We start from the raw sequence: 72,089 nt of genomic DNA, 5'->3' as shown, positions 1-72,089 counted from the left end.
CTCCCCTCAGTTTGTTGTGGAGAGGGCCCATCAATCCCTTGGCCCAAGACCTCCTCTCAAAGGCGCACCCAGACCCATCATAGCGCACCTCCTCAATTACAGGGACGGGGACACTATATTGTGAGTGGCCAGGGAGAAGAGGCAGCTGAACTATGACGGTGTGTCCTTCACTATCTTCCCCGACTTCACGGCACATGTGCAGGAGGAGAGGCGCAGGTTCAATGCTGTGAAACAGAAACTGCGGCAAGCGCAGGTGGATTATGCCCTGTTGTATCCGGCGCGTCTCTGGGTAACATACCAGGGCACTCAAACGATCTACGTGAAACCACAAGAAGTGGAGGACTTCCTCAAGAAAATTAAATGGAGAAAGACCCTGTCGGATGTGGAATGAACTTCTTCAAGGATGGTGCTGATTCTACTGTACGTTCCCACTGAGAGCGTCACACTGCTTAACATTTTATGCAGACCATAAGTGGTTCTTTCATAACTGACCTGTGCTATGGGCCTCTGAATGGAAATGGTGCAGGTGGGGGAACATGGATGATATGGAGAGCCGGACACCCTTGCTGCCTAAAAGGGGACAGACCAGTTGTTGTAGGTCTCCTAGATAGGTGTGAGGTACCCGTGAGCCACCTGGTGGGATTCCCCCAATGGGAGTACATACACCTGCTGTATAATTTTTCTTGGTTGTTGGGGGGGAGGGGTGGGATTGATTGATACTGGCATAATAGGGATGCTTCAGTGGGTAGAGGGAGGTTGGGGATGGGAAGTTTACAGCGTTGACGACAGTACCGTATGTTATGCAGGTATGACATGTGACGTACCACAGAGAGGCGTGTTGGTTCACTACATGTTGCAGGATTGCCAGTGTGATAGCTTAGGGCAGTATGGCAAGGAAGGGGGATGACTCAGACCTGAGGGTGATATCCTAGAATGTCAGAGGACTGAATGATGCAAGGAAATGTAGGCAGGTCTTGGCTTATCTGGACAGGCAGCAGATAAAGGTGGCATTGCTGCAAGAGACGCATATGCACCCACAGTCCCACAATACGTTTGCCAATAGATGGGCGAGTGTACGAGCATTTTCTTCTTATTCCTCTTATGCGTGAGGCACTGCCATATTGGTTAAAAAGCGTGTTCCCTTTACACTTGCAGGTACAATATCGGATCCACAAGGGAGGTATATCATTGTGTGGGGGAGAATGGGCAGGGATTCTGTAACGATTGCGAACTGTTATGCCCCCAATGTGGATACGCCTGAATTTTTCACGTCCTTGTGGGGTAAAATATTGGACTTGGGATCTACGCACATTATCGGGGGGGAGAAATTTTAACATTGCTTTGATTCTAGCTCAGGATAGAGCTGATGCCGCAGTACATTATAACAATAAATCTCGTGAGGTGATGGCGGGCATAGTGGAGAAGGGGGGTTCTGGTGGATAGCTGGCGTCGACTACACCCGCTGCGGTGGGAAGGGACTCACGTTACATCACACACTGGGACATGGGCAAGGCTGGACTATTGCCTGCTTTCCAAGGGGTTAGGCATAGGCCTATGTAATGCCACACATCTCGCTAGGACATACTCCGATCATTGCCCTGTAAGAATCACGATTAGTTTACCTGGTTATGATAGGCCCAGGCCGACATGGTGAATGCAGCCGAATGCATTGTTGGATATAGTCTTTCAGACTGAACTCATGGAGGAAATAAAGGATTTCTTTATACGAAATAAAGGCTCCGTAGATAGTGTGGAGGTAATATGGGAGGCTTTTAAAGTCACGATACGAGGGTATTGTATTTCAAAATGCTTTGGGGTATTGAGAGACATACAACGCACACTGAGGAATTTAGAGCAGGATCTGAAGAGGCTGGAGGTTCGAATGTTGGATGGGTAACCAGTCAGGTACAGAAGGATTTTAGGACCAAATTATCTGAATACGAGGAGGAGGCTGCCAGGGAAGTTAATTTTAGAGGGCGCTATTGGGTGGCGCGGAGATATGGGGAGGGGGAGCGCCTGGGTAGGGCTCTGTCTGAGATTACATGCTACCTGCGGTTTAACAACAGAATATTGGAGATAGAAAAACAGGGGGGTGTGATCTGTTAAGACACCGTAGGCATCCTAGAAACATTCACTTCACATTACGCTACATTATACACCACGCAAGGACATGGAGAGGTGGATCTTGATGAGTTTATGGGGGATGTGGCGATATGCTGGCTCAGTGATGTCCATAGAAAATTCCTTAGTGCTCCACTTGAGATAGATGAGATCAGGGAGGCCATCATGTCCTTAAAGAACATGAAGGCACCAGGCTTGGATGGCCTGTCTGCAGAGTTTTACAAGTGCTACATTGATGTCATGGCACCAGTCTTGCGTGAAGTATTCGAAGAGGCCCTCGAAGTGGGGATACTTCCTCCCTCGATGCGCGAAGTGGTCATCACATCTTTGCTAAAACCTGGTAAACCTCCCAGGGCCTGCGATTGTTTTAGACCACTATCGCTCATCAACTGTGACACAAAAATATTAGCCAAGGTGTTAGACAAGCGCTTGACTCTTCTTATGGATAAGATCATTCTCCCCGACCAATCTGGGTTTGTCCCTGGTAGGGCTGCTACTCACAACTTACGTACTCTGTTCTCTCTGATACAGACCGTGGCGCCAGAATTTCCAGTCGCTGCTGTATTTCTAGATGCCTCTAAGGCTTTTGACTCTGTAGAGTGGAGTTACTTGTTTAAAGTCCTGCAGAGAATGGGGTTACATCAATTATTTATATCCTGGGTGCAGCTGTTATGTCATCAGCCTTCTGCTAGAGTGCTGATAAATGGTCATCTGTCCACCTCTCTTTCCATATCGTGGGGCACCCGGCAGGGGTGCCCGTTCTCCCCGTTACTCTTTGCCATAGCAATTGAGCCGTTGGCGTCTAGACTGCATCAGCTCCACCGCGACAGGGCGTTTCAGTGCTTTCAGCTCCAAATTTTGATCTCGCTATACGCTGACGACGTCACATAATATATTAGGGAACCTCAGCAAAATATTAACCCCCTACTCAGAGAATTTTTGGTGTTCGGACGGCTCTCTGGTGTCAACATAAATTGGGGAAAATCGCAATTTTTTCCACTTACGCCTGCGGTCTCCAAATTTCTGTTAGATTTTCCTCACGAATGGTGGGATTCTGACTTGCAGTATTTAGGCATACAAGTATCTAGGGACAGGGAGAAACAATTCGATTAAACTATGGCACAGCGATCACAAGATTGACAACTAATGTCACACGTTGGATCTCTCTGCCTTTGTCGCTCGCAGGAAGAGCCTCTCTTATAAAAAGGGTGATTCTCCCCCAATTTCTGTATTTATTTCTCAATATTCCCTATTACCCTGGAGCATTTTTCTTTAAAACCCAACGCGCGGAATTGATACGTTTACTGAGGGGAGGTAAACAACCAGGACTTAAATGGTCGGTCCTCACACAGCCCTATGATAAGGGTGGATTTGACATTCCCGACTTTGAAATCTATTATTTAGTGCGCAAGCTCATTATGCATACCACTGGATGTTGCCTACACCATACATGCCACAATTAGCAACTGAGGATTGGCTGGCACACTCTCTCCCTTTGAGCGGCCTCATACACGGGCCTGCTTGTGTTATAGAGACACCATCCACAACGGTAACTTGCACGGTGGATGCATGGAGACGTATGAAACTTCTCCTGGAGTCTCAGCTGATGTATTCTCCGCGGCTTCCGCTCACATATCACCCAAATATGGTAATACTACAGGAAACAGGATTTCGAGCTTTGTGCAAACGACTCCATGTCGTTACGTGGGGCGACCTGTTCCATGAGGGGATGTTTTGCTCAATCGAGCACCTGTTTCAGGGTGTGCGGCCCACGCCATTGGACGTTTTTTGTTTGTGCGACTGAGGTAAGGAATGAGGGCGGTTATTCCCAACTTGCCTTGTGAACAGGAAACTTTTGTTCCCATGCACTCCATGCTTCGCTCTCCAGATGGGAAGCACTTGGTGTTGGGTATGTACCGTAGCATACGGGCACAACGACGGGGGGGTGGAAGGTTCGGCTTACATGCATTGGAGTGAAGATTTAGGACAGGAGGTAACTGACGACCAATGGAAGTATTGCTGCAGTGTCACAGAACATGTATCGGCTAGTTGTAGATTCAAAGTCATACATTATAAGTTCTTGCATCTATTACACCCCCGCCAAAAAGTACAAATTTCAGTTCTCAGATAATGATAGATGTTACAGGTGTAAGAGGGCTGGAGCGGGCTTCTTGCATCTAGCGTGGCAATGTCTGGTGGTATGGGAGTATTGGACGAAGGTGCATAAGGACGCTGGAGAGACCCCTTGATCATACTGTTCGGATATACTGCACAAATACCCAAACACAGTAGAAATTTTTTAGATATTGTTCTATTACTGGCCAAACGCAGGGTGGCTTGTCGCTGGGGTAGGGGGAAAGCCCCAAAATGTAAGGAATGGCTATGGGATGTTATATATTGTCAGGAGGAAACATCTGTTTATGCTGAAACACTAGACCAAGAGATGTATGGGGTCCGCTGCAAACATTTCTCACTCGAGGGGAGGAGGGGGGCTCTGACTCATCCTCAACGAATGGTGAGTAACTGTTGGATGATGAAGATGGATCACCCTAGCACCCTGTTGGCTCCATACTGGTTGGACACTGCCTGTGTTAACTATGTATCTGGACAGTTCATATCCTCATTTGCCTTACTGATAATCAACAATGTACTGATATGTTGGGCATTTCCATCATGATCTGCTGTCTTCCTAATATACCTTTGTTTCCACGACAGTGCTTTTAGTATTGATATAGTGTATATTAAGGTATACCGCTACTACATGTGAGCAATGTGGATATGATATGACGCCTATAATGCAACTACGGAGAAGGTATGAATGAGACGTCACTGCCTATTGAAACTTCTGATATACATGTCACGCTGCATGATTATGTATTTCTGTTTTTGTCTGAAAAACGTTATAAATGAAAAAAAATGTTTCAATTGTTTGCCTTCCTGGACCACACTAGTTTAACTACAACATACAAAAGTGTCAAAGGGTCTAGAAAGAAGTAAATGTATATGCAAAAAGTGAAATAAACAAGAAAACCTCCAGTGACGGGCCACCATCCTTGTGGCACTTGCCAGTCCTGCCCACAAACAAAAAAGTCAACTGAAATAGACCTAGGCACCACGAGACCCTGGATCCAAACATAGGGGTCGATTAGGATCGCGGACGGACTTGAGTCCGTCCGCGACCCATGAGGAGGAGGGAGCATCCGCATGGGCTGCGGCGTTCCCTCCGAGCAGATTAGGATGTGACCGCCAGGGTGGCAGTCACATCCTCTATCTTTAACATTGTGGCGGGTGCAGCTTCAAGCTGCACCCGCCGCAATGTTAAAAATGCATGCATCGCATTTGCATGCACAAAGCGGCAGGTACCGCGTGGTGCCTGGTGCTTTGTGCACGCAAAGGCAGGGGGATACCATAGGTACCCCCCATGTGCACCCCCTACCCCTCTTCACCCAGGGAGCCCGCAACAGGCCCCCCAAGTGAAACTCCGTATGCTTTTCCACGGCGGAAAAGCCGCAGAGGAAAAGCATGACATTCACACCATCCTAAGGCTGGCGGTGTCTGATAGACACCGCCAGCCATGTTAGAGCTTTTCCGCCACGGTCGGAAGGCGACCGCGGCGGAAAAGCTGCGGACGGAATCCCAGACCCACCGCCATCCTAATATGGCGGTGGGTCTTTTGAGGCTCCGCAGCGGTTTTTCCGCATCCTCCGGGCCGGCGGTGGCTTCCGCCGGCCCGGAGGATGCGGAAAAAACGCTTTCATAATTGGCCCCTAAGTTTACGAACTGCAACAGCGATAAACTTATCTATCTAATTACATGTCCCTGTGGGTTAAGATATGTAGGGATGACAACTCGGAAAATCAGGGTCAGAATATCCGCACATAAGAGCACCATTAGGTGCAAGAGACAGGCTACGAGACTGACTAATCATTTTTTGGAGGCACGTCACCCATCCACTGCGTTTCAGTGGACAGTGACTGAGAAGCCTTATGTTCCCGCCCATGTTACTGATGTGTCTAAGTATCTTTTACTAAAAGAGCAGAAATGGGTGTTCAAACTGGGTACCAATCGGGTGGGCCTTAATGATGAGATACCTTGGGCTAGCTTGTAAACTGTTAAGCACACTACTATAATGTATCTCCCTTGCTACCATTTAGGGTATGAGAGGTTCATGCATCTATCCTCACGACATGCCATAGATACTCTGGACAATGAAAACTGAACTGAATATAGTGGCTATCTCCCTGAAGGTGCCATTGGATACCGCGTATACCACGCTAGTTAGTTTATAATCATTTAATAGTTTACTGAAAAATTCTGGTTTGACACCAGTCGCCTTGTCCACAACGTGGGTTAGTTTGTGAGACTTTCAAGGAGAGCAATCACCTAGTCACAATCGGCACTTTGTTCTTGCTATGAGAGTATTTAAATGTCGACTAATGATGACAGGCAGGTCCACGTGGTGACAACACATAATGATTAATGTCGTGATCACCCACGTGAACCTCCCAAATGTTTCGTTTTAGCCTATGTAAATATTTTAAATTACTCCATTGAAATAAACTTTATTGTCAATGAATCTTTATTGACGTAAGACGCAGTGCGAACCATAGGTGGTTGTTGCATGAGGTTTCCTAGGCAACTTGTCACGTGGTCGGTATTGGCATCTTGCTTTCTCGACTAGAGCGCTTACACTATTGGCAGCACTGCGCTTTGGGTTGCTGATGATAGGCTGTTCCTTAGAACAACAGCCAATCACCAACGTTGTTAAGGTTATCCATTCGTAATGGGTCACGTGATCGACTCCTACCAATGGCGCACGCCGTCATATACTGGTACGATTACCGGTCCCGGTACCTTCCCAGTCGGCTCGGATGTCGGCTTTGAAGTACCGATGGATAGGTGAGTTTCATGTGTACTAATGCGGTTTGAAATTGAAACTCTGAATCTCTGTGACCGGTAGGCACCTTTATCTTTTTGCCCTTGCCGAACACAGAGCACCAATGTTTGAAACAGCTATGCTCTCACCAATTTGAGCCACTTTTCTTTAACATCGGTTGTGAGCCTTCTGAGGCAGGGGTCATGGTCACAACAAGGGTATTCATAGCGGGGGGTCTTAGAAGTTTGCTCTGAGCGGTTTCTTCTGAAAATGGGGAGGGGCTTGTTCTCATATTCTCTGTCTACTTGCCCCCATTTCTACAGAACGGTGCTTCACTCTTTTCCTGAGCCGTGGCCAGGTGGGGTGAGATCTCTATCTCTCACGAATCTGGTAAGATGGATGTTTTTTCTCTATTTCTGGAATATTAAAACTGATTCAGTGATGAGATAACAGCATACTATGTTAATGTGTGTGCTTAATGTACATAAGGTTGGTACATAATATTAGGGTTCATGCACAGGAACCTTGTATTGTCTGAATGTATACGCGGTGTTGGTTGACAGGTACCCACATTTATCTCCCTTTTGTCTATATCTGTAGTGCCATACACGATTCGAGAGACAAGATATGACATGGACACCTAGTGGATTCAGGTGATCTCTGTACTCGTCTCTTTTATTATTATTATTTTGATCACACCTTTTGGGTTTATTTTCACTTTGTTGCAGTAGCTATCAGTCTCATAGGTCCTGAAGAAAGCAAGGACACAATATGTTGAGAATTGCTGAAACATGTTGACCTCATACTATATCTGGGCAGTTATTTTATGAAAACTGTCACTGACTACTTTTTAATGTTGGAGGAGTGAGTAGCACCAGAATAAAGATTGTTTTCAGTACTCCCTCATCCAATTTTATCACACTTTTTTCTTGTTTTACACACCTTTTCTGCACTGCGACATCAGTCACTCTGTTTCATCAACACCCTCATAACAGAGTAGCTTGACCACAGTGAGACCTGTCTGACCGGGTGAGGGCTGTTACCATCCCGCCCCCGTGAAAGTTAGGGGCTCTTTCATAAATGGTCATGAAGGAACCCCAAATGATGTAGGGCGGTTCCGTGTGGTGACTGGTGGGCATCCTCATTTGACCTTTATATGGGTTTTAGACGGGGTGACCCAAGATAGAGATACACGTGGGAGGTTTTCTTGTTTAATTCACTTTTTGCGTATACATTTACTTCTTACTATACCCTTTGACACTTTTGTATAGTAAAGTTTGATTAGGGAACGTTTCAGAGCCTGGTCTTAAAAAGTCCCTTTGGCCCCGATAAATCGGTGTTGTGTTTGTTTGTTTTTTGTTTTTTAACTACAACATACTGCAGTAGCTCAGGCTGTGCTCAACCACCTGCCTTATGAGTGAGATGGTTTTAGAGCCGGAAGAGTGGAGAGATGTGACGTTATGCTAGAGCTGCAAACTTGAAACTTGGTTCTTGATGTCTGCTTAAAATCCTGTGATTCTGGTCAAATCAAATAATCTCCCCATGCCTAAAGAAATGGTCTGACTTAACTGTTGCTCATGTTAAGTGCTTCAAAAGTGGAGTGACACAAGCACAGCACTAGTGGGAATGAGGCATTTACAGAAGCATGTGAGAAGTGGCCTCTGTTGCTTCACCATGAGATCTTTTGTGTAGTTAAAGTCTACTATTGCTACTACAGCCATTGGCAAGGATGAGATAGACTACTGCTTAGGTCTCGAGATCAGTCATGAGGTAGGTGCAGCATGTCCCACATCAGTACTAGACCTAATGAGAAGATGAACTGCCCATGTGTTTGTGTTCCTTCCTCTTTCCTTCAATTGGGAAAGTTAATATCATCTGCCTTGAGAATAAACTCAGGCAGGGTTTCAGGGCAATGACACTTGCACATAACAAATGGCCCATTAACAAGTGAATAGGCCGGTGCACCTGACCCTCCTGAATTTGGTTTCACTCCCAGAGTAGGAGATGGGCCCTGCTGGTAAGACCACACCTTTGGGGAGAGAAGCAGCATGGGCTGTGCCTGATTGAAGACATTGAAAGTAACTAGGCAGGGAATAAAGCATCCAAAACAAAGGGCCTCACTGATCAAAAACATTTGCTCATGGCATAAGATACATCCATAGCAAAATGTCCGGAGCACATCATTGTTGTACACAGCTGAACTCTTTTAGCTACTCTGAGCCCTTATTATGATTGTACACTTATTCTGTATTAAAATGACTCAATCATGGAGAGCGTAACACTCCACCCAAGACAAGAAGGGCTTTCACCGCAGACATTGGGTGCATAAAGCATGGACAAGAATATCACAATTAAGGGGTAAAACATTTCTAGCTAGCAAGTGAAATATTTCTTTGACATAATATGTTGTCTATGATCATATTGGTCAGCAGTTGGGAGCAGAGAGTGTGGGATTTGCTTAACTGCAGACTATTAAGAGTGTTTATTAGTTTTGGAGGTCTACCTTTACAAAGGAATCTACCATACGTATGTTGGAATTCGAAGCATGATTGTTGATGTAATTAGACTGTCATTTAAGGAGAGTAGTACTTTTTAAAATGAGGCACTACGCTTAATATTTTGGGTAAGCCAGAAAAGTATTGGTAAACATCTATGAAAGAGCCATAGCATGGATATGGGAGCAGGCACAAAAAGTAAATGTGTGTCTGTTTTGGAATGTAATTGCACTGCAGGTTAAGTTATGTTAAAATGTTTCTAAAGCGCTTGAGTGCCCAAGGGTGTCTTGGTGCTGGTTGGGAATATCAGTAAGGTGAGAGGAGGGGTAAACTGGAGGTTACAAAGCCAGGCTTGTATTTATTTCCTAAAACTCAATAATGTGGGACCTGCTTTAATATCTATAGGCAGACTGCCTCAGAGGAATGGGGCGTCCAAGGAAAAGCAACTGCCTCCCTATTTGAGTCTCTTAAAACTGGGATAAGGGACCGTCAGGGAGATTTCTGATAGTAGATCTCTATTAGGTTTATACTAGGAGAGGGACTGTTGGGGAAGCTAAGACCTAGATCATGCAAGGCTTTATAGATAAGGCATAATGCCATGAATTTAATGTGATTATTCTCTGAAAGCCAGTGAAGTTCCCTAATGGAGGCTAAAACCGGATGCTTCTAACACCTACCTCCTAGAATTTTAACCAATAAACACATCTTATTTACCTCTACCCCACCTTTGTTCTAGTATCTATATCCATGTCTGTGCCTATAGCCCTCTCTTCACGCTAGAGTCTCTAGTCATGCCTAATCCAAGGGTAGTATTAACACCGCTTACACCCTAGCTTACACCTACCATTTCTACACCCCCTCCATTACATGTGTCCCTTTTCCCAGTTTTCTTCATCAAAGTCTCTCAAATATTTTGAGGATTAGGGTTACCTCATTGCAACAATATGGAAATTTACCAGTCTGTGGTTCTTGGGCATGTATTCTCCATTTTTGCTTTTGCTCTGAAACATTGTAAATATTAGTGTATCCTTACTGTAGCAGGCTTGATCTCCATACATCACAGTAATACCATTGAACAGTGTGCTTAGACCTTCAAACCTGCCTCACTCCCACAAATTCAGGAAAAGTAATATTGTCTTCTAGTGCCTCCGTTTTCTTCCCCATCTATTTGGGTGAACATGGGAATAGCACGAGCACCATTTTTATTAAGTTCTATATGTACTGCCATGCCATTTTTCCACTTGCTCTGCAACCTCTGCTCGTCTCCAAATCAGAGCCATTTTAAGGCTTTGGCAAAGTGGTCTAAATTAAAATTGCCACCCACTACTCATAATATACATCTTTAATTTTGATAGGGCACTAGGGCACTTATCATCAATAATATTATCTAAGACAAAATTACATTATGCATTTTTTCCAGAAACGTTTTATTTTTTTAAATGTTTAATTGGGAAAGATAGGAAATTAAATGCGGTGTGTTGAATCCACTGCAAAGCAGATACATTAAACACTAAATTCCATTCCATTCTACAATATATTTTATATTCCCTAAACAGGGAAATGTTTTCAAGAACCTCCAAAATGTCTATCAGCATGATTGCTACTGAGCGAGTAGAAACTGAAAAGCAGCAATTAGTGCTGAACTTCAGGATGGCCACTGGCAGAAGTGCAAATTGTATTGTATTGTATTGTATTGTAATTGCATTTATATAGCGCTTACTACCTCTGACAAGGCGTCGAAGCGCTTTTTCGGCAGGTAGCACGCTACTCTGGGACCCATAGAGGATTAGTGTTAAATTAGTATAGTGAAACATGCAAGTACATTTTAAGTGGTGGATAGGTTGATCAGTTATTTGGATTTTGAATTATAGCAGAAGGATAGAGGAGGACAAAGGTTTGTATTTATTTATCGCTTGTTGACGCACGCTATTCAGGAAGCCTATAAAGGATTAGTGGTGAATTAATATGGTGAAATATGAGGTAATTTCAGTGGTGGATATTAGTCTGTTACTTGTAGTGAGAAGGATAGGGGAGGTATAAGAGGGGAATAAAGATTTGCATTCATATAGCACTTACCCCTGATGGGTGTTGAAGCGCTTTTCTGGCGAGTAGCACGCCACTCCGGAACCCACAAAGGATTAGTTTTGAAAATTAGTATAGTATAACTATGAAGTAATTTGAGTAGTAGATATTTTATTCAGTTTTTTGGGCAGTATATTAGTATAGTTGAATATGGAATTTGAGAAATGAACATGTTAGTCTGTTAATTTTGATTGAAAAGGATAGTGGAGGGATAAAAGAGTAAAGGATTTTTTTTAGGTCTTAGCAGTAGGAAGAGGCTTTTGGATGAGTAAATAGGAGTTTTGATGGGGAGGAGTCAGAGGGGAGAGTTTAGAAAGGTTTGTTTTAGGGGATCGGTGTAGTAAAAAGAGGTGTCAGATGATGCAGGGAGGGGTAGGGCAGGAGAGATTCTAGGAAGGGTTATTTTGGCGACCATATTAGTAGTATGGGGTGTGGGATAAATAAGAGAGTGGATGTAGATGATATATTGATAGATGTATAGGATGAGAGATAGGGTAGTGCATAGGAAGGAGTAGTAGAGAGAAGTTTGAGATGAGTCAGAAGGTTGGGCTAGAAGATATGCTGAGCGAAGTATAGGTTGAGAAATAGGCTAGTGCATTGGAAATGCTAAATTAGAAGAAAGTGATAAATATATAGATCCATAAGTACATTGAAAGTATATAAATACATAAAGGAAGTAAATATTTTTAGATTAAATATATTGATAGAGGCACAGGATGAGAAATAGGGTAGTGCATTGGGTATGCTTTTCCAGGAGAAAAGTAACAGACATACAGATCCAAGTACATGGAAGGTACATAGATGCACAATGGAAGCATGTACATGTAGACCAAAGATGATTTTTATTTATTGATTATTATTATTATTTTAATTATTATTAATAATAATAAAAAAAAATCTCTTAACGTAATTATTTTACATGTTTTATAAAGTAATACACAAAGATAGGTACATATCTATAGTGAAAACAAATGCTTATATACAGAGGGATATGCTGTAAATTTCTGTTTCCATATGGTGCGTATGTAGGGAAGAGCCAAATCTTGAGTAGTTTTCTAAAGATAAGGTGGTTGTCGGTGGATCTTATGTTGGGGGTAAAGAGTTCCATAGTTTGGCTGCTTGAACAGAGAAGGATGTGCCACCCATGTTTTTTTTCTTGTATGGTGGGATTTGAGGCGAGATGCTCCTTTAGAGCGGAGGTTTCTTTGTTGAATGTGTTTGGTGAATTTATTCCTGATGAAGAGTGGTCCTATTCCATGTATTGCTTTGTGGGTAATACAAAGCAGCTTGAACGTGGATCTTCTGGCAACCGGTAACCAATGCAGGGCTTTCAAGGCAGGGGAGATGTGGTCTTGTGGTTTGATATGCAAGAGTAGTCTGGCAGCCGAGTTCTGAATCCGTTGTAGTCTTTTCATGGTTGTTAAAGGTGATCCGTGGTAGAGGTTATTGGCGTAATCGAGTTTGGATAGAACAAGTGAGATGGTAGCTTGGACCTTGTGTGGAAATCCCAAATGAGGGAAAATTTGTTGCACCGTTTTTATAGTAGCAAAGCTTGATCTTGCTAGTTTATCCACTTGGGCATTCATCAACAGCTTGGAGTCCATGGTCATTCCGAGGTTTCTTACTTCCTTCGATACTTTAGGCAGTGATTCCAGTTCATCAGGCCATGCGGCAAGCGGGTTGTAATTTTTCCAATTGCCACACGTGAGTATTTCAGTTTTTGAAGCATTCAATTTGAGATGGCTCCAAGTCATCCACTGATCCACGGCTCTGAGACAGCTGAAAATTGGTAATTTTCCAATGTCTTTGGGGCATTCCAGTTGAAGGAGTATTTACGTGTCATCTGCATAGTTGTAGCACGTGAGGTGGAATTTATTGATCAGTACTGGTAAAGACTTCATGTAGATGTTGAAAAGCATGGGCGAGAAGATAGAACCTTGAGGGACCCCTGCTTTTGTGGAGTACGGTTTGGACGAGAAAGGTGGGGTATGGCTACATTAGTTCTGTTTAAGGTAGGACGCGATCCAGTCTAGAGTAGTTCCCTCTATGCCGGCTTCATAAAGTCTTTGTTTCAGAGTGTCATGGTCAACCATGTCAAAGGCAGCTGACAGGTCCAAGAGGAGTAGCGCAGCAACCCCGTTGCGGTCAACTGTATTCTTTAGGTCATCCCAGATGGCAAGGAGGGCAGATTCAGTGCCTCTTCCCGGACGGAAACCTGTTTGGAAATCTGAAAGTATGTCTTTCTCTTCAATGAATTGTGGCATCTGGGCGAACGCTGCTCTTTCTATCAGTTTGCCCAGGAAAGGTCCATTTGTAATGGGTCTGTAGTTGTCAGGGTTCAGCGGGTCCAACTTTGTTTTCTTCAGTAAAGGGCATATGCATGACTTTTTGAGTTCTTCTGGAAATATTCCAGTAGTTAAGGAATCGTTGATGATTCTTCTTACTGGAATGGTAGCAGAGGTTGTTAAAAGAATTGTCTTAAAAGTTTGTGGCGGACAGGGGTCAGAAGGGCTGCCGGCAGGCCTGCTTGCTCTAACCAGGTCCATAAATTCAGCGTGTGAGATGTGTTGGAAGGAACGGAAGGGCTTGATTAGAGCATTCTCCGATAGTTGTTTTGTTCAAGGGTTAATGCTGGTGCTTTGTTTCTGTTTTAAGTACGAGTCCAACGTGTCTGCTTTATCCGTATAATGATTTGTCAGTTTGTCTGTGAAATCTTGAGTAACAGGATAAGTTTCTTCTAGGCAATTTGGTCTTCAAAATTCATTGAGTATTTTATAGAATTCTTTATTTGCACATTTAGCATTTTGAATTCTTTCTGAATAGTACATTTTCTTAGTATTTTTGACAGCCGACTTATTTAATCTGTTAATTTTCTGTAGGTGTAGTTTGTCTTGTTTGGCGTTTGTTTTGTGCCAGGTACGTTGCAGCTTTCTAATTTGTTGTTTTATGTCTTTTATTTCTATGTTTCTCCAAGGCGCTTTTTTCTTTTGTTCTGTTGCGTGGTTTTGAGTGGTATCAGGATGTCAAAAGCTTCATGTAGGGGGGGCGTGGCCTGACTGGTGATGGAGTGAGACGTGCTCCGCGGGAGCTCCAATCCCCCGCTGCCGTTTTGAGCTATTTCGGCAGAGCTGGGGTGTTCAAACTTCCACCCTGAGGGGCGCTGCGGACCGCAGAGGCCAGGGGAGGTATCGGAGCAGTGGACCCTTGGACTGCGGCGTCTCCCGGTGCTGACAGCGAAGGGCGCGTATCGGCTCCGAGGCGGGAGCCGCCATCTTGGGCACCTCTCAGTGGACTCCATTCAGCGACCTGCCTGCCTCTATGGGATTCCCGTAGCCTGCGGCGGGAGTCGGGGCAGCGCCGGAGGCAGCAGCGGAACGGAGGCGAAGATTGAGCTGGGGCTTGAAGACCAGTGAGTGCTGAGACCCCTGGGCGGGCACGGAGTGCTCCGAGCCCGCGTGGATGCGGCCTGGTTGGGAGGCGGAGGCCTAGACGGAGCAGCGGAGGCAGGGACATAGCCCATTAGCCCATCGCCCTGGCGGGGAGCCTTCGGGGCCCCCGGCGGCTTGGGCTGGCGCTGCAAAAGGAGGGGCAGCTGAATTGAGACCTGCGGAGCACCCGGGAGTACCCTCGGGGGTGGGCCCAGCGAGTGTGGCCCGGAGAAGATACCTGGGTGGGCGCGGAGGGCTCGGAGCCCACACAGGTATGAGCTGGCTGGGAGGTGGAGGCCCAGAAGGAGCTGCAAAGTCGGGGGCATGATCCATTGACTCTGACTGGTGTTTCAGCCGGGGCACTTGTCGGTGCCCCCGACGACCAGGGCTGGAGTTGCGGCTGCTGGCGGAGGGGCAGTTCAACCGGGCCGGCACTGCGGAGCACCCTGGGGAGGTCTTGGCAGTGGGCCTCTGAGCAGAGGAGCGGGCGACCCCTGCTCCTTGAGACTGCTGGACATTGGGGCGATCGGCGAGGGGAGCAACGTGAGGCTGAGCGCGCAGCCCCCCTGCCATCCCACTCCCATGCGTTGAGGAAAACCTGGGGACTCCGGCACCGTGGCGCTCCCGCTCCTGGAGGCTAGGGCCCTAGCTCTGGTCCCCCGCCCTGCTGTGCCCTGTTACCTGGGGGGGCCCGACCACTACCGACTGCTGCTGGCCGGCCATTGCGCGACATCTTGGGTGAGCGCAGTGCAGCAACGATACCATCGGCTGCCATTTTGGGACTGCGGTCTGGAGGTGCCGATCTCCCTGCCCACAGCCCGCCCTGCACTGCCGTGGATGAGTGGGCCCCAGAGTGCACCCCCTAAGACATGTGTGGGGGTTGTGGAACAGATACTGCTGGGGGTGACAGAAACATTCGGCATGGGTGATGGAGGGTGGACATTTCAGGGTGCTCGTGATGCCATTTTTAAACACTAATTTGTCGTCTGGAGTTTGGCGCTGTGGGGGGCAGGGGCCCTTCTGTGTGAATACCCTGGGGCTGTGACTGGTGAGCTGGAGTGGAGGCGCTGTGGCCCAGATTGCACTGTGGGGAGCGGCGTGGACTGGCTCATCCCCCTCACCCTTTTTTTGGTTTTTAGCCCTGAGGAGACTCCGGGTGAGCGGTGGGGCTGTCAACGCGCTCCTCACGCCATTTTGTGATTCTACGTTGGGCGGCTGGAAGATACAGGGTGCTGTGCGGGGCAGGCCCTTGGGCCCTTTACCACATTGGAGGCCCCTGTCTGCATTTTCTGCGCTGCTTGCGGGGCCTGGAGCATCCCTGCGGGCGAGAGACTACAGTTGGGGCGGCAGAAACATTTGGCGCGGGCACTGGAGATGCTTGTGCCGCCATTTTGAGACCATAACTCCTCGCCCGGAGGCTGGGCGGGGGTCCCTTCCTTCAGCTGTGCAGCTGCCCTGGGGCTGTGACTGGCCGACTGGTGTGGAGAGGCTGTGGCCCAGCTCGAGCTGTGTGGAGCAGCGTGGTCCTCCCCTCGCCTGCGCTGCTGCCTTTGGACTCGGAGGGAGCCTGGGGCAGTCTGGTGGTGCGACGTGTTAGATTCCACCGGTCCAAACACTGCAGGAACGTAGTACGGCCCAATCCACTACCCTGACTCAAATGTCACTCATAAGACATATAACCATGAGACAACACCTGAGCCCAGGACAGCTTCACCCCAAAACTGGACAGCAGACCAAACGCTTGCCACCACCTCCACGCATCTGTACCTACAGGAGTAATATACACAATTACTTCTTGAGCCCCCAATTCCCACTAAACAGCCTCCCTCCTTAATCCATGACCACACTCTGCCATATAAAATACACAACCTCCTTACTTGTTATAAAGACAGGATTGGCCTCTGGAAGTTCAGGTAGCAGGACAAACAATTGTCTCCCCAAAAGCTGTCTTCATTGTCCAGGGGAGTAATCCAAGAAAGCTGTTAGGGGGAAAAAGCCATACAAATGGCATAAAAAAACCCTAGGGACAGTCTTTTTACGGAATATGGGGCTCGGGGACAAGGAGGACACAAAAAAAAACACAGCGTCCGGCACGAACTCGCGCTCTTCTGATTCTGCAGTGCATCAGAAAGCGACCAAGCAGCCCACAACGATGTAAACTGGTAAGCAAGATGCGGAAGCCGAGCGTGCTACTCGGCAATCTCGCAGCGTCTTCTGGGTGGATCCTGTCTTCTCTCAGGGGTAGTCCCAATGCGCCGCGTTTCTTCTTCAGGTAAGTGTCCGAGGGGGCTGGAGCCCCAGCAATCCCTCGATAACCCGATAACACGATAATCACAAACCGAGCTCCAGAGACAGGGTCAATCACACCCAATTAAGAGTGAAGGAAAAATAAACAAAAACAGGTCAAAAAGGGAACAGGGATCCAAAGAGGGACAAACAAAACGGGAGCCAAAAACCAGGAAACTAGAAAGGGAACACGAGCCTGTGAACCCAACAAAACGGGAGTCAAAGAACCCAGAACCTGGAACCCAATACTCAAAGATACCAAGCACTGGTTCATGGGCAGGGCCAGTCTTAAATCCCAGCAAGGCAGGTCATGTGATGACAAAGCATGGCCATAGAAAGCGGACCGGGCCTAATTACTAACACGGCGAGGGCCTCTACCCTCTGGGGTGCTGGGGTCTGGCAGAGCTGAATGTGACAGTGGCAGTGGCGTGAACTGGCGAGCCCTTTGCTTGGGCTCTTCACTAAGAGTCTTCTGTGTACCGGCTGGCCCTGGTCCCGACTGGGTGTGGGGGTGACTTGCGGTGCCTGGGCTGGTGCTGAAGCGTTAGTTATACAAGGACGTTTTTTATGTACTGTTGGCTTGTTAATAGCACTCACGGTGAAGGGGAATAGCTGTGAGTGAGTGGACAACGCACCCCTAGGCCGCCTTGCTTGCACTCATGAATGGTGCTGCGCTGATCGCTTGCTTAGGCCAGGGATGGGTGGGGAGCCCGTAGTTTGATAGGGAGGGCCTGCCACCGGTATAGCAATTTTCTGTGTTTGCTGGCTCTGGGGGTTGGGGGCTGATGGAGGGTCCTAACGCGCCTGGTCCTTTAGATATTCTCATACTTACTACCCGTTAGGTGTTTGTTTGGGGCGGGGGTTGAGACTGGACCTTTCTTGGACACAGACCACCTGACAGGTATAGATCACACTGGGTGACTACTGCTGCCCTGGCGATGACGCGGTCCAAGAGGGGCAAATCCGAACAGACGACGGCTTCCAGAGGCAACCCAGTTGTGGCAATGTGGGGCAAGGCCGGGGCATCAGCGCCTGCTGATGAGCCACCACAAGCGGGCGGGGACACGATGCCGGTGACCCAGGCATTTATGTCCTCCTTCATGTCCGAACTCAAAATGGAAATAGGCTCGCTATGATCTGAGGTGCACTCCTGTGTACGGGAACTGCGGAAGGAGGTCACCGACCTGGGGGACTGGGTGGATGGCTTGGAGAAAACAGTTGACGCTCGCACGGAGGACCAGGAGCAACTGTGGCAACGCCTGGCGGCGCTGGAAGAGCAAAATATAGACCTGCAAGTCAAACAGGAGGACTTTGAAAACCGAAGCCGCCGGAACAACCTCCGTATCCGGGGGGTCCCTATCGGGGCGGAGGGGAAGGACATCATGACCTATGTGGCGCAGCTCCTCCACGAGGTTTTGGGAGACGAGGACGCTTTCCCGCCGGTTTTGGACCGAGTCCATCGAGTTTCCGGGCCCGCGGGGAGACCAGGTCTTCTCCCAGACATCCTTATGCGGGTGCATTTTTTTACCGAAAAGGAGGCTATATTGAAGGCAGCGAGGGATAAGCTGGATCTTAGCTACTAAGGGCACAAGATTCAAATTTTTTAGGACCTGGCACCCAACACTTTGCACAGGCAACGAGCATTCAAGCCAGTGACGGAAAAGCTATGGGCTCTCAGCATAGCATTTCCTACCAGTGGGGCCATCCCTTTGCCCTCATCTTTCAGTGGGAAAACAAGCGTAGAGTCATCAGATCCTATCGGGAGGTGGCGCAACTGCTGAGATTACCGGAGTCCCCCTCGCACAGCTCTTCTTGACAGCGACGTCAGGAGCGGATCCCGGGCAGGCCATCATGGACTACGGTGCAGCGCCACCGCCGCTCCCCTCCGTTAGATGAGAAAACTGCCTCGCAGGCCAAGCAAGACATTATAGCACACATCAGGTCCCTCGAAGGGGACCGAGAGGCGCCGTCGACGCCCCCATCCCCCCGTGACCTCTGAGCGGAGATGGGCGCTTTCTTAAAGTAGCGGTGGAAGTCGGGAGGCGAAGGTACACTCTATGCAATGTATATGCACCTAATCAGATTCAGGACCGATACCTCCAGACACTTTTCCGGGAACAGATACCATTTGGCGACCCTTCTCTGGTGTTGGTGGGGGGATTTTAACTTAGTCTAGGACCCGGACACGGATCGTGGTGCCGCTTCATTCAGTGGAGCCGGGGCCATGTCCTCTGCGCTGCGTACACAGATAGCAGATCTGGGGTTGATAGATGCAAGCCGTTATCACTGTCCGGGGTTAAGGATTACTTCTTCTACTCCCACATTCACCGCTCGTACTCTCGCATTGACTTCTTGTTTGTTTCGCATGACTTGGTGCGGGACATGCTAGGTGCCTCTATGTCGGATATCTCATTGTCTGATCACGCTCATGTTGAGCTGCTCTTGCAGGACCCGGCCACTTGCCCTGCTCGGGAGGCGCATTGGTGTTTGCCACCGAGTATTCTCCGGCATGCAGCCGACGTTCAAAGCATCCGGGCTGCCATTGACTCTTACTTTACTAGTAATGATATCCCAGAGACGCCCTTTCCTCTGGTGTGGGACGCTTTCAAGGCCACAATCCGGGGACATATTACCTCCCTATCGATCGCGTGAAGGCGTGAGGCCGGTAAATTAGAGGAAAGCTTGGCGAAAGATATAAAGCGTGCGGAGCTACAGGATCAGGAACATTCTTCATTAGAGTCCAGGCGGTGACTCGCCAACCTCAGAGGGCAGCTCCGGCTTATGCGGACTAACAAGGCAGAGCACTCTCTACTGGCGCTGAAACAATGTTATTTTGAGGGAGGGGACAAGGTGGGCCGTCTGCTGGTGGGGAGGCTGAGAGCGCGTGCGGCCAGGGCCCACATTGCCAATGTCCAGCTTCCGGATGAGAACAGGGTTATTTCCGAGAGAGACAAACGCGAGGCATTTCGGGGCTATTATGCCGCCCTGTATCAGAGGGAGGCTCCCTCTACAGCTGTGGTTGAGGCCGTTCTCGCTAGCTATGATGGGACGCCATTGCACCCATTGTGTGCGAAGTCTCTAGAGGACCCTATCCTCGAGGAGGAGATAACTGCGGCTGTGAAGGGCCTCCCTTTGGGCAAAGCCACGGGACCGGATGGCCTGCCCCAGACCTTTTATCGCACGTTCCAGTCACAACTTCGACCTTACCTTCTGAGGTTGTTCAACTCTTTCACAGATGTTGAGGGGCCGTCTTCTGACATGGGCATGGCGGAAATCGCGTTGATACCAAAGCCCAGGAAGGAACCCACGTTGTGTGCTTCCTACCGCCCCATAGCTTTACTGAATACCGATCTCAAAATCTACACTAAGCTCCTCGCACAACGTCTGGATCCCTATATGCCGGGCCTTGTGGACCCGGACCAGGCCGGCTTCATCCGCAACCGACAGGGAGCGGACGATGTACGCAAGCTTGCGCACCTGGTGGGGAAAATGCATCATTGGGGAATTCCGGCCTGCCTTCTGTCGCTGGAGGCAGAGAAGGCTTTTGACCGGGTGGACTGGACTTTCCTTCAGGCGGCCCTGCAAAAGGTTGGGCTGGGTCCGAAGATGATCATGAGGATCATGGCTCCGTATGTAGGGCCACAGGCCAGGATTCGGGTCAATGGCCAACTTACGGCACCGCTCCCTATCCATAGGGGTACCAGGCAGGGGTGTCCCCTTTTACCCCTGCTTTTTGCTCTTGCAGTGGAGCCCCTTGCAGAGATGATTCACCGAGCGCCCGACATTCATGGTATCACCCATGGCGCCCGGGAAAACAAGGTGGCGCTCTTTGCGGACGATCTTATACTCACGCTTACGCACCCTCGTGAGTCTCTTCCAGCGCTGCACAAGGTCCTCGGCCTCTTCGAGAGGGCCTCTGGCCTCAAGATCAATCACGATAAGTCCTGGGCCCTTAATCTTACCATCCCGAAAGAGGAGATAACCCCCCTGAGAGGCATGGTACCATATCAGTGGGCCAAACACCATATTCGCTATTTAGGCCTCCTACTGACCCCCTCCTTGGACACATGGACATCGGTGAACAGGAGGGAGTGTCGCAGAGCAGTCCTCGATGACCTACGGAGGTGGAGACCCCTGATGTTGTCGTGGCTGGGCAGACTCAACGCTATCAAGATGTCTGTACTCCCCAAAATCTTGTATTTGTTCCAGTGCCTTCCCACTCCTGTCCCACTCCACTGTATACGAGGCCTGCAGCGAGAGCTCACGTCCTTTATATGGGGTGGAAAGTGGCCCCGGTTCTCACAGAAGCTCCTTTTGACACCGCGAGATAGGGGAGGCTAGCTTTTTCTAATCTAGTGGAATACTATTGGGCCTCGCACCTCCGCTGTGTGGTGGAGTGGGGGTGAGAGAGAGCGAGAAGGGATGGCTGCATATGGATAGAGCAGTTACGGGGCGCACCATTTGGGACCTGGCGTGGTTACATCGGGGGCCCAGATCCAAGAGCGCTTATATGGCGGAGCCCACGAGGACAGTCCTTGAAATACCATACCATACCAGCACCAATGGTAGCTGGCGACCGGCATGGACATCGAGCCTCCGCAGTGGGATAGACTCTGTCGAGACATTCCCAAGATCTACAGGAGCATCCCGCAAATGGAAAACGCTTACAAGCTCTTGACTTAGTGGTACTTTACGCCTCAGCGACTCCATCGGATGTTCCTCAATGCCTCTCCCCTATGCTGGAGGTGTCGATCTGCATCTGGGGATTTCGTTCATATCTGGTGGGCGTACCCAATTCTGTCGGTCTTTTGGAAAGAGGTCCTTAGCCACATTAGGGGGGTGCTGGGTTTTCCCCTGCCTGAAGTTACGGCCACGATCTTACTTGGCATCAAACCTGCCTGCCTTAAGGCGCTCACCCGCAGTGATTGGATCCTGACGCTCCAAATGATGGGAGCGGCTAAGCAGCTTATAGGCCTAAACTGGAAAAGAACTGAAGCCACACCAATTGCAGCCTGGTTTGTAAGGCTCTGGTACGTCATAACGATGGAGCTTTTTACAGTGCGGCAGCTAGCGCATGACACGCGATTCAAGGCAGTTTGGCAGCCCCTAGTCCAATACCTTTGCTCTATAGAACATGCGCGTCACATGCCTCCCAGGCTCAGAAAGCTGTGCCTCTTTGAAGATGCCATCGTTCCTCCAGACCCCGGTAGACTACTTCCCTAGAAACCCCCGGAGGCGCGGGTGATGCCTTGGGTCTTCCCTGTTGCTCCCCCCTAACGCGCACCCTCTTTGCCTCTGCTGTCCTTTCCTCTTCTCTTACCTCTAGTGCTCTCCTTTTCCTACTCGTCACTCTTTCCTCTTCTCTTCTTTGATTCCTGGTTACTATTCTGGAAGTTGAGCCCCGTTGGGCCGCCTTTAAAGGTTGGGCTAGATGCCCGTTCACCTCTTGTCACTGATTTAGGAAGCCGGATTATCTGCATATCTGAAAGATACAACAGCTGCTCTACCTCACTGTGAACGAACACTGTGAACCCCCCTTGCTACCCATAGTCTGACACCTGTCTCCTCCTGCTAAGCTCTTGCCATCGCCTACATGCTCCCCCCCTCATAGTTATGTCCCCCCAGTTACTTGGCGCCACCACTATGTGAACTGTACAGGCCTTGATCCAACGACCCCCATGGCGGGGACTGGCATGTCTACTGTTCCTTTCTGTCCTCCCATGCGGAGATTATTATCTGTATCCTAGCCTAAATGCTTGCTTGAGTGGCCTGTCGTGTTCAGTGGATGAAATGCCAAATTGCCTAGGTTCATATGCAGAAAAGTTGCGCGAATAGCTGACCGCGGCTGAATGTTGGCGCCACGCCAGCAGATGACTCATACTGTTTTTATGCTTGAAGATGCAACAATAAAAACAAGTTATAAAAAAAAAAAATCTGAAAGATACAACAGCTTGCAACATATCACGCGGCCGGCCCAATAGGGTTGTAGGCAAAACGCTGTGTAGAGCATTGCTTTGTTGTACAGGCCCTGAGGCCCCAACGTTGAGAAGCTACGCGGCCGGCCCTGCTTAGGGTTGTATTTACAACAAGGGGTGGTGATGGACAGAGTCTCTGAATTAAGCAGAGTACTCTCACCCAGTCAAGAGATCAGGGCTAGATCCAACACCGTTTTTTAGCTCATTGCACCATCCCAGTTTCAGAACCTGGCTGTATGCAAATTAGTCTGTCCCTGGCCCAGTGCATCATGGGAACAGGGCAGACCAGACTACAAAAGCCAATTCTTACACTGGAAAGGAAACAAGCTTCCGGGGACCGGTTTCTGCCATTTCAGGCGTCTTCGGCCCGGCTTGCTTGAATCCTGATGGTGCAATGAGCAAGGGACTCACATCTGAGTATACCCTTCCACGCTTAGGGTGGACAAAATTATTTACAACAAGGGGTGGTGATGGACAGAGTCTCTGAATTAAGCAGAGTACTCTCACCCAGTCAAGAGATCAGGGCTAGATCCAACACCGTTTTTTAGCTCATTGCACCATCCCAGTTTCAGAACCTGGAAGGGTATACTCAGACATGAGTCCCTTGCTCATTGCACCATCAGGATTCAAGCAAGCCGGGCCGAAGCCCGGAAGCTTGTTTCCTTCCCAGTGTAAGAATTGGCTTTTGTAGTTTGGTTTGCCCTGTTCCCATCATGCACTGGGACAGGAACAGACTAATTTGCATACAGCCAGGTTCTGAAACTGGGATGGTGCAGTGAGCTAAAAAACCGTGTTGGATCTAGCCCTGATCTCTTGACTGGGTGAGAGTATTCTGCTTAATTCAGAGACTCTGTCCCTCACCACCCCTTGTTGTAAATATTTTTGTCCACCCTAAGCGTGGAAGGGTATACTCAGACATGAGTCCCTTGCTCATTGCACCATCAGGATTCAAGCAAGCCGGGCCGAAGCCCGGAAGCTTGTTTCCTTCCCAGTGTAAGAATTGGCTTTTGTAGTTTGGTTTGCCCTGTTCCCATCATGCACTGGGACAGGAACAGACTAATTTGCATACAGCCAGGTTCTGAAACTGGGATGGTGCAGTGAGCTAAAAAACGGTGTTGGATCTAGCCCTGATCTCTTGACTGGGTGAGAGTATTCTGCTTAATTCAGAGACTCTGTCCCTCACCACCCCTTGTTGTAAATATTTTTGTCCACCCTAAGCGTGGAAGGGTATACTCAGACATGAGTCCCTTGCTCATTGCACCATCAGGATTCAAGCAAGCCGGGCCGAAGCCCGGAAGCTTGTTTCCTTCCCAGTGTAAGAATTGGCTTTTGTAGTTTGGTTTGCCCTGTTCCCATCATGCACTGGGACAGGAACAGACTAATTTGCATACAGCCAGGTTCTGAAACTGGGATGGTGCAGTGAGCTAAAAAACGGTGTTGGATCTAGCCCTGATCTCTTGACTGGGTGAGAGTATTCTGCTTAATTCAGAGACTCTGTCCCTCACCACCCCTTGTTGTAAATATTTTTGTCCACCCTAAGCGTGGAAGGGTATACTCAGACATGAGTCCCTTGCTCATTGCACCATCAGGATTCAAGCAAGCCGGGCCGAAGCCCGGAAGCTTGTTTCCTTCCCAGTGTAAGAATTGGCTTTTGTAGTTTGGTTTGCCCTGTTCCCATCATGCACTGGGACAGGAACAGACTAATTTGCATACAGCCAGGTTCTGAAACTGGGATGGTGCAGTGAGCTAAAAAACGGTGTTGGATCTAGCCCTGATCTCTTGACTGGGTGAGAGTATTCTGCTTAATTCAGAGACTCTGTCCCTCACCACCCCTTGTTGTAAATATTTTTGTCCACCCTAAGCGTGGAAGGGTATACTCAGACATGAGTCCCTTGCTCATTGCACCATCAGGATTCAAGCAAGCCGGGCCGAAGCCCGGAAGCTTGTTTCCTTCCCAGTGTAAGAATTGGCTTTTGTAGTTTGGTTTGCCCTGTTCCCATCATGCACTGGGACAGGAACAGACTAATTTGCATACAGCCAGGTTCTGAAACTGGGATGGTGCAGTGAGCTAAAAAACGGTGTTGGATCTAGCCCTGATCTCTTGACTGGGTGAGAGTATTCTGCTTAATTCAGAGACTCTGTCCCTCACCACCCCTTGTTGTAAATATTTTTGTCCACCCTAAGCGTGGAAGGGTATACTCAGACATGAGTCCCTTGCTCATTGCACCATCAGGATTCAAGCAAGCCGGGCCGAAGCCCGGAAGCTTGTTTCCTTCCCAGTGTAAGAATTGGCTTTTGTAGTTTGGTTTGCCCTGTTCCCATCATGCACTGGGACAGGAACAGACTAATTTGCATACAGCCAGGTTCTGAAACTGGGATGGTGCAGTGAGCTAAAAAACGGTGTTGGATCTAGCCCTGATCTCTTGACTGGGTGAGAGTATTCTGCTTAATTCAGAGACTCTGTCCCTCACCACCCCTTGTTGTAAATATTTTTGTCCACCCTAAGCGTGGAAGGGTATACTCAGACATGAGTCCCTTGCTCATTGCACCATCAGGATTCAAGCAAGCCGGGCCGAAGCCCGGAAGCTTGTTTCCTTCCCAGTGTAAGAATTGGCTTTTGTAGTTTGGTTTGCCCTGTTCCCATCATGCACTGGGACAGGAACAGACTAATTTGCATACAGCCAGGTTCTGAAACTGGGATGGTGCAGTGAGCTAAAAAACGGTGTTGGATCTAGCCCTGATCTCTTGACTGGGTGAGAGTATTCTGCTTAATTCAGAGACTCTGTCCCTCACCACCCCTTGTTGTAAATATTTTTGTCCACCCTAAGCGTGGAAGGGTATACTCAGACATGAGTCCCTTGCTCATTGCACCATCAGGATTCAAGCAAGCCGGGCCGAAGCCCGGAAGCTTATTTCCTTCCCAGTGTAAGAATTGGCTTTTGTAGTTTGGTTTGCCCTGTTCCCATCATGCACTGGGACAGGAACAGACTAATTTGCATACAGCCAGGTTCTGAAACTGGGATGTTGCAGTGAGCTAAAAAACGGTGTTGGATCTAGCCCTGATCTCTTGACTGGGTGAGAGTATTCTGCTTAATTCAGAGACTCTGTCCCTCACCACCCCTTGTTGTAAATATTTTTGTCCACCCTAAGCGTGGAAGGGTATACTCAGACATGAGTCCCTTGCTCATTGCACCATCAGGATTCAAGCAAGCCGGGCCGAAGCCCGGAAGCTTGTTTCCTTCCCAGTGTAAGAATTGGCTTTTGTAGTTTGGTTTGCCCTGTTCCCATCATGCACTGGGACAGGAACAGACTAATTTGCATACAGCCAGGTTCTGAAACTGGGATGGTGCAGTGAGCTAAAAAACGGTGTTGGATCTAGCCCTGATCTCTTGACTGGGTGAGAGTATTCTGCTTAATTCAGAGACTCTGTCCCTCACCACCCCTTGTTGTAAATACTGCTTAGGGTTGTAGGCTTAACGCTGTGTAATACTGAATCTGCAGCACGGCTTATCGCCTGAAAATAAAACAGACTTGAATACAAAAAGCTTCATGTAGCCACTCATATAGATTCAGAACAGAATTTATGGTTTCCAGATTTATACTGGATGTTAGCTGTGTTTTCAAGTGTTCCAAATTGAGTTTGTTCCATGGCCGATAGGTGGATGGATGTAAAGTAGTTTTAGGTGAGTCGCTTAGTGTTGTTTTATGTTGGAAAGTAAGCAAGTGGTGGTCTGACCATGTGACTGGAGTTATAGTTTGAAAGACAACTAGTTCAGTATTATCAAAAATTACATCTAGGATATGTCCAGTGGTGTGTGTCGGATTGTGGACAATCTGATGCAGGTTCAATGCGTCTATGCCGGTGATTATTGTTTTTGGATGGGTCATATTGCTTTTATGAAACCAAATGTTAAGGTTACCCAGAACGCATAGGTTGGAGTGTATTGTTACGAGGTTTGAAACTGTGTCTAGAAGTGCGTCTGGGAATGTTGCCTTGGTAGGTGGAGGTTTGTAAAGGAGCAGGAAGTTACAGGTGGAAGACTGTGTAGGATTGCATCTTGTTAGAAGAGCCTCACAATTCTTTATGGAGATGTTGTCAACTTTAGTGATATGTATTATTTGCCTGAATACAACAGATAGACCACCTCCTTTTTTGGCTATACGATTTTGGGTGATTATTTGATAGCCTAGAGGAATGGCTTCATGCAAGGCTGGAGCCATATCCTCTCCCAACCATGATTCGGTTATGAATAGTATGTCTGTTTTTGCATCGGTGAGAAGGTCGTAGATGTGATGCTTGTTTTTAGAGAGGGATCGAGCATTTATTAGTAGACAGTGTAGAGAGTAGCCTTTGGTGATAGCGGGACTTTGTTTTGTAGAAGAGTGATCAGTATTGTGTGGGTGTGTAGCAGGTGTGTTTTTCGTGCTGGTATTAGCTGTATTAGGATAGCAATCGTGTAGCTGTTCTTTATCGTGTTCCTCATCTACCATGCTAAGAAGAAATTTTGATTGGTCTGCATGTGTATGTGTTGGAGATGGTGTTTGAGAGTGAGTTGGAGTGCTCTGTTACTTTTGTGGTGTAACATTGTTGTGAGGTAGACTTGGGGAAGCAAAGTTGTGAGGTGTGGCATGTTGCTTATATTTTTTGCGTGTGTTTAAGGCGGAAGGTGTATGAGTCAGGGGAGGTGGTGCAGCATGTAGGTCATGTAGTAATGTTCTAAATTGTCCAATGGATGAGAGGCGGTTAGAAGAGAGGTGCTGTATTGCTGTATCTGTGTTAGGTGTGGTGGAAGAGTGAAAGCTTGGCATTGGAGTTTGTTCCTTTGTGTGGTTTGAAAGGTGAGTATATGTATGTATTTTTGATGGTGAGTATCATGAGGTGTTGTGCTCTGAAGATCTTGTTGTGCTGGTGTGTGTGATATGTTTAGCTTTTGAGGTGTAGTGAAAAGGGGTGCTAATGTATATGTTTCATGCACTGGATTTGGTTGTGTAGTATTGTATGTGACAGGAGGTTGTGACGTAGAGAGGGTGGTGATGTGTTTATGAGTAGAGTGTATGTTGTGTGTAGGAGGGAATGAAGTAGAGGTGAGAGTGTTTATCTTAGACTGGTTTGTTTCAAGAGTTACAAAGTGTGGTGGTGTGCAGTGTGTGTGTTGTGTGTTAGTGTTATTATGGTAGAAAGGAGAGGAGGGTGTTTGTTGGACAACTGATGGAAGGATCATTATATGTTTGTTAGTGATAAAAGGTGGTTTGTTATGTGTAATTACAGCAGGGAGAGTGTGTCTGAATGGGATGTAGTTATGTATGGTGTTGATTGGCGTTGTGTTAGTGATGAGTGCATTGGTTAGTGGTATTGGATAGAGTTGTGTACTGTTTGTAGGTGATGGTGGATATGTGTAGTATTTGGGATAGTAGGGTGTGTAGATGTGGTTTGGTTGGGTTGGTGGTGCATGCTGGTACATTAATCTGTGCATAGTGTTGTGTGTGGTGTACATTTTGTGTGAGTGCGTTGCTCTGTTTGTGGATGTGGATGGTGTGGGCTGGGTATTGCTAAATGAGAAAAAGGGCAGCATTTCTGGCCCTGGTCCTGGTCAGTCTCGAACAGGCTCAAACAGGCAACTACCCTTGTCCTCTCTGCCCTTAGCCTCGACGCCCGGGCTGAGATGCCCGAAGCCTGGCCTTTTATAGCCCTAGTAATCAGGTGACCCTTTCAGCCAATGGGGACCCTGGCCCTAACACTATCCAGTCACAACACTAGCCCTAAAATCTAGAACCAACAGGAGACCAGGACCTTACAGCCAATCTTAGCCCTAGTACAAGCACCCAATCAGTTCAAAAACCCTGATCTCTACGTCCAATAAAGGCATTAGCCCTACCAGTAGTCCCAACCCAAGTCCAAGCAGTCAATGGTACAGGTATCCCTAGTCCCTACTTCCAATAGAAAGCCTAACCCTACTCTTAGTCCCACAACTAGTCCAACAACCAATCACACCAGAAGCCCTAAATAGCTACTTCCAATTAAAGGTCCAACCCTAGCCCTAGTCCCACCCTACTCCCAACAACCAATAACATAGGAAGCCCTAGTCCCTACTTCCAATAGAAATCCTAACCCTAGCCCTAGTCCCAACCCTACAATGATTGAATCACAGACCCAGAAACCAATAATAACCCTCAAATACCCAACCAATGAGGACATTAACCCTAACCCAATAGAAACACCAGATACAACCACCAATCAGTGTACACATGTGCCAACCACTAGCAGACCATATAAGGTCCCAGCCACCTCAGACAAGGTTTGCTGGCCAGGGAGTTGGAAGCTGCTTCTCCTGTTCAGAATCTCCTAGGAGACAGACAGGCTCAATTCACACTTTGGACTTCTGCAGGTAAAGGCTTCACTAACTCGAAATCTAACAATACTGTTTGAATAAAACTTTACTCCCCTGCTGGTCAAAAAATGAAGTGCACACGCCCCAGTATATGCAGTTTAAACAGCTCACAGAAGCACCCTCTGATGTAGAATATCCCTGTTGCTGGTGGGGAGGCAGGGGGGCTGGCTTCACTGGCTTGTGAATACAAAATGGTGGCTGGGGGTGCACTGTTTTAACACACAGGTCTTAGCACCGAGCAAAGGAGAAATTTGGAGGGAAACAGATTTGTCACCAAGGAATGAGAGGGACAAACTACAGAGGTTGGACTACAAATCCCACAATTCAACACGTTAAATGCAAGCAATCTTGGGCAGGGAAAACCACAGGTTTAAAACACAAAACAGGTGATAAAATGTGCAATCACAGGCAGGTCAAAACTGCAAATTTAAACTGTAACAACCACATGCAAAGACAGTAATCACAGAAAGGGAAAATCGTTTTTTAAACAACTTTTGTTTTGGGAAGAGACAGCACTAATCTGTATCCATACCACTTCCTGGACTCTGCTCACTGCAATCTGGGGCACAGGTAGGCTGCAATTTACAGATGGAGGAGAATGATTTGTGGTGCACCCAGCAAGACCTTAAGGGGCCTGGGCAGGTGTGAGAGGAGGGCTCAGGCTTGCCTGGTAGCTGAATAGCCAATGGTCTGCTGGCCTGGGGTGGGGGCTGGGGAGCTCCTTCTCTGGTTCAGAATCTCCTAGGAGACAGACAAGCTCAATCCACACTTTGGACTTTTGCAGGTAAAGGCTTCACTAACTTGAAATCTAACAATACTGTTTGAATAAAACTTTACTCCCCCTGCTGGCCAAAAAACGAAGTGCACAGGCCCCAGTAAATACAGTTTAAACAGCTCACAGAAGCACCCCCTGATGTAGAATATCCCTGTTGCTGGGGGGAGGCAGGGGGGCTGGCCTCACTGGCTTGTGAACACAAAATGGTGGCTGGGGGTGCACTGTTTTAACACACAGGTCTTAGCACAGAGCAAAGGAGAAATTTGGAGGGAACCAGATTTATCACCAAGGAATGAGAGGAACAAACTACAGAGGTTGGACTGCAAATCCCACAATTCACCACGTTAAATGCAAGCAATCATGGGCAGGGTAAACCACAAGTTTAAAACTCACAACAGGTGATAAAATATGCAATCACACGCAGGTCAAAACTGCAATTTTAAACTGTAACAACCACATGCAAAGACAGTAATCACAGAAAGGGAAAATCGTTTTTTAAACAACTTTTGTTTTGGGAAGAGACAGCACTAGTCTGTCTCCTTACCACTTCCTGGACTCTGCTCACTGCAATTTGGAGCACAGGTAGGCTGCAATTCACAAGATGGAGGAGAATGATTTGGGGTTCACCCAGCAAGGTCTTAAGGGGCCTGGGCAGGTGTGAGACGAGGGCTCAGACTTGCCTGGTAGCTGAATAGCCAATGGTCCGCTGGCCTGGGGGTGGGGGCTGGGAAGCTGCTTCTCCTGTTCAGAATCTCCTAGGAGACAGACAGACTCAATCCACACTTTGGACTTCTACAGGTTAAGGCTTCACTAACTCGAAATCTAACAATACTGTTTGAATTAAACTTTATTCACCCTGCTGGCCAGAAAACAAAGAGCACAGGCCCCAGTAAATACAGTTTAAACAGCTCACAGAAGCACCCTCTGATGTAGAATATCCCTGTTTCTCCAGATAAATAATGATTAGTTATGTGGGAGAACAAAGGCATACAAATAAATTACCTTTTTATTTCGGAAAAACATTGCTCTAACTAAACAAAAGCGTGGAGAAAAAAATGAGTGACCTACAAAGGCAAATGGGAAAGAAAGAGAGAAAATTAATGGAGAAAAAGAGAAATAGAGAACAGTAGAAAAAAAGTAAATGGAGAGGAAGTAATAAGAGGAGGAGAGAGTAGGAAGACCAAGAGAATCAGGGCTATCACAGAGGGAGATGAAAGTGCACACAATGAAAAACAGATTCATCTGAGAGAGTTATGCGCGAAATCGAAATTTAAAAAAAGTTGTAACTATGGGAAATATACAGGGAGATCAATGCTGGCAAGCAAATAGCTGGGCAGAAAGGTAGAAAAAGCAAGAGCTTCTGAAGCAAATACAGATACAGGGACTAACGAGGGGGGGGGGGGCAGGCAGAAAGAATGCAGGGAGCGCAAGAACCGATGTGGAAAGAGGAGCAGTTAATGAAAACACATGGAGAGCAGCGCTATTTTGCAAGGGTCTGTCCCAAGTCCTATGTGAGTAGATATTTCAGTCCTAATTTTTTTTCCCACTGCGATACATGTGGTCTCAAGGCCGGCTTGGAGGGTGGTGCAACTGGTGCAACTGCACCTGGCGCTGACCTTAGGGAGTGCTGAATTTTGAATTAACTTATGGGTTTACAAGCACCTGCTGCATAGTTCCTTGTGTGCCCAGACATTTTCAGTTAACAATAAAATTATATGGATATTTTTGGTGAATAATGTTCCTGCTGGATAGAGAGATTTGAGATTCCTCTCGTGGCAGTTTTTACTTTTCAAAAAGTAGGGTAGAGGGTTAATAAGCCAGTTGCAAAGAACGTGTGCCATGCAGATCACAGAACTGTCTTTTATTTGTAAAGCTCAGTGGGTCACTGCTTTTGTCACAGAGATCCATTTGTTTCTTGTAGTTCATAAGATATAATCCTAACATAGCACAGTGACCTACGAACTCTCATTAAAGAGTTGCATGCAAAGTGCACAGTATAAGTTAGAATGCTATATGCGTTTTCCCCAGTCTTTCATTATCCTAATGTTGTTAAAAACGGGTTTGTTCTGATATAAAGACAGTTTTTATTAGTAAAGCCAACCGCTAGCACTTTGCTACCTTTTAAATCCTAAATTTGTGCTGCTCTAGGCCAAACAGTCTTCAAGAATGCTGCCTACTAGTATGGATGACGTGCTTCCTACACCTTTTAATCCTCATTGCCTTATGTAACATTTTCTATAGACTGATTTACACATGTATCATTCATTGTCCTAGTATACTGTGAGTGTGATGTAAAGTGCCCTGAAACCCTACTCTGGTATGAGTAGTGCTAAATAAAGAATAAAATGTATGTGAAAGAGGGGCTATGGAGATGTGATGGGCACATTTAGTGAGGTAGTGAGGGGATTTGTGGAGAAGGAGGTCATGGGGAAGGGGTGCCCAAAAATGTTCGTGCATCGGGCACCATTGGCAAGAAAGCCAGCCCTGTGTGGTCCAGTCTTTGTAATCTGTCCTTTCCCCTGCATTGGTGCACAAGGAGCTGCCTAGCACCAATGCAGGCACACTTGCACCAGGGGGCAAGGATGTCTGCATTGCATGCAGGAGTTTTTTTGTGCAGGAAGGGTTACTTTCCTGCAGAAAAACAATCCAGAATAGCATTTTCCTCTTTCTATGTGTGCTGCAAAATGCATCAGGCGTAGAAAGATATTTCTCCTTACTCCTCTCCTAAGAAGGCGTATCTTTTTGCGACATTCCTAGGCCTACCAGTGATGATAAAGCTGGGAATGTGTTAAAATACATGGAAGTTGCATAGGAACACCCATGCAATTCCCGTTGGAATGCCTTTCCAGGATAGAGTAACACCATGAAGCAATTTGTGCTGTGTTGCATTACTCCTGCTTTATCAAGCCACACAAGGCCACGCAAAGTGACATTGTGAGGCATGATAAATCGCATTTTAGGGTTTGAGTTGCAAATCCACCACATTGTGTGGTTCAAACATGATGCAAACCCTTGATAAATAGGGCCCTTACTGTACAGAAACGGAAGTGGAAAGATGAGCACTGGTGCAAGGTAACCAAAAGTGCGCCAGCGCAGCGGAGAGAGGATGACAGCACCATATCTTAACTTTGATTGTTGTGCTGCATGGAAAGTATTTATAGTGGACACTCATGCACTCCCACATCTGTACCTAGTAATAGGAGAATCTCTCAGATTCTGGAAGACCAAGCTTAACCATAACTTCCTTATAGATCCTAACTACTTCATTTTGGCACATATCTTCTGTGTTCTAAATCCTTTCTGACTCTATCCAAAGATTTGTCCCTCTTTGAGTAGTGGGTGAAATCTGAGTACTGGTCAATGGAAGTAAATGGCAAGGTAGAGTTCTGATTTCAAACACGCTTTGTCCAATGTCATCAAGGTGATCTTGCTAATCAGTGAACACTATTGTCCCCAGCTACAATGCCTCCTCTGAAGCCACAGAACGAGCCAGAGGAGAGTTCTGTAATGGCTTAATGGATATGGACCATTGTTAATTGGATATGTTTTTCCCCATTTAATAAGAAATCGTATTTACGTAGCCTGACAATAGCAATGGCTTTTGGGATGAGCCATATCTTCTGTAGCTAGGTACACATATAGAAAGTTGTGCATTAGCCTAGGCTTATCCCACATCAAGCTAAATTAGTATGTCTTATTGGAACTGTTTAAGCAGTACAGGGAACACTGGCAATCATATTGTCTGGAAAGGGTACAAAATCCTAGGAACTACTCTTATTTTAATTAGAGTTGCCCTAATCAATGTGAGCGGACTCATGTCAGGTTTTCAAACCGCTTTGTATATCTGAGAGGTTTGGAAGGAAGTTTGTAGGATCATTTGGTCAATTTTGGCTGCAACCTGAATACCAAACTATATGATAGATTTTGAGGCCCAGTAAAGGGTGAGTAGTTCACCAAGCCTAGCTTCCTGGTGAAGGGCTTCCACTCTATGAAGGGTTTCAGATTTTTTAATGTTAATTTTGCATTCCTCAGTCAAACTTTAATGGTCCAGTGGTTGCTGCAAGGGAAAGAGAGATTTGATTGGGTCGTACAGAGATTCTGAAATGTCATCTACATACATTTGACAATTTGAAGTTGTCTTGGCTAATATTTATTCCTGTAATATCAGAATTAGTGTGTTTTTATTTGGTTTATGGTTGTAAGGGCCATACTAAATCATAAGCAACAGGTGGCAGCGTTGGCTAGTACCTCTATGAATAAAAATGGCCAGTAGAATCTGCAGTTTGTTCAGGTTATAACCTTTGATACATGGTAACTGGTCAACACTATTCGCAAGACGCTCCCAAAGTGCACATTCCAGAAAGCCTCAGTTTACCAGATTGGATGCTTTTTAAGGATCCAAGAAGAACATCCGGGCATTTTTACATCTACTGTGTATGTTCTCAACCTAGCGCTATATCTTATTTATATTGACACCACCTTTGTAAATGTTAATGATATACTGGTTCTAAAAGTAGATGCCTTCTATGGTGTTATGTTCAAAGCAGTTAGAAAAGCTAATGTGGAAAAGCCATAGTAGGAATTTGAGTGTTTAAAGCTTCCCAGAAACCCATATATTGTTAATCATGCAAAGTATAAAGGAAGATCGTTCCAGGCATTAGCCACAAATAAGCTGAACCAGTGACAAAACAAACGGTAAGAGGAACCAATGAGAAGACGATCACAGAGCAAGGCTCGCAGTATAATAGAGAAAGTGTTTGAGGTACGGGGCCTGTTTGATCAAAGGCAGAGTGAACAAGACAAATATTTAAATTTTATATGCAGAGGAATAAACAGCCAAATTCAAAGGAACAAAGTAAGGAGTGAGTTGAAAAATAACGAAGATTGCATCTTTCTGAATATGAAAAAAGACCAGTCAATAGAGTCAAAGATTAACCTAACTATATAAAATTACAATAGCCAATGTTTGATAGACATCCATTTGGGCAGCTGAGGGAGGTAAAAACAGGGTGATTTTACACAGCAGATGAATATGGTAGAACCAGTATAAGGAAAGTTTATTATTCTACCAGATGAAGGAGAGAGAACTATGAAAGACTACAGCTACATTTTGAACAGTGGTCAATGGACAAGGAGCTGGAGCAAGATCTGAAGGCCACCATTTTGACATCCAAATATGTGGCAAATTGCCAATATTAAGGTTGTGCACCTTGCCAGTATTGACTTGAAGAGAATAGGATTGTATTCAGTGAACTATTACAGTAAGGCAAGATATGAAATGTGTTTGAGATGTTATTCCTAAATCAAGATAAACCAAATTGTGTATCATCGGCATAAGTCATACAGGTATTCATAAAAGAGCAGAATAATTTTATAAGTGGGGCCATATAAATGATAAACAAGACAAGTCTTAGAGCAGAGCCTTGTGGGACTTCATATGCGATTGGCAATCAAAAGGATTTCAATGGTGGAGAGGCTAATGTATGCTCATGAAAGTCTGCTGAAGAAAGGTGGGTAAATACAATCTGATGTGTCAAAAGCTGCATTTAGATCCAACATGATCAAAGTAACAGTGCCATTTTGACAATGAGCCTCAGGTCATTAAGACAGAAACTAGTATAGATTCAGTAGTATGTTTAGCTCTGAATCAAGACTGATTCAGATCCAGCAGGTCATAGATTGCTACAAAATTAGAGAGCTGACTATTGATCTCTCTTTCTAAGCTTTTGATGGGAAAAGGAAGATGAGCTATGAGGCAGTAATTACTGAGAGCTGCACGATCAGGTGAAGGGTTTCTTAACAAAGGGGCAATATGGGCTTATTATAAATAAAAGGGACTGTTGAACTGGCAATAGACGCATTGCAAAGATATTGGAATATGGTACAAATCACATTAGGACATTTTTGGAACACGTGCTAGGCAGGGATCCAAAGGGATCCAGATTTAACTCAGCAAATATGATTTTGCATTCAGCAATGTTGATGTATATAAAGATAGAGAAGGATCATCAATGTTGAGTGAAGAAGACTTACAAGTGGGTGTAGTGCCAGGCCATGAGACATCATAGTGGAACAGTTATGTCAAATGTTAGCAATTTGGTTATGAAAGTATTGGGATAAATCATTGCAAATTAGAAGTTTAAAGTATCATATTACAGCACACAGGAATTGCTAAGGAGTTTATAATTTTAATTATTTCTCTGGAGTTGTTTGTCGCTGATTCATTACATTGGCATAATGTGCAAACCGTTTTGCACACAACTTTTTTGGTGGTTCTTGAGGGAGGAGCAATAATGTTCGAGAAAGATTTATATGCCTAGCTTTCTCTGCTTCTTTACAGCTCTGCTTAAGAATGTGTAAATCTAGATGGAATCACAGGGTGAATGTCCAAAAACAGTGACTGGCAGTTGATTTAAGAGGAATTAGTATGTCAAGGAGTCAGAGTCAATAATTGGTCTGTTCCACTGTGTCTGAAAAACGTGAACTAAAGTTGGGTTGGGTCTTAGTGGGATGTCATTGCGATCTGGTTGGATTTGCCAGCCCCATATGTCAAGGTGACATCACTGCCATTGCTGCAGGTAGGCAAGATTCTAGGCAGCTACCAGAGACTTGGCCCCTAAAATACTTGAAGGTCGGAGCAGATGGTGGACAGCGGACTCCGGCATAACTCGAGCTCAGGCAACAACCACATCGCCCGGCATTCAACACAGGAGGCTATCTAGCAGACTGTGTGTCAGTTCAAGTTGTGATCCAGATTTGTTTCTTCTACATGGGCTTTGGTGTGCTAAGAGAATGCTGGAATAGTTGGAGTGAAGTGTCAGGATCCACAAAATTCCACACACCTCGCATTCCCCAAAGTCTCCTGTGACCTCACTTGTGTGGTTAGGCCTAGTGACCGCCACAGGAAATGGCCCAGACGCAATGAAGACATACCAAATATTCACAGTAAAAACAGATCCTTTTTTTGCAAAGTGCCTAGCTGTTGATTTTGAACCCTAGCTCTGCCGGCACCCAGGGAAACCTAGCAAACCTATACATTTTTGAAAACTAGACACCCGGGGAGTCCAGGATGGGGTGACTTGTCACCAGGTTCTGTTACCCAGAATCCCTTGCAAACCCCAAACTTTGTCAAAAAACACATTTTCCTCACATTTCTGTGGTGGAAGGTTCTGGAATCTGCATGGATCCAAAAAATTGTATAGTTTTCCAGGATCTATTATTCCTTTCATACCCATTTCTACCATTAACTGGAAGAAAGTTGAAAGCACAACAAATAGAAAAAATAACCTATGTCCCGGTAAAATGCCAAAACTGTGTAAAAAATGTTGGTTTTGTGACAAAAGTCTGCTTGTCCCTGAAAGCTGGGAAAATGGTGATTTCAGCCCCACAACCCCTTTGTTGAGACCATTTTCAGGGAAAAACCCAGACTCTTTCAACTGTGGCCCTTTTTTCCAAAACAAAATGTTGCTGTATTTTGGCTATTTTCTGTGTCCCCTCCAAGGGAATCCACAAACCCTGGGTACCTTTCAAATCCCCGTGATTTTGAAAGAAAAAGACGCAAATTTGTCTTGGATACCTTATGTGGTCAAAAGGTTACAGGGTCATAAGCTCAAGCTACCCCAAATAGCCAAACAAAGGCTTAGCACAGGGGAAGGGAGGGGGGAGGCCTAGCAGCGAATGGGTTAATATTTGAAATATACTCGGATTCCGCAAGCAGCCTAGTTGCTGTGAGAAGAGGTTTTCAACAATAACTAGTGGAAATGATGTGTCAGTGACAAAGTTTCCTAAAATGTAGTTTACAATTTTGAAGAAATGTTTGCCCGTTCACCAATACTACATGGAGAGGGCTATATCAAGGTCTAAATTGGGTGGTAAATCTCTGCAGTGCAAATGCTGGTTCTTTTCAGAGGTAAATTGAAGTGCACATAGCTAGCAACTACAATTTGCATGTAACTCTCAATAAGCACAAATTATTTAGAAGGGTCCAATAAGAGGGACACAGGTTTACTAACATTTTATGTTTGGCTGGTGTCACATTTTTTGATGCAACCCTAATCCAAAATCTATGTTTAGCTGTACTAAGGCACGATTTACTAAGGGATTTACTAAGGCACACAAAGAAAGCCCAATGTACATTGCCTCCCATGGTTCAGTTAAAAAAAAGCAGCGCAAGGCAGTGCATAGCACTGTCTTGCAATATTGTGCATTGGGGAGCCGTTTCAGGCGTGGACCATGGTCATTTCCTTTCATTCGCTCTTGGACTTTGTGGCAAACTCTGTTACTAAAGTCTGTACACCTGGTTTTCTCTAAAAAGGGGCACCAACACAAAGCTAGTGTAAGGAGGAGAATTATTGTTATTTCTCCTCGTTATTACCTCTTTGCATATGTCCCACATTCTAACAATAGCTAGTAAGAATAGTTTTTGTGAACAAAAACTATTTGGACCACAATGCGTAAGTGTGCCTTTGTTGTTGGTATGCAGCCACAAGGGCACAAGTGCAATCACAGAGCAGAAGAGTGCCATATCTTTGTAAATAAGGTGTAATTCTTCTCTCTCTTTCACACAACTCACTGCAGCAAGCTCTCCTGCTGCATTGCTTTGCATGGAAGTTTAGTAAATACAGGACTATGGGTGTGCAAAAGTGTTTCAAGTAATAAACTGACATTTTTGGAAATTGAAGCAAAATTAAGTGTTAGAACACAAAATGCAAACCTGTCATTCAGCACTATGGGTCAGATGTACGAAATTCTTATTTTGCATTTCCTAAATAGCGATTCCTATGGAATTGCTATTTAGGAAATGCAAATTGTTAAGTACCAAATTTGCAAATTCCAAATAGCATTTCCTACATAGTATGAAGCGCTATTAGGAAATAGCAAATAGTAAATTCTATTGCATTCCCACCTATGGGCTAAATAGAAAATAGTTTGCATTTCTCAAATTGCAATTTTGTAATAAGAAATCACAATTGAGGAAATACAAACACAAGTGTTCCTCTGGGCTTAAGGACCCCTGGAGGCATCCCTAAATTCGTAGTGCACATGTAGTGCACATATGCCCTTGGGGCATATATGCGCTTCATATCACATTAAAAAATGCATTTTTTAATGGATTTTTCAATTTTGCATATGGTTACCATCGACTTTGAGTGCATGGCAATGGCATTTCCTAAATGCTTAGTTCGCATTTAGGAAAGGCTTTGTACATGTGCTTAGGGAATCATTGCGACTAGTTTTTGGCCTTTTCTATATATGAAAAGACTTTTTTGCATTTCTGAATGAGCCGAAATTGCGATCTGGCCCGCTAAGAAATGCAAAAAGCTTTTGTACGTCTGAACCCTATATTTCAGCTAAAAAAACATCCTCCTGTCAAATATTGATGCAAGCATGAATTGTACTCTAAAAACGCATGAAAAACACAATTGATACGAGCAACAAATGCTCATGGTTTGGGTATTCCTGTTGGTCCTGCACTGCGGTGCTATAATTTTGCTGTAGACTATTTACAAGACATGACATAATGGCATATATTATGGAATTTCATAAATTCCCCAAATTCCCCAAATGACACCTGTGCAATTTAAATTTCACCTGGGCCTACTAAAATCTAAGGCTGCATGCTTTCTCACTTTACTTCAAAATGTGCAGATCTTGGACTAATGTACTCTGGTCAAGTTAGACATAACGTGCAGGCTTGCGAAAAGGTAAGTGGCCATGTGTAACACATCATTTGCAGCTTGTTATTCAGTAAGAAAACATAGTACAATTTTTCCAGACCATGCTATCAGCGTTTCAAAACTACCAAAGGTCAACCTATGTTTTATTTTGTGATTAATACATGCGGTTGCTTAAGATAATGCCATACGCGCAATATGCGTGTTTAATATTTTTAAGAGGCTGTTGTTAGGGGTTCTTTTATTAATCTAGCTGCCCTCTTCGAAAAACATGGCTGCTGTGAAAATATTGGGATGTAAACATCAATTGTTCACTAAAGTTTTTAATTAAAAATAAAAGATGAAACAAAACACAAATGTGGCTCACCTACAGGAGGAACCTGGAATATTTACCTGGGCATGAATTTATTTCTACATTTAACATTGATTTTCATCACATCTTTTTAGTTCGTTTTAGTTGGCAAGTAATACTAAAATATTCGGTAAAAGCCCCAATTCAAAACAAGTATTCCCTTGACTTGTTTGCGTGCATTTAGCTTGCACAAGTTTCTTCCAGTTGTAGACAACTATCAGAAGTTAAGTTGCATCTTTTAACAGCATCTTTGGAAAGATTCACACCTATTTAAAGTCCGATTAGACCAATTAATAGGTGATGGGTATTGACAGTACAGAGTGGAAACGCCCAGGAGTCTGCACCTTTGGACTCCTCAGACAATTAGGTTGTCTGTAGCATTTCCGATCTAGCACTTGGTCATTCAAAGACAAGCAGCAGGTGACTGACTGCGGAAGACAAGGTCGCATTTCATAGTGCTGAGTAAACTGTGAAGGATCATTCCAGAGTGCCTCTTTTTTTTAGTGGTCTCGTCAGTCCGCCTATATCTCCTGAGATACCTTTTCGATATATATTTGAATTGTTCGGAACTATGTATGTGTAAATATATATATATATATATATATATATATATATATATATATATATATATATATATATATATATATATATATATATATATATATATATATATATATATATATATATATATATATATATATATATAGTTAGGATTTTTTTCCTATGGGATTTTTGAAAATTCTATGTCGAATAACTTTGGCGTTTGAGGACAGAATTGGCTGAAATTTTCAGGAAAATAGAACATTTTGTTTCTGAGCAGCCCCTGAAAATTTGGGGGGGTTTCGTCAAGGGGGGGCCGAGAAAAAAGGGGGGTCCCAAAACGTGTTTTTCCCATGCAATTTTCCATAGGGCGGTTGGCCTCACTTTTAGCCTGAACGGCTGAATGGATTTACACCAAACTTGGCAAAATTGTAGGGACTGGTAGCCCGATGTGCCTTTGCTATGTCTCAAGATATAGGCTCCAGTGGTTTTTACGAAAATTAACTTTGAAAAATATATATTGGGCTACATTGGGCTATATATATGTTGGAGCCCAAATGTAGCCCAATGTAGCCCAATGTAGCCCAAAGATGGCCACCAGAGACAAAAAAAACAAATGTAGCCCAAATATCAGCCAGATGTAGCCCAACTATAGCCCAATGACAGAATGTCCCAGAGTGTTCTAAAGAACAACTAGAGTGCTAACAGTCCTACTTATTACAAAGGTATGGCACACCTGAAGCCATCTTGATTGGAATAAAGTGGTAACTCTTAAAACATATAATTTAAAAAGGAACAAAATGAGGGGGTTCATTTTGCCATAGAAAGTATGATTAGCGAATATATGACGAAATCCCGCATACCATCAGTCCGCAAAAAAAATCCCGCATGTACTATTAGGCCGCATATTAAAATAACGAAAACTTTTAGAATGAATATGCCTTTAGCATACACTAAACAACTAAACTACCCTAAACCCTAAAACACTACCCCCAGCATGACCCTACACTACACAAACAGTACAACACTACCCTAAACCCTAAAACACTACCCCCAGCATGACCCTACACTACACAAACACTACAACACTACCCTAAACCCTAAAACACTACCCCCAGCATGACCCTACACTACGCAAACACTACAACACTACCCAAAACCCTAAAACACTACACCCCAGCATGACCCTACACTACGCAAACACTACAACACTACCCTAAACCCTAAAACACTACCCCCAGCATGACCCTACACTACACAAACACTACAACACAACCCTAAACCCTAAAACACTACCCCCAGCATGACCCTACACTACGCAAACACTACAACACAACCCTAAACCCTAAAACACTACCCCCAGCATGACTCTACACTACGCAAACACTACAACACTACCCTAAACCCTAAAACACTACCCCCAGCATGACCCTACACTACGCAAACACTACAACACTACCCAAAACCCTAAAACACTACACCCCAGCATGACCCTACACTACGCAAACACTACAACACTACCCTAAACCCTAAAACACTACCCCCAGCATGACCCTACACTACGCAAACACTACAACACTACCCAAAACCCTAAAACACTACACCCCAGCATGACCCTACACTACGCAAACACTACAACACTACCCTAAACCCTAAAACACTACCCCCAGCATGACCCTACACTACGCAAACACTACAACACTACCCTAAACCCTAAAACACTACCCCTAGCATGACCCTACACTACGCAAACACTACAACACTACCCTAAACCCTAAAACACTACCCCCAGCATGACCCTACACTACGCAAACACTACAACACTACCCTAAACCCTAAAACACTACCCCCAGCATGACCCTACACTACGCAAACACTACAACACTACCCTAAACCCTAAAACACTACCCCCAGCATGACCCTACACTACGCAAACACTACAACACTACCCAAAACCCTAAAACACTACCCCCAGCATGACCCTACACTACGCAAACACTACAACACTACCCAAAACCCTAAAACACTACCCCCAGCATGACCCTACACTACGCAAACACTACAACACTACCCAAAACCCTAAAACACTACCCCCAGCATGACCCTACACTACGCAAACACTACAACACTACCCAAAACCCTAAAACACTACACCCCAGCATGACCCTACACTACGCAAACACTACAACACTACCCAAAACCCTAAAACACTACACCCCAGCATGACCCTACACTACGCAAACACTACAACACTACCCAAAACCCTAAAACACTACCCCCAGCATGACCCTACACTACGCAAACACTACAACACTACCCAAAACCCTAAAACACTACCCCCAGCATGACCCTACACTACGCAAACACTACAACACTACCCTAAACCCTAAAACACTACACCCCAGCATGACCCTACACTACGCAAACACTACAACACTACCCAAAACTCTAAAACACTACCCCCAGCATGACCCTACACTACGCAAACACTACAACACTATCCTAAACCCTAAAACACTACGCCCAGCATGACCCTACACTATGCAAACACTACAACACTACCCTAAACCCTAAAACACCAGCCCCAGCATGACCCTACACTACGCAAATACTAAAACACAACCCTAAACCCTAAAACACTACCCCCAGCATGACCCTACACTACGCAAACTCTACAACACTACCCTAAACCCTAAAACACTACCCCCAGCATGACCCTACACTACGCAAACACTACAACACAACCCCAAACCCTAAAACACTACCCCCAGCATGACCCTACACTAAACAACCACCACAACTCTACACTACACTAACACAACACTACACTACACAACACTACACTACACTACACAATCACTAACCCACGAAAAATTAACACAAACCCACTTACCTCTCTCGTCAAATGCATTTACCATACATGCCTTTAAAACGTAATTCTTTGTAAAGGCATGCGCGATAAATGCACATGCGTTTTGAAAAAATGCGGGATAATGGTATGTGAGGTCAATGACCTTGCGGGATAATGGTATGCGGACTGAAAGTCTGCGGGATAAAAAATGCGGGAAAATGGTTGCAAACCATGATTAGCAGCAGACTTCCCTGGTGAGCACTAGCTTTACTACAGTGATCTAATGAGCAACTAGAGTGCTAACATTCAGAATTTATGGCAAATGTGTGACACATCTGAATGCCTTCTTGATAGAACCAAAGTAAACAAGCATTGAAAATGCAATAGATCTCGCCCTCGTTTAAGTTAAAGCCATTCTGTTTGTAATGAGGTGGCTTTTTAGCTTTGCTTTTATTAGTGTTTTTAAAACTTTCATGTAAATAACATGCATATGTATGCATATATGTATATGTATGCATGCATTTATATTTATATAGATATGCAGATTATATATGTTTATATATGTATATTACCTACTGGCGATAGCCAGTGGGTATATATAGTTAGGATTTTTTCTCTATGGAATTTCTGAAAATTCTATGTCTAATAACTTTGGTGTTTGTGGACGGAATTGGCTGAAATTTTCAGGAAAATGGCACATTTTGTTTCTGAGCAGCCCCTAAAAATTTGGGGGGGTTTCGTCAAGGGGGGACCGAGAAAAAAGGGGGGTCCCAAAACGCGTTTTTCCCATTCATTTTTCCATAAGGCGGTTGGACTCACTTTTAGCTCGAACGGCTGAATAGATTTACATGAAACTTGGCAAAATTGTAGATATGGTTTGCCCGACGTGCCTTTGCTATGTCTCAATATATGTGCTCCAGTGGATTTTGAGAAATTAACGTTTAAAAAAATATATATATCTGTGACAGCGCTCCGGTTAGCGCCCCGGTTCGCGTACCTGACGCGTAACGGAACTTCGCGAAGCGAAGCTGATTGGCTCTCTGGTGTCTGTCAACATTCTAAACAGTACGGAGCGGCCGCCATCTTGTCTCTCGGTACGATCGAGAGACAAGATGTGGTGAAAAACGAAGGGGGAAATGAAGGAAAGGGGGCAAGGTAGACCACTCCTGACCCCCTAGGATTGATGAGGGGGATATTAAAGTGCCCCGCGGGGCAAAAAATAAAAAAAATTTTTTTTTTGCGATTTTACGCCGTAGAGGCGCGTCCCGGTACGCGAACCGGGCAGCTCACCGGGCAGCTCACCGGGCAGCTAACCGGGCAGCTAACCGGCAGCGTAGCTGTCAACATTGTAAACAGTCCGGAGCGGCCGCCATCTTGTCTCTGGTAGGTTCGAGAGACAAGATGTGGTGAAAAAAGAAGGGGGAAATGAAGGAAAGGGGGCAAGGTAAACCCCTCCTGACCCCCTAGGATTGATGAGGGGGATATTAAAGTCCCCCGCGATTTTTCGCGGTAGAGGCGCTTCCCGGTACGCGAACCGGGCAGCTAACCGGCAGCGTAACGGGAGTCCGCCATCTTGTGTTTTTGGAGTGTCCGGTTCGCGTACCGGGTAGCGTCCCGGTAAGCGTAACAAGGGGAAAACCAAGAGAAACAGTAAAAAAAAAATTAAGGGAATAGATTTCCAGCAAACTTGGCAAAATTGTAGGGACTGTTTGTTTGATGTGCTTTTGCAAGGCCTCAAGATATGTGCACGTGTGGATTTTGTCTAATTAAGGTTAAAAAAAATATATATATCTGTAAGCGTGCTCCGGCACGCTTACGTTACGGGTTTTGTTTGCGCTGCAGAGCCGATACGTCACGGTTATGCGACGCGTCATGAGGCGTCTCACGTGGCTACGTGATACGTCACGTAATAAAGAATATATTTTACAGCTATAGATATTAGCTTTTAAAAAACCAATGAAATTCACTGAAAAAACCATAGGTTATAGACCATATATAGTTAGGAATTTGCATTTACAAAACCTTGAAAATTCACTGAAAAAACCATAGGTTAGAGACCATATATAGTTAGCTGGACATTTTATTGACATAAAACCAATGAAATTCCATATATAGTTAGTTGCACTAACTATATATCGCGCACCCGCAATCCACTGCTGATGATGTCACATATTACATCATTCATGACATGGTCAGTGACATCACTGATGACATCACTGATGACATCTCAAATGACATCACTGATGACATCTCAAATGACATCACTGATGACATCATGACACACCAATACCAGTTACTACATACGCACTCACTGATTCCTACGTCTACACACACATTCACTCATTCACCCATACAATCACTCATACATACAGTCACTCATTATTACAACACTATCATATGCACTCATACACCTATGCAGACACTCACACACTGCCACTCATCCATGGAGTTACTCACACACCTAGTCAGTCCTGTAAAGAATCAATCACACTTCCATTTCCTCATCTATACAGTTAAACACAGAACACCATATTTCAGTGACATCACTGATGACATCACTGATGACATCTCAAATGACATCACTGATGACATCTCAAATGACATCACTGATGACATCATGACCCACCAATACCAGTTACTACATACGCACTCACTGATTCCTACGTCTACACACACATTCACTCATTCACCCATACAATCACTCATACATACAGTCACTCATTATTACAACACTATCATATGCACTCATACACCTAGTCAGTCCTGTGAAGAATCAATCACACTTCGATTTCCTCATCTATACAGTTAAACACAGAACACCATACTTTTCACACACATACTAACACATACTTACTCTCTTATACAATCACTGATACAAGTACACATTGATATGCACAGAGTCACACACCTCCCAGCCACACACACACTCAGTCTTCCATACATCCACTCATTCTTCAATATGTAAAACATATTTAAACTTTACAAAAACACACAGACACTAGATGATGTCATCAGTGATGTCATTTGAGATGTCATCAGTGATGTCATCAGTGATGTCATTTGAGATGTCATCAGTGATGTCATCAGTGATGTCACTGACCATGTCATGAATGATGTAATATGTGACATCATCAGCAGTGGATTGCGGGTGCGCGATATATAGTTAGTGCAACTAACTATATATGGAATTTCATTGGTTTTATGTCAATAAAATGTCCAGCTAACTATATATGGTCTCAAACCTATGGTTTTTTCAGTGAATTTTCAAGGTTTTGTAAATGCAAATTCCTAACTATATATGGTCTATAACCTATGGTTTTTTCAGTGAATATATATATATATATATATATATATATATATATATATATATATATATATATATATATATATATATATATATATCAAGAAAAAGAAGAACAAGCAAGGGCAGCAGGCCCCGAAAGCACACTGGATGAAGAGCTGGCCCTTTTTTGGCGAGGACAGAAGGCAAACCTTGCGTCCTCGGACAAGGCAACAGTACTATACCGCTCAAAAAACTGCAAGCGGAGGAAAGCCAACAAACGCAGGGGCAACACGCAAAATGAGAGGGGAATGGGGCAAGAACAACTAATCCCCATAAATCTTGATAAAACAGTGGTCAATCTTGCAGGCATAGAACTGAGCCAAAAAGAGAAGGAAATACTTAGCCTGGGCTTGACATACTGCCCTAGGAGGGACTTCAATTATGTTAACACCAGACTGGATGTGTTTAAAAGTACAAGAAAATTAAAACTTAAAAAGTACTTCATGTTGAATAAATATGGAAAGAACAAACAGCGCCACTAAGTGACACTAACACAAAAGATATTCAGTGTTCACAATCCACGGAGATCCTAATGGAGGAACTCGAAGAATTATGGCAATCAAACTCACCAAATGAGAGCGGCATAATACGAACACAGCCAGGACAAATTGCCTCACTTGACCTCACACCAGTCACCCAACAGAGAAAATCTCTCAAGAACTTTAGAGCTAAATCTACTTACATTCCAGTTATGTTAAAAGATGCAATAGATCTCTTCCATGAACAAGTTACCAGTCCACTGAAGGATCTGAACATGAAAATTCACAGGGGCAGACACAAGTACAATAAGGAAACAGCTGACTACAGAGCTTTAATTACCAAACTACAGAAAAAACGCAATGTAATCATTCGAGCCTCCGACAAAGGAGGTAACATTGTACTGATGCATAGAGAAATGTATATAAAGGAAGCCCATCTACAATTAAATGAAAGAACTTGCTACACTAGATTTACTGGGGTAGAACGTAAGACAATGTACACGAGTTGTTACAAGAAACTGTCCAAATGGAAGTCAACGGGCTTGATTACCAGTCAGGAACATAAATTCCTCAGGAATGATTATCCAGTTGTACCAACCATGTACTTTCTACCCAAGTTCCACAAAAATGCAACAAATCCGCCGGGACGTCCAATCATCTCGGCTAGAAACAGCTGTCTGGAGCATATGTCGCAATATGTTGACTTCTTTCTGCAGGGTGAGGTAAAAAGGCTACCATCTTATATCAGCGATACCAGTGATTTCCTCAATAAAATCAAGAACATTGAGTGGAACAATGACTATCTATTAATAGCACTGGATGTTTGTTCGCTGTATACCAGCATTATACACTCAGATGGCCTTAATGCCCTAGATTTCTATCTAAAGAGATCCCTACCTGACATGCCAGAACATAGAGGGATGTTATTGAATATGGTGAAGTTTTGTCTGAACAATAATGTCTTTATGTTCAACAACTTAATGTACAGGCAATTACAGGGTGTCGCCATGGGGGCCAGTTTCTCCCCCAGCTACGCGTGCTTGCACATGGGCTGGTGGGAGGAGCTGGTCCTCATGGTTGAACACTCAGAAACAATGCAATCACGGGTAATAACATGGTTACGCGTCATAGATGACCTATTTGTGATTTGGAAGGGGGATATGACATCTGCAGAAACCTTTGTGTCAGACCTTAATAGGAACAATTTAAATCTCCAATTCACAGCTACTCTCAGAAAAACATCCATCTCATTATTGGATACTGAGGTTTTTATTGAACAGGGCAGGATAGAAACCAGACTGCACCGTAAGCCCACAGCCGGAAACTCTACCTTGCATGCAAAGAGCTCACACGTCAAACATCTAGTCAACAGTATCCCTTATGGGGAGATGTTGCACTTGAAAAGAATACACAGCAGGGAGATTGACCTGAAAGATGCTCAGGGGGACCGTAAATTGAGATTTTTAGAAAGGGGCTATTCTCATAAGATCATAGATGCAGCTATCCGCAAAACAGAACAAAAAGACAGATCCAAATTACTGCCTGGGAACACACAGATATTACCAGATAGTGGGGATATTGCCACTAAGCCACCTGAATTCAGATTCATTGTGCAATATAGCGCACAACATAAACAGATACAAACTATCATCAGCAAGAACTGGCCATTAATCTTAAGTGACCCAGTGATAGGGAGGGATCTCCCTAAAAGGCCTTCCATTACATACAGCAGAGGGCAGTCTATGAAAGATGAACTGGTTAAAACCAGTCCTGAGGTCTTGGAATCATCAGTTTGGTACCAGACACATGCAGGATTTTATAACTGCAAGGTATGCAAAGCCTGCCAACAAGCAGTCAACAAAACTTGCTACCACTCGCCATTCGACCGCAGGGAACATAAGATCAACAAAATGTTAACATGTAAGACGGAATATGCCGTCTACGTCCTGGTTTGCCCTTGTGATTTGCTCAACGTTGGAAGCACTAAGCTTCCTGTGCACAAGAGAATTTTGCAGCACTTAAGAGCAATTTGCAACCAGGACAACACATACCCTGTTGCGAGACATTTTAAAGCCAAACACAATTCCAAGAGCAGTGAACTTAAGTACTTTGTAGTAGACTGTGTGCAGGCAAGTAGACGGGGTGGCAATAGAGAGGTCAAATTGCGCCGCCTTGAAACTCAGTACATAATTGAACTTAACACCAAGCACCCCTCAGGCCTTAACATCACTGATGACCTTTACACTTGCCTATAACATAAACACTTGAGGCCTTATTGTTATTTTGCACATGTTTTTATAGGATTCACAAATTATTTAGCATGTTTATGAATTTTAGGCTGTTATTTATACAAATCATGGATTAATTGTTTTATGATCTACCATCTTTTAACAATCATATCAAATGTGATGGTTTTTAGATATATCAATTATGAATTCATTCTTTTAGCCATTAATTAACCATTTTAAGGTTTTTATCTATTGGCGTATTTATGGATCCTATAACTATGTGTATTTATTGATTACCATTGATTGTTAAATATATATGAATAGAACAAAACATCAGGCCTTAAACACATGCGTTATTTGCACATTTTACCTACAAAACAACAAGAACGGTGGCCCAACGATCTAGTCTATGCTACGGGGTGATAAGGTATTTGACCGGTATTATTTCCCCTGTAAATAACAATTGGCAACAACCCCCCTTCTGGGAAGTGGGTTCAACCTGCATACCGCACTTTTCTCCTGCCACAGTGCTTATGAATAAGATATGGACATTCACAACATATGGGGCTCCATATCGTTTCCATTACATGCACTTGATGGCTAGCCTTAGCAATGCAGAATTATTTACTGTGCATTGCATCAAATCATGAACTAAGAAGAACATTAAGACTCATGCTGCACTTTCAAAAGAAATTAATTCTAAGTCTTAGTATTTTAAAACACTGTTTTGTTTATTGCACTATCACCATTTTTTATAGGACACGGTTTTTACACTCACACGCTGAACAATAGATCTGTTTATAATTTTGGGGCACCAAACATTTAATACAAGCCACATTGGGCTCGATGTAAATGATGAAATGTTTTTTGTAGTTTTGAACGCCGCAATTTCTTCTATGTCTATGCCAATTGTAGGCCTCTTTGAAACATGTGATGAGTGTATTTAAACCAATGCCTTGTGATAAACTGTTTCAGAAAAGGGGGTGGTGATGACCACTCTTCCCCAGTCCAAAGATCAGGGCTTGATCCATCACCGTTATTTAGCTCACTGCCCCATCCCAGCTCAGAACCTGGCAATATGCAAATTAGTCTGTCCCTGGCCCAGTGCATCATGGGAACAGGGCAGACCAAACTACCAAGCCAATTCTTCACCAGAAAGGAGACAAGCTTCCGGGGACCGGTTTCTGCCATTTCAGGCGTCGTCGGCCCGGCTTGCTTGAATCCTGATGGAGCAGTGAGCAAGGGACTCATGTCTGAGTATGCCCTTCCACGCTTATGGTGGACAAAATGATTCAGAAAAGGGGGTGGTGATGAACAGAGTGTCTGAATTAAGCAGACCACTCTTACCCAGTCCAAAGATCAGGGCTTGATCCATCACCGTTATTTAGCTCACTGCCCCATCCCAGCTCAGAACCTGGCTATATGCAAATTAGTCTGTCCCTGGCCCAGTGCATCATGGGAACAGGGCAGACCAAACTACCAAGCCAATTCTTCACCAGAAAGGAGACAAGCTTCCGGGGACCGGTTTCTGCCATTTCAGGTGTCGTCGGCCCGGCTTGCTTGAATCCTGATGGAGCAGTGAGCAAGGGACTCATGTCTGAGTATGCCCTTCCACGCCTATGGTGGACAAAATGATTCAGAAAAGGGGGTGGTGATGAACAGAGTGTCTGAATTAAGCAGACCACTCTTACCCAGTCCAAAGATCAGGGCTTGATCCATCACCGTTATTTAGCTCACTGCCCCATCCCAGCTCAGAACCTGGCTATATGCAAATTAGTCTGTCCCTGGCCCAGTGCATCATGGGAACAGGGCAGACCAAACTACCAAGCCAATTCTTCACCAGAAAGGAGACAAGCTTCCGGGGACCGGTTTCTGCCATTTCAGGCGTCGTCGGCCCGGCTTGCTTGAATCCTGATGGAGCAGTGAGCAAGGGACTCATGTCTGAGTATGCCCTTCCACGCTTATGGTGGACAAAATGATTCAGAAAAGGGGGTGGTGATGAACAGAGTGTCTGAATTAAGCAGACCACTCTTACCCAGTCCAAAGATCAGGGCTTGATCCATCACCGTTATTTAGCTCACTGCCCCATCCCAGCTCAGAACCTGGCTATATGCAAATTAGTCTGTCCCTGGCCCAGTGCATCATGGGAACAGGGCAGACCAAACTACCAAGCCAATTCTTCACCAGAAAGGAGACAAGCTTCCGGGGACCGGTTTCTGCCATGTCAGGCGTCGTCGGCCCGGCTTGCTTGAATCCTGATGGAGCAGTGAGCAAGGGACTCATGTCTGAGTATGCCCTTCCACGCTTATGGTGGACAAAATGATTCAGAAAAGGGCTTGATCCATCACGTTATTTAGCTCACTGTTCATCACCACCCCCTTTTCTGAATCATTTTGTCCACCATATGCGTGGAAAGGTATACTCAGATGTGAGTCCCTAGCTCATTGCACCATCAGGATTCTAGCAAGCCGGGCCGACGACGCCTGAAATGGCAGAAACCGGTCCCCGGAAGCTTGTTTCCTTCCCAGTATAAGAATTGGCTTGGTAGTTTGGTTTGCCCTGTTCCCATCATGCACTGGGACAGGAACAGACTAATTTGCATATAGCCAAGTTCTGAGCTGGGATGGTGCAGTGAGCTAAAAAACGGTGATGGATCAAGCCCTGATCTTTGGACTGGGTAAGAGTGGTCTGCTTAATTCAGGCACTCTGTTCATCACCACCCCCTTTTCTGAATCATTTTGTCCACCATATGTGTGGAAGGGTATACTCAGATGTGAGTCCCTTGCTCATTGCACCATCAGGATTCAAGCAAGCCGGGCCGACGATGCCTGAAATGGCAGAAACCGGTCCCCGGAAGCTTGTTTCCTTCCCAGTATAAGAATTGGCTCGGTAGTTTGGTTTGCCCTGTTCCCATCATGCACTGGGACAGGAACAGACTAATTTGCATATAGCCAAGTTCTGAGCTGGGATGGTGCAGTGAGCTAAAAAACGGTGATGGATCAAGCCCTGATCTTTGGACTGGGTAAGAGTGGTCTGCTTAATTCAGGCACTCTGTTCATCACCACCCCCATTTCTGAATCATTTTGTCCACCATATGCGTGGAAGGGTATACTCAGATGTGAGTCCCTTGCTCATTGCACCATCAGGATTCAAGCAAGCCGGGCCGACGACGCCTGAAATGGCAGAAACCGGTCCCCGGAAGCTTGTTTCCTTCTCAGTATAAGAATTGGCTTGGTAGTTTGGTTTGCCCTGTTCCCATCATGCACTGGGACAGGAACAGACTAATTTGCATATAGCCAAGTTCTGAGCTGGGATGGTGCAGTGAGCTAAAAAAAAGTGATGGATCAAGCCCTGATCTTTGGACTGGGTAAGAGTGGTCTGCTTAATTCAGGCACTCTGTTCATCACCACCCCCTTTTCTGAATCATTTTGTCCACCATATGCGTGGAAGGGTATACTCAGATGTGAGTCCCTTGCTCATTGCACCATCAGGATTCAAGCAAGCCGGGCCGACGACGCCTGAAATGGCAGAAACCGGTCCCCGGAAGCTTGTTTCCTTCCCAGTATAAGAATTGGCTTGGTAGTTTGGTTTACCCTGTTCCCATCATGCACTGGGACAGGAACAGACTAATTTGCATATAGCCAAGTTCTGAGCTGGGATGGTGCAGTGAGCTAAAAAACGGTGATGGATCAAGCCCTGATCTTTGGACTGGGTAAGAGTGGTCTGCTTAATTCAGGCACTCTGTTCATCACCACCCCCTTTTCTGAATCATTTTGTGATAAACTGTGTCATGTGATCAAGCGCTCTGGGAAGCGCGAAACGCGTCGTGATGACAGGGAGCACCGCAACTAAATAAATCACTTTTGCACCTACTTTGGGTCCGTGTCCGTATTTGCAGCTTGGAGAGAGCCTGCGCCTTGCCGGATTATCCTTGGAATATATATATATATATATATATATATATATATATATATATATATATATATATATATATATATATATATATATATATATATATATATATATATATATATATATTCACTGAAAAAACCATAGGTTATAGACCATATATAGTTAGGAATTAGCATTTACAAAACCTTGAAAATTCACTGAAAAAACCATAGGTTATAGACCATATATAGTTAGGAATTAGCATTTAAAAAACCTTATTTTACTCACACAAAACCATTGAAATTCCATATATAGTTAGTTGCACTAACTATATATCGCGCACCCGCAATCCACTGCTGATCATGTCACATATTACATCATTCATGACATGGTCAGTGACATCACTGATGACATCTCAAATGACATCACTGATGAGATCACTGATGACGTCATCCAGTGACTGTGTGTTTCTGTAAAGTTTAAATATGTTTTACATATTGAAGAATGAGTAGATGTATAAGTGTCTGGATGAAGGATTTAGTAGGTGCATGACTGAATGTATGAGTGAGTGATTAAATGTGTCTCACTGAGTGCATGGGTTAGTGACTAAACTGTCTTAATTTGTGCATCATTATGTCTGTTGTTCTGTAAACTGCTGCATGTGTTGATCATTAGCTATACGAGAGGCTATATGTGTTATTAATTGGTTGCCCAAGTATTTCTATGGCAGATTGAGTTTGTGTGGGGGTGGCTGGAAGGTGTGTGACTCTATGCATAGATGTGTGAGCAGTTTATTCACTAGGTGTATGAGTTCAAGAGTGCATGTGGAAACAGCTACATGGGCAGTTGACTGTGTGCATGAGTGTATTGATGAGTGAATGGATATCTCAATGCTACATGTCATAGTAAGTACATATGTAAAACACAGTACATGTGAGAGTTGGCATATATAAATAACTGTGCATGAGAGCCACTGAATGAGTGAGTGGTTGTATCGATCATTGTGAACTTGTATCAGGGATTGTATAAGAGAGTAAATATGTGTTAGTATATGTTTCAATAAGTAAGGTGTGTTTAACTGTATAGTTGAAGAAATGGAGGTGAGATTGTTTCTTTGCATGACTGACTGGGTGTGTGAGTAACTCCATGGATGAGTGGCAGTGTGTGAGTGTCTGTATACACTGAGTGTATCTAAGGTTATATTAGAGTCTGAAGAGGTTTATCGTATTAGCACAAGAATGATGTCAAATGAGATGTCATCAGTGATGTCATCAGTGATGTCATTTGAGATGTCATCAGTGATGTCATCAGTGATGTCACTGACCATGTCATGAATGATGTAATATGTGACATGATCAGCAGTGGATTGCGGGTGCGCGATATATAGTTAGTGCAACTAACTATATATGGAATTTCAATAGTTTTGTGTGAGTAAAATAAGGTTTTTTAAATGCTAATTCCTAACTATATATGGTCTATAACCTATGGTTTTTTCAGTGAATTTTCAAGGTTTTGTAAATGCTAATTCCTAACTATATATGGTCTATAACCTATGGTTTTTTCAGTGAATTTCAATGGTTTTTTAATAGCAAATATCATAAGCTGTCGAATGTCAAGTACGTGGTAAGTGAAAACATTTTCGTGTTTATGCACACTGATCTGCTTTGAATGGTGCCCCCCCCTCATTTCTATTAGGAGTACTCTCTCTTTGCAGATAGTGAAAGGTAGTTAACGCAGGCCTTTGCCCCCGTTGTAATCCGTCGTGCCTGCTTCTCTCTCCATTTGATTGATTGTTATCCAAGTATTTACTGTTTTAGAATTAGTTCTCTTTGGTTCATTCTCTATTTACAAACAAACACAGAGTCGCAATACTCTGTTTAGTCTTTGCAGATAACGAAAAATCGTGTAAAAAAAAAGAAAAGGAATCGAGCAAAATCAGTAGGCCACTAATGGGATCTCTTTTTGACCTCGCTAAAATAGAAACATTAGGAACAACCCCTCATGACAAATACAAAACTAGTGAGATGAACTGAACTCCACACAATGATGGCTGCAAAACAGCTCGGCTCCGCCACCCACCCCGCCCAAAATAACGATAAAGAGCGGCTGCCATGATTGGTTGCGGAATGGCCACAACGGAGCTACGAAATGGTGGTGCTCTCATGCTAACCCCAGCTTCAGTCTGAAACATCCAGAAACACTGTAGACTACCAATTCGATCAGTTCCGGTAGCGCCCCAATGTAACCCGGTAGAGAAGAACTAGCCCTCCCCTCTTTGACTGATGGTTCTTGTTGCCTGTCCCTTCTGTTGTCATTTAACAGAACTATTTAGCCTGCTGAAAGGGGTTGTGTTTCGACCGCTGGTTGGTGGAGACATTTTGACTATATTCTGGACCTGCGTTGTCGCGTAATGCGTCATATGACGCGCCGCGTTAGCGCATCCGGAAGTCATCCGGGGCGCGCAGCGCGTAACGTGAGCATAACAAGTCATGTGACTTGTTAATAAAACTTTTCATTGGTTCATTTTACTTTTCTTATTCTAATGATGAAAGCCTTGGTCATATCACCTAAAAATTACGCTTTTAATTACTTCCGAACATTATTTTTTCTTAAATATATGTTATAATGTTCCAGGCTAATGTACTTTCCCGGAAATTTTACAACTGTCCTGCAAGTAAAATATATTCTTTTTTCGAGAAAAAGAGCGTTTCTTCGTCCCATGACGGAGCCGTTGAGCAAAAGAGGGTCGACCTGCTGTCTTAGTCGCCGATACGCCTGAATATGAGATTCTTATCGATCACTTTATGTTGCAGGAATAGAAAACACAACAGCCCTTGACCATTTATCTTTACTGCGTTCCTTCGTATTATACCTTTTACCCTTCATGTAATTGCTCTGCTTTATTTCACTTGCCTTTTAATGATTCTAAAACAGTGACTATTATTAAAAACTTTACCAATGTATATACTACTACCATGTTTTCTTTTAAAAACCTTTATTGTGAAAATTTCATTATACAAATACGAGCCTATAACCACGTGGGCCTGCCACGGAGCAAACTGTAATCGTATATGATGAATAGACATTTACACTGTAGAGGAACGTAACGGGCGGGCCATTAGGTTGCAAGAACTAAGGTGTCTAACAGTTACGGAATCGGTGGACGTACATTTTATAATTAAAATACGACAGGGCCAGTTACAATAAAATTATCTAGATATACATTTGCGGGCAAGTACCATGGGTGACGTTAATTCGAATTTTCAACAGTACAGTAATCAATAACACATCAGAACTTAATATCAATAGGGATGTCGAAATATTCAATCAATTCTCGTCCCCGCCCGCCATGTGCTTCAAAACTGCATACGTATCTCGTGATTTCAAGGTTCTGCAACCAGTACACAACAAGGAGTTACGAGTCCCATTTATTCCGGCGCCATTTTGGGCGAGGACGGGCAGGTCCAGGATATAGTCAAAATGTCTCTACCAACCATCGACTATGATGATGTTCATATGCTGTATTTATTAGAGTAACACTCATCTGTCCACATGAAATTAATTTACCACAATCTAAACATGTCATTTTAATCTTTCCAAAGTTCTTCTAAATATTTGGGACCGTTTCCCTTGCCTCTGAAGCTCTCAGTGCCACTTCTTTGATGAATGTACTAGCAGGTCAGGGGTTCTCCTCCAAATCTCTCTTTTATGTAGCACTATAATTAATTGGTGCCACCTCTCCATATGACGATGCATGGTATAGTTACCACAACTATATTTTTTTTCGGTTCCTCTGGAGAGTTCATCGTGGCAGATGAAGCGTGTAACGTACCGGGCATTTACCTTTTTTTGCATGTACAGGAAAGGAAAAAAAAATCGAGCGTCCGAGTTCTAAGGTGTCCCAGGGCCATTTTAGTGGACCAGGCCCAAATCCAAAGAACAGGCCGCCATTTTGAGAGTCCTCTTGCAGCCGCCTGTCGCTGTAGCATCAAGAGCAGCCGAAACTCAGCTGAATGGCAACTGAAACGGTAAATGGGCGCCCCACTACATTTCAGCATTGTAGGATGACCACACCAGTACAGCAACTTGCTAGACATCACCTCGGTGCCATCCGGATCTCGGCGCCCCACTGCAGATGAAGTGCCTCTCAACTATGAAACCACCACGGTGACATCCGGATCTTGGCGCGTTGTGCTGCCTTCGGCCTATTCGCACATCGGTCCGCTACTGACGCCATCTCACAGGCTAATGGGGTGACCCACGCCGAGTTTCAGCATTGTAGGATGACCACACCAACTTGCTAGACATCACCTCGGTGCCATCCGAATCTTGGCATCTCAACGCCTAGTGGTATCTTCCATACAGAAAATATTGTTACGCTGCCTTTGGCCCCATTCGCACATCAGTCCGCAACTTAGACATCACCTCGGTGCCATCCGGATCTTGGCATCTCAGCGCCTTGTGGTGTCAGTCAGAAAATATTGTTGCGCTGCCTTTGGCCCCATTCGCACATCAGTCCGCTACTGACACCATCTCACAGGCCAATAGGGCGCCCCACGCCGACTTTTACCATTGTACGATGGCCACACCAGTGGCACAACTTGCTAGACATCACCTCGGTGCCATCCGAATCTTGGCATCTCAACGCCTAGTGGTATCTTCCATACAGAAAATCTTGTTACGCTACCTTTGGCCCCATTCGCACATCGGTCCGCAACTTAGACATCACCTCGGTGCCATCCGGATCTTGGCATCTCAGCGCCTTGTGGTGTATTCTCTTCAGAAAATATTGTTGAGCTGCCTTTGGCCCCATTCGCACATCGGCCGCAACTTAGACATCACCTCGGTGCCATCCGGATCTTGGCATCTCAGCGCCTTGTGGTGTCTTCTACTCCGAAAATATTGTAGAAAATATTGTTGCGCTGCCTTTGGCCCCATTCACACATCAGTCCGCTACTGACACCATCTCACAGGCCAACAAGGCGCCCCACGCCGACTTTTACCATTGTACGATGGCCACACCAGTGCCACAACTTGCTAGACACCACCTCGGTGCCATCCGGATCTTGGCATCTCAGCGCCTTGTGGTGTCTTCAAATCAGAAAATATTGTTGCGCTGCCTTTGGGCCCATTCGCACATCGGTCCGCTACTGACGCCATCTCACAGGCCAACGGGGCGCCCCACGCCGACTTTCAACATTGTAGGATGGCCACAGAAGTGCGACAACTTACTAGACACCACCTCGGTGCCATCCGGATCTTGGCGCGTTGTGCTGCCTTCGGCCTATTCGCACATCGGTCCGCTACTGACGCAAACTCACAGGCCAACGGGGCGCCCCACGCCGACTTTCAGCATTGTAGGATGGCCACACCAGTGCGGCAACTTGCTACACACCACCTCGGTGCCATCCGGATCTTGGCATCTCAGCGCCTAGTGGTGTCTTCTATTCCGAAAATATTATTGCGCTGCCTTCGGCCCCATTCACACATCGGTCCGCTACTGACGCCATCTCACAGTCCAACGGGGCGCCCCACGCCGACTTTCAGCATTGTAGGATGGCCACACCAGTGCGGCAACTTACTAGACACCACCTCGGTGCCATCCGGATCTTGGCGCGTTGTGCTGCCTTCGGCCTATTCGCAGATCGGTCCGCTACTGACGCAAACTCACAGGCCAACGGGGCGCCCCACGCCGACTTTCAGCATTGTTGGATGGCCACACCAGTGCGGCAACTTACTAGACACCACCTCGGTGCCATCCGGATCTTGGCGCGTTGTGCTGCCTTCGGCCTATTCGCACATCGGTCCGCTACTGACGCAAACTCACAGGCCAACGGGGCGCCCCACGCCGACTTTCAGCATTGTAGGATGGCCACACCAGTGCTGCAACTTGCTGGACACCACCTCGGTGCCATCCGGATCTTGGCGCGTTGTGTTACCTTCGGCCTATTCGCACATCGGTCCGCTACTGACGCCGCCTCACGTGCCAACGTATTTTCTCCGCATTTTACACCCTATGCCGCATAACAGGTCATGTGACTTGTTTATAAAACTTTTCATTGGTTCATTTTACTTTTGGTTTCCTAATGATGGAAGGCTTGATCATGTGACCTAAAAACAACACTTTTCATTGGATGAAAACTTTTTTTTTTTCCCAAACGATGAAAGCCCCACCTTGTTTCGGTCGCCAGTAGGTATATATAGTTAGGATTTTTTCCCTATGGGATTTTTGAAAATTCTATGTCTAATAACTTTGGCGTTTGTGGACGGAATTGGCTGAAATTTTCAGGAAAATGGCACATTTTGTTTCTGAGCAGCCCCTGAAAATTTGGGGGGGTTTCGTCAAGGGGGGGCCGAGAAAAAAGGGGGGTCCCAAAACGTGTTTTTAACATTGATTTTTCCATAGGGCGGTTAGCCTCACTTTTAGCCCGAACGGCTGAATAGATTTGCACGAAACTTGGCAAAATTGTAGGGACTGGTAGCCCGATGTGCCTTTTGTAGGTCTCAATATATGTGCTCCAGTGGATTTTGAGAAATTAACGTTTAAAAAAAGATATATATCTGTAACAGCGGACCGGGCAGCGCTCCAGGACGCGTACTTTTCGCGCAACGGAGCTTTGTGAAGCGAAGCTGATTGGTTCTCTGGCGTCTGTCAACATTCCAAAAAGTCCGTAGCTGCCGCCATCTTGTCTCTCGGTAGGATCGAGAGACAAGAGGAGGCCAAAACAAAGGGGCAAATAACCATAAGGGGGCATAGTAGATCCTCCCTGACCCCCTAGGTTTAATGTGGAGGCTTTAAAACGGCCCCGCGGGGCAAAAAAAAAAATTTTTTTTTTGTTTTTTTGCGTGGGTAGCGCCCGGTCCGGGAACCGGGAAGCTTTCTGGGCAGCGTACTGCAATGAAAAATGAATGATAGACTTTTCAAATACTGTTGTTAATTGATTGTTGGTTTTGTTGATTATTTTTTATTTTTTTTTATTTTTTAAGGATTGTTTATTGTGTTTAATAATTTATTAAACTTTCTAACGCGGCGCGTCATATGACGCATTACGCGACAACGCAGGTCCAGAATATAGTGAAAATGTCTCCACCAACCAGCGGACGGCACACAACCCCTTTCAGCAGGCTAAATAGTTCTGTTAAATGACAACAGAAGGGACAGGCAACAAGAACCATCAGTCAAAGAGGGGAGGGCAAGTTCTTCTCTACCGGGTCACGTTGGAGCGCTACCGGAACTGATCGAATTGGTAGTCTACAGTGTTTCTGGATGTTTCAGACTGAAGCTGGCGTTAGCATGAGAGCACCACCATTTCGTAGCTCCGTCGTGGCCATTCCACGAGCAATCATGCTAGGCGCTCCCCACCAGAAGCCTGCGGGAGTCGGGGGCCCCCAAGACTTTTGTAGAATCTTCAAGGATGAGGGGACACTTTCGAGAATGGAGCCCAAGCTCTAGCAGACAAGCGTCCGAGTTCCAAGGTGTCGCAGGCCCATTTTAGTGGACCACGCCCAAATCTGAAGAGATGGCCGCCATTTTGAGAGTCCTGTGGCAGCCGCCTATCGCTGCACCGCAAGAGCGGGAGCAACTCAAGTACATGGTGAGCGAGACGCTGTAGTCGAAAGAGCGGGCGGTAAACAGCTGAATAGCGGAAGAGGCACAGTGTAGCAAAAGCGGGCTGAATGGCAAATGAAATGGAAAAGGGGTGCCCCACTACAGCGTGTCTTTAGGTGAAACGGATTGTGGGACAAGGTGAAGAATGGAAGAGTCACCAAAAGGAAAAAAGTTCCGCTTGACCCCGGGAGCCGGCCACCTATGTCGGGGGCGATCTCAGGCCACACCAGGGCAACACGACTTGGGGAGGGGGCCGGAGCCAAGCGCCCCCTCCGAGTCCGCGACATGACACCGTCCCTCGGGGGCCTCCGTCAAGCGGTTCAGGGTGGCACCGCATCACAACAGCCCCCACTTACTTTAAGAATAGTGAAGATGAAGCAATTGCAAATAGGCTTCAGACAATGTTACAAGCACTCCTCAAAACTTTGAACTTTCAGAGTGCATGAGTTGGGACAGCGAGGGGTGATTTGGTTTCTCGGACTGTTTTTCTGGTCTCTCACCACTGGCATACTTTAACGTTTTCTTGTTTCTAGGACATTAATAGGTTTTATCATTACGTTATGTTATCGTTTCTTTGTTTGTTGTTTAATAAAAGTTCATGTTCATCAGTGGCCTACTGATTTTCGTTTTCCTATTTTTTTCTTTCCAGGTTGTTTCATGGTAAAGTTTCTGTTAACAGGATACAGTGATCACTTCGTTATTATTGCATATGTCCTTTTCACTAGGGGTGCTCTCTGGTCGGGCCAGATGACGTATCTCTAGTAAATGGTCCGGGTGAAAAAGGTGCATCAATCAGTGGGGAGTAGATAGGCATGACAGATTACAACGGGGGAGAAAGGTCCGCATTACGTACCCTTTCACTACTTGCAAAGATTTTCCTACGTTTATATGCAAACAGGGAATACCTCCAAAAAGAACTAATTCCCAAACAGTCAATGTTCGGACAATCAATCAATCAATGAGGAATGAAATAGGTACGACGTGTTAAAGGCTTGCGTTACCTACCCTTCACTATCTGCAAAGGGAGAGAGAATATTCCTATTCTTCCTCGTTTGCAGGTAGAGAAGATCCTTAAGAGAATTAACTTCGAACAATTCAATGCTCGATTGAAACAATCAACAAGGGGTACTGTGAACACAAATGAACGCCGCTTATGTACATACGCATTGCTATTTTCAACAGGTTGTTCCTAATGTTTCTATTTTAGCGAGGTCAAAAAGAGATCCCATTAGTGGCCTACTGATTTTGCTCGATTCCTTTTGTTTTTTTACACGATTTTTCGCTATCTGCAAAGACTAAACAGAGTATTGCGACTCTGTGCTTGTTTGTAAATAGAGAATGAACCAAAGAGAACAATCAATCAAATGGAGAGAGAAGCAGGCACGACGTATTACAAAGGGGGCAAAGGGCTGCGTTAACTACCCTTCACTATCTGCAAAGAGAGAGTACTCCTAATAGAAATGAGGGGTGGGGGGCAGTATTCAAAGCAGATCAGTGTGCATAAACACGAAAATGTTTTTACTTACCACGTACTTGACATTCGACAGCTTATGATATTTGCTATTAAAAAACCATTGAAATTCACTGAAAAAACCATAGGTTATAGACCATATATAGTTAGGAATTAGCATTTACAAAACCTTGAAAATTCACTGAAAAAACCATAGGTTATAGACCATATATAGTTAGGAATTAGCATTTAAAAAACCTTATTTTACTCACACAAAACCATTGAAATTCCATATATAGTTAGTTGCACTAACTATATATCGCGCACCCGCAATCCACTGCTGATCATGTCACATATTACATCATTCATGACATGGTCAGTGACATCACTGATGACATCACTGATGACATCTCAAATGACATCACTGATGACATCACTGATGACATCTCATTTGACATCATTCTTGTGCTAATACGATAAACCTCTTCAGACTCTAATATAACCTTAGATACACTCAGTGTAAACAGACACTCACACACTGCCACTCATCCATGGAGTTACTCACACACCCAGTCAGTCATGCAAAGAAACAATCTCACCTCCATTTCTTCAACTATACAGTTAAACACACCTTACTTATTGAAACATATACTAACACATATTTACTCTCTTATACAATCCCTGATACAAGTTCACAATGATCGATACAACCACTCACTCATTCAGTGGCTCTCATGCACAGTTATTTATATATGCCAACTCTCACATGTACTGTGTTTTACATATGTACTTACTATGACATGTAGCATTGAGATATCCATTCACTCATCAATACACTCATGCACACAGTCAACTGCCCATGTAGCTGTTTCCACATGCACTCTTGAACTCATACACCTAGTGAATAAACTGCTCACACATCTATGCATAGAGTCACACACCTTCCAGCCACCCCCACACAAACTCAATCTCCCATAGAAATACTTGGGCAACCAATTAATAACACATATAGCCTCTCGTATAGCTAATGATCAACACATGCAGCAGTTTACAGAACAACAGACATAATGATGCACAAATTAAGACAGTTTAGTCACTAACCCATGCATTCAGTGAGACACATTTAATCACTCACTCATACAGTCAGTCATGCACCTACTAAATCCTTCATCCAGACACTTATACATCCACTCAAGACATATTTTAACTTTACAGAAAAATACAGTCACTGGATGTTGTCATCAGTGATGTCATCAGTGATGTCATTTGAGATGTCATCAGTGATGTCATCAGTGATGTCACTGACCATGTCATGAATGATGTAATATGTGACATGATCAGCAGTGGATTGCGGGTGCGCGATATATAGTTAGTGCAACTAACTATATATGGAATTTCAATGGTTTTGTGTGAGTAAAATAAGGTTTTTTAAATGCTAATTCCTAACTATATATGGTCTATAACCTATGGTTTTTTCAGTGAATTTTCAAGGTTTTGTAAATGCTAATTCCTAACTATATATGGTCTATAACCTATGGTTTTTTCAGTGAATATATATATATATATATAAAATCCTTTCTATTTTTACTACTTTTTTATCTCACTTTGCACTGATAGGCACAGTTCACTTTTTTTTAAAGGTTAGTATTAGCACTTTAGGGTAACAAGGTCCTGCAAGATATAGTAGGTTGAAGATAGAACAAGGGATATTATCCGAACATGAGATTGGTATAGACAACATTCGGTTAAATATTTGAGTATAACAACATGTTGTGACAACAGTTTAAAAAGTATACAATCACTGGGTTTTAGATGTACATATTTGTGACTATTTATATGAAATAATATTTTAATAGATATATTTATATATATTTATGTATTTAATTTTGGAATGTTCCATTATTTATGTATATTTGTTTCGCTTTAGGAAATTTTAACAGGCTAATGTGTACATCTATATAGTTAAGCATTTATGCATTTATGATAACTTACCCGTGAAGGAATTATCTGTATAAATCATGTCTTGAGAATGAAATTTTAGCAAACAATAGTTTGTCGAGAGTTACATATGAATTGCGTGGTCTTAACTATTGCCATTTAATTGAGCGCATTGATGCAATAATAGAACATGTTTTTAACCTAAGCAGATAACTTTATGTCTAAAAACCAAAGATTGAAAAATGAAATTTTAATCAAGACCTCATATTTGCTCATTACGTCTAGCACTTTAAAAAAGTCACATGATAGATGTTCAGCCAATTAGAAAACAGATGTTGGTTCAAAAAAATGAAAAAAGAAAAAAAAGAAAAAGAGTGATGACCTATATAAAGAGATGCCATTGGTAGTAGGGCGTCATGTGATCAAGTCCCCCTAGCAGGGACGAAACGCGTCATGGCTGCCAGCATTTACCTGTAACTGAAGGCGAATAAACTGAAGGCATTTTAAAGCTTGGTGGTTCGTGGTCTTTCTGTTCTGCATCCTGCGAAGGTACGAAGCAGCTGCAGGGAATTTTCGGTGATACATATATATATATATATATATATATATATATATATATATATATATTCACTGAAAAAACATAGGTTTCACAATTGTTATAGTTAGGAATTAGCATTTAAAAAAACTTTGAAATTCACTGAAAAAACCATAGGTTTCACATTTGTTATAGTTAGGAATTAGCATTTAAAAAACCTTTGAAATTCACTGAAAAAACCATAGGTTTCACACTAGTTATAGTTAGCTGGACATTTTACTCATACAAAACCATTGAAATTCCCACGTTATAGATAGTTGGACTCACTATAACTCGCGCGCCCGCAATCCACTGCTGATGATGTCACATATTACATCATTCATGACATGGTCAGTGACATCACTGATGACATCACTGATGACATCTCAAATGACATCACTATTGACATCACTGATGACATCTCAAATGTCTCAGTGAATTTCAAAGGTTTTTTAAAAGCTAATTCCTTTGTATATCGAGTTTGTAACCTACAATTTTTAAACTGTTTTTTTTTATTAGCTGTTTTTTATAACTATTAATTATTATTCTTTTTTACAATGTATTTTTCCTTTAGTTTTTTTTATCATTTTGTCTTGGAGCGCACAGGGTACGAGCACCGGTAAGGTCACCCGAGAGCGCAGCGAGAGCGCTATTTCCGCATGCGTAAAAGAAAGCTAGCAAAACGTCATTCAGGCGCGCCGCGTAAGCGCCCCCGGAAGCGCCTACTTTCGCGCCGCGTAAGCGCCCCCGGAACCGCGGTAAGTGCTTCAAGTCATGTGACCTTAAAATAACTCTTTTCATTGGTTGTTAACAGTTTTTTTTTACAACTAATGAAAACCCCACCCATTTCCTTCACTTCTTCTTTCACTTTGGAGGCAGCAAGACCTGTTCTTTTCTGTTCTACCATTTTGTGAAAAGGATGGCTGCCAGAGCACCCAGCAGCAGTGAGGAGTCAGATGACTTCAGTCAGGAAGAGCCTCCTCAGCCCAAGGAGCACTTTATTTTGAAGTTTTTTTCAATACCTGCAGGATTGAAAAAGGTTAATGCTCCTAAGGTGGAGTGCAAAATCTGCAAAACTGTGCTTTCACGAGGTGACCCTAGAAGGAAGTACAGTTTTGGCAACTCCACAATGATTCGCCATGTCCAACGGAGGCACCCCCAGAACTATGCCCGGGAGAGTGTCAGAGACCTGGCATGTAATCCCCCAAGGTATGGTGCCTCTACATCCACTGGAGGAGCCACAACATCAGGGAGAGGACGTGCAGTGGAATTGGAGATGATTCCGAACATTCAGCCTGTTTTTAGTGACATTACTATCAAGTGCAAGCAATGCGATGAACAGCTTTGCTATGGTGAGCAGAGCATCAAGCTCATTGCACGCAGAAGGCAAGAACACCACTCCCCTCCCCAGCCCTAATTATTCCCCTTTTTTTTGCTCCTGTTGAGCAGTTTTGCATTCCCTGTTTTTGTTTTTGTTCAGAAAAAAACCTAAAAAAGAAGAAAAAAAAACAGTTCTTTTTAGAACTACCTCCAATTCTCAAAAAAGAGCTGTATTCTTAACAAATTCAAAAGGAGTAACTGAAATGGAGTGCAGTGAGAGAGGAAAGGAAAATGAGTGAGGACGCAAAGAAAGGGACGAGAGGGGAAGGGAAGTGAAGTAGGGGGACTGAAAGAAGGTGAGTGTGGGAGGTGAGTGAGGAGAAGGGGATTGAACAAGGGGAATGAGGATAAGTGAAGAAAATGTAGCAAAGGAACGGGGGGTGGAAGGGTAAGAAAAGAGCAGTGATGTTGAGGAAAGAGTGGTGATACAGACTGGATAAAGGCAAGTGAGAGTGAGACAAGGAGAGTAAGGGAGTGAAGAGACAGAGAAAATGAAGGAAAAAGTGAGAGTAGAGGACTGAGTGAGGGAGGAAAGAAACATAAGTGAGGGAGTGTGGCTGAGTTATAGGGCGTGAGCGTGACAGAAGAGGAGTGACAGACTAAGGGGACGGAGAGAATGAGGCTAACAGAGAGAGAATGAGGGAAGGGGAGTGTAGAAGTAAGAGGACAGAGGGAGTAAGAGAAGGAGTTAGTGAAGTGGAGTAAGGAGAGTAAGGGAAGAGAAAAGAGTGAAGGAGCAAAAGAAGGAAAGAGACAGGAAAGAAAGTAAAGGAGAAGGTTTGAAAAAAGGTGAGTGTGGCAGTATGGCTGAGTTATACGGAGTGAGCGTGACAGAAGAGGTGTGAGAGACTAATGGGACGGAGAGAATTAGGCTAACAGAGAGAGAATGAGGGAAGGGGAGTGCAGAAGTAAGAGGACAGAGGGAGTAAGAGAAGTAGTTAATGAAGTGGAGTAAGAAGAGTAAGGGAAGGGAAAAGAGTGAAGGAGCGAAAGAAGGGAAGAGAAAGGAAGGAAAGTAAAGGAGAACGTTTGAAAGAAGGTGAGTGTGGGAGTGTAGCTGAGTTATAGGGAGTGAGCGTGACAGAAGAGGTGTGAGAGACTAAGGGGACAGAGAGAATGAGGCTAACAGAGAGAGAATGAGGGAAGGGGAGTGTAGAAGTAAGAGGACAGACGGAAGGAGTTAGTGAAGTGGAGTAAGGAGAGTAAGTGAAGGGAAAAGAGTAAAGGAATGAAGTAAGTGAAGGGAGAGGAAGGAAACTAAAGGAGAAAGGCTGAAAGAAGGTGAGTGTGGGAGTGTGGCTGAGTTGTAGGGAGTGAGCGTGACAGAATAGGAGTGACAGACTAAGGGGACGAAGACAATAAGGTTAACAGAGAGAGAATGAGGGAAGGAGAGTGTAGAACTAAGAGGACAGAGGGAGTAAGAGAAGGAGTTAGTGAAGTGGAGTAAGCAGAGTAGGGGAAGGGAAAAGAGTTAAGGAGAGAAAGAAGGGAAGAGAGTGGAAGAAAAGTAAAGGAGAAGGTTTGAAAGAAAGTGAGTGTGGGAGTATGGCTGAGTTATAAGGAGTGAGTGTGATAGAAGAGGAGTGAGAGACTAAGGGAATGGAGAGAATGAGGCTAACAGAGAGAGGATGAGGGAAGATGAGTGTAGAAGTAAGAGAACAGAGGGAGTAAAAGAAGGAGTTAGTGTAGTGGACTAAGGAGAGTAGGGTAAGGGAAAAGAGTAAAGGAATGAAGTAAGGGAAGAGAGAGGAAGGAAAGTAAAGGAGAAGGTTAGAAAAAAGGTGAGTGTGGGAGTATGGCTGAGTTATACGGAGTGAGCGTGATAGAAGAGGAGTGAGAGACTAAGGTGACGGAGAGAATGAGTCTAACAGAGAGAGAATGAGGGAAGGGGAGTGTAGAACTAACAGGACAGAGGGAGTACGAGAAGGAGTTAATGAAGTGGAGTAAGAAGAGTAAGGGAAGGGAAAAGAGTGAAGGAGCAAAAGAAGGGAAGAGACAGGAAGGAAAGTAAAGGAGAAGGTTTGAAAGAAGGTGAGTGTGGGAGTGTAGCTGAGTTATAGGGAGTGAGCATGACAGAAGAGGAGTGACAGACTAAGGGGACGGAGAGAATGAGGCTAACAGAGAGAGAATGAGGGATGGGGAGTGTAGAAGTAATAGGACAGAGGGAGTAAGAGAAGGAGTTAATGAAGTGGAGTAAGGAGAGTAAGGGAAGGGAAAAGAGTGAAGGAGCGAAAGAAGAGAAGAGACAGGAAGGAAAGTAAAGGAGAAGGTTTGAAAGAAGGTGAGTGTGGGAGTATGGCTGTGTTATAGGGAGTGAGCGTGATAGAAGAGGAGTGAGAGACTAAAGGGACGGAGAGAATGAGGCTAACAGAGAGAGAATGAGGGAAGGAAAGTGTAGAACTAACAGGACAGAGGGAGTAAGAGAAGGAGTTAGTGAAGTGGAGTAAAGAGAGTAAGGGAAGGGAAAAGTGTGAAGGAGTGAAAGAAGGGAAGAGACAGGAAGGAAAGTAAAGGAGAAGGTTTGAAAGAAGGTGAGTGTGGGAGTGTAGCTGAGTTATAGGGAGTGAGTGTGACAGAAGAGGTGTGAGAGACTGAGGGAATTGAGAAAATGAGGCTAACAGAGAGAGAATGAGGGAAGAGGAATGTAGAAGAAAGAGGACAGAGGGAGTAAGAGAAAGAGTTAGTGAAGTGGAGTAAGGAGAGTAAGGGAAGGGAAAAGAGTAAAGGAATGAAGGAAGAGAAGAGAGAGAAAGGAAAGTAAAGGATAAGGTCTGAAAGAAGGTGAGTGTGGGAGTATGGCTGAGTTATAGGGAGTGAGTGTGACAGAAGAGGAGTGAGAGACTAAGGGGATGGAGAGAATGAGGCTAACAGAGAGAGAATGAGGGAAGGGGAGTGTAGAACTAAGAGGACAGAGGGAGAAAGAGAAGGAGCTAGTAAAGTGGAGTAAGGAGAGTAAGGAAAGGGAAAATAGTGAAAGAGCGAAACAAGGGAAGAGAGAGGAAGGAAAGTAAAGGAGAAGGTCTGTAAGAAGGTGAGTGTGGGAGTATTGCTGTGTTATAGGGAGTGAGCATGATAGAAGAGGAGTGGGAGACTAAAGGGACGGAGAGAATGAGGCTAACAGAGAGAGAATGAGGGAAGGAAAGTGTAGAACTAACAGGACAGAGGGAGTAAGAGAAGGAGTTATTGAAGTGGAGTAAGGAGAGTAAGGGAAGGGAAAAGAGTGAAGGAGCAAAAGAAGGGAAGAGACAGGAAGGAAAGTAAAGAAGAAGGTTTGAAAGAAGGTGAGTGCGGGAGTGTAGCTGAGTTATAGGGAGTGAGCGTGACAGAAGAGGTGTGAGAGACTAAGGAAATGGAGAGAATGAGGCTAACAGAGAGAGAATGAGGGAAGGGGAGTGTAGAATAAAGAGGACAGAGAGAGTAAGTGAAGTGGAGTAAGGAGAGTAAGGGAAAGGAAAAGAGTAAAGGAGTGAAGAAAGGGAAGAGAGAGGAAGGAAAGTAAAGGAGAAGGTCTGAAAGAAGGTGAGTGTGAGAGAGGAGTGAGGAAAAGGGGAGTAAACGTGGGGATTCAGAATAAGTGAGGCAAGCGCAATAAGGGAACAGGGGTGTGGGAGCATCAGAGACGAGTAGTGAGGTTAAGAAAAAGAGTATAGGGAAAGTAAATTTCGTACATCAAACTTACCTTATGAGTAATGTAAACTTAATTACATATTTCATTAAATTTAATAAGTTACAATATTTATAATATATATGTTACAATACAAGAGACAAAGTAGGAGATTAAAAGTCATAAAAGGTTAGTAAGAGATAAAATAGAAGTGAAGGACTCAGAAAGAAAAACCAAGGAATGGTGAAGGTCAGAGAGAGTTAAAAAGAAATAGAGAGAGAGCAAATTACTAAAAGGATAATGACATGGATACATTCAGTGACAGTGAACAAGAGCAGGAGAGAGAAGTGAACTGAAGGTGAGTAAGATACTAAAGGAATGTGCATCAGGAAAACTAAAGGAAGAAAGGGGAGTAAAGAAAGGGGAGTGAGTGACAGAGAAGCAGGAGTGAATAACGGTGGATTAATGACAATGAGGCATGGAAGGTGAGTGAGGGTGAATGTAGGGTTGTAAGACAGTGAGGAGACAATGGGAGTGAAGGTAACAGAGAGGGAGTGAGGGAAGACAAGTGAGAATATGAGGGAACAGAGGTGAGTGAGAGAAAGAGTGAGTAAACAGCAGTAAGGTAAGTAAAGGAAGGAGAATGACTGGGGGAGCAAAGGAAGGAAAGAAAGGGAAGAAAAGTGAAAAAAAAGGGACTGGGAAAAGGTGAGTGCGTGACGAGAGAAAGAAGAAGGGTAGTTAAAGATGATGAATGAGGATAACTGAAGGAACTGGAGTAAGGGAACAAGGGTGAGGGAGGGTGAGTGAAGGGCAGTGAGGTTGATGAAAAAGGGAAAATAAAGAGAGGATAAAAGCAAGTGAGCTTGAGACAAGGGAAGTGAAGGAGTGAGAACATAGAGGTAGTGAAGGAAAGAGTGGCAGAAAGGAACTGAGTGAGAGAGCAAAGAAAGGTAAGTAAAGGAGTGTGGGTGAGTTTTAGGGAGTAAGCGTGACGGAAGAGGAGTGAGAGAGTGAGAGGATCGAGAGACTGAGGCTAAGAGAGAGAAAGTGAGGGAAGGGGAGTGTGGAAGTGAGAGAAGGAGTGAGTGAAGTGTAATAAGGTGAGTGAGAGAAGGGGAATTATTGAGGGAACAAAGAAAGGAAACAAGGGGAAGGGGAGTGAAGTAGAGTGACTGACAGCTGGAAAGTGGTGGATGGGAGAGAGGGAAAGGGCCGTGAAGGAGTGGATAATGAGAATAAGTGAGGAAAGTGGAATAAGGGAAGGGAGGTGAGGGAGAGTGAAAAAAGGCCAGTGAGGGTGAGTTAAGAGGAGTGATAGAGGGTGGAAATAGGTGAGTGAGCATAAGAGAATGGGAGAATAATATATATTTAATAATAGAAAATACAAAATAATTTCAACAACATGTTATATGGTTTATTTTTGCTGTTCTCAGAATATATTGAATTTCACTTAAAACAGTGACTTCAATAGTACTCATCATATAACAGCGGGCAAAAAAAAACACAATCAAAATGATTGTGTTTAAAAAACCCATACAATCTTTTAATAAATAATGTACAATTTAGAAAAAACATATCTAAACTCACTGTTGATCCATCTACTTTTCCACGAGGCCAAATAGTGTATGGAAAGTCCTTTTCTTTGAAAATTAGTCCAGAGTATTCTTAATTTCTCATTTACCCGAGTTTCTGAAAGAAAAGCTCCAACATCTTTTACATTATGAAACAATAGTTTTATTTCCACCT

Source organism: Lissotriton helveticus, chromosome 2_1 (assembly GCF_964261635.1).
Source record: "Lissotriton helveticus chromosome 2_1, aLisHel1.1, whole genome shotgun sequence".
Taxonomy (NCBI): domain Eukaryota; kingdom Metazoa; phylum Chordata; class Amphibia; order Caudata; family Salamandridae; genus Lissotriton; species Lissotriton helveticus.
The sequence above is the reverse complement of the archived record's forward strand: the minus strand, read 5'-3'. Positions refer to the sequence as shown.